Genomic DNA, 72089 nt, shown 5'->3' with positions numbered 1-72089 from the left:
GAGGATCGGTCCTGCGCTGCCCTCATTAAACATATTCCAGCCATAAAAAGGCATAAAAGGCATTTATTTTCTCAAAATTGATTCCTTTAGAATTCTTTTTGATGTCATTTCTAATAACTACTAGATACTACTACCGCTTCGGAAACAAATGGCGCTCTGAGTGAGAAGAAGCGGCGCAAGAAACACTCCCAGCATTCTTTTTTTGCGCTCTTTTCAATAAAAATATACAATATTGTACAATCTTGGCCAGATCGTCGGTCCTTATTGTGGGGGGCCTGCCAATACTACGTCTTACAAAATATAGATAAAGATTAATCAGTGCTTATTTTTTTGTTATTTAAACATAAACAATGGAGTATATAACTAATCATTAGTAACCAACTCAGGATAAACAGTCAAACATTCTCCCTTGCGTCTTATACGAGAACTTTTCTACCCCACCGGCCATCAGTCCGTCGAAGTATGCGCTCTGCCCACTGCCACTCGTTTCCCAATCATTTGGGATATGTCAGTGACTTTGGTTCTCCTACGGATCTCCTCATTTCTGATTCAACCTCGCAGAGAAATTCCAAGCATAGCTTTCTCCATTTCCCTCTGAGCGAACATGAGCTTTATTATTAGGCCCATAGCGACCACTTCTGTCTTCGTTAAGTCATCACTAACCATTAATATCATCCAAGGAGCCGCCATTGCCTCCGTACTCTTCAGGAATCATTTCTTTGGGAATGTACTTGGTCAACTCATTGATGTCCGAATGAATAAAAATCTGTGAACAATTTATGATATATTTATAGGACAATAGTGACAGTATAATAGGGTTAAATAAAGCAGTGGGAGGCTCCTTTGCACCAATGGTAAGCATTACTGTGTTTCGGTCTGAAGGGCGCCGTAGCTTGTGCAATTACTGGGCAAGTGAGACTTGACATCTTATGTCTCAAGGTGACGAGCGCATTTGTAGTGCCGCTCACAATTTTTGGGTTTTTCAATAGTCTTGAGCGGCACTGCATGGTAATACCATTGTCGATTATGACAGGGCGTATCAAATGCCATCTGTTGAACGTCCTGCTCGTCTTGTACCATATTTTCATAAAAAAAGCTAATCTAATGCAAACTCGAATAGTTTTACACAAATAAGCATTTTTAAAACCTCACGTTAAAAGTCAAAATCTATCACCAATTCGAAAATATATATCTACACCTGAAAAAGAACGGGTGCCAGGAAGTGATGGGCCTCTTTGTCAGTTATAAAACTGCATTACAAATAAATGTCTACGATTTTTTTAAAACATTAGTATTCGTTTTTTTTTCTAGTAATATATTTAAGTAATAACGATGTCGAGCAAACATCACAGATATTAAGGATTTATTAAAAGGGGCTGGTCGATATCGCAACAACATACCCAAAAAAGAAGGTTAAAGGCATAAAAGGCACTTATTTTCTCAAAATTTCTATAGAATTCTTTTTGATGTCATTTCTAATACCTATACTAGATACTACTACCGTTTGAACAAATGGCGCTCTGAGAGAGAAGTCTCCCAGCATTCTTTTTATGTGCTCTTTTTAATGAGCTATACAATTTTGTACTATCATTGCTATTGCTATAAAATAATCATAATCTAGTCCCAGGCTGTCCGATCACTCAATGATTCATCTGAGTGAACAATTAATTTTTTATATATAATGCCTGAATAGTGGATAGGACTTTATTAGAGAAGTGTATACGTTTACCCTTAAAGCTATTATGTATCTTATGAAGCCTTACAAGCAATCCCTTATTTCTAGAGATATAATAATGAAAATCACTGTTGCTATTGCATCATATTGCTCGAGAAATGAATTATCCTTGTATAGGTATGCTGTTCTTGTATTCCAAGCAAACTGGTATACGCCCGAATAGTCACAATCCTTACGTGCGGGACTCACATAATTTGAAGTCTTATGTTCATTTGATTATTAGATTACCGATGTTGAGATTACTCAAAACTGATATTAATCAGTTTTGGCACTTTTTTTTTAATTTATTGTTCATACAATAAAATTTCTATATCTAAATACCACGAAAACCCCTAAAGGGTTTATCTGGGTAAGATGTCGCTCGCGTTTTCAGCTTTATTTTACTATAATTACAATAAAGGTATATTAATATTTACATTGGTCTTCACATAAACTAATAGCACCTATCTAGATCTCTATGGTATGACTCTCTCCTAGAGGAATAAGCAAAAGATACAGTCTCAGATCTGTAGAGTGTACTGAGACTTTGCTTACATAAGTTTACGTTAGCCGAGTGTTACCTTAGCATCTTTGATTTCGTTTTTATACGGCCGTTCCCAATATACTATAGACAGATAGAGATAAATTACTACCTTCTACTGTCAGTAATTAGCTGTTAATAATCTGAAGCTGTTCCAATATACCCGATAAGTCATTCTTATCGCCTTGTATTGGGACGCGTGAATTTCAGTTTCCATACAAACTTCTATCGCTGGTAAGCTATACGTCCTCCCATTGACAGGCAGTGTGTACGGATAAGATGAGTTACCGTCGATAAATTCAACGGTAGTTACGATTTTTAACTCAAGTAGGCCACAACCGGAGATAGATTGAATATCGGGAATAGCCGATAGTCATTTAACAGCTGAAATTATGTTAAGCTTATGCCAAGACAGTCCAATTCAAAAGTCGAGTTCGCGTTATATCACACTCAGCTAAGTTTAACGTAAGTAAAGTCTGAGCAAAGTATTAGTACGCTCTATAATATCTCAGCCACAGAGTAATATTACGGTCCCGAAATCGTTTCCAGGCAACCTCTGATCGCATCCACCCTTTTATGCGAGATTCTCTGAATTCTTGTTACATTTGACCTGAATCCTTTTAGTACTTTCGGTCTTGCGCTGCCCTCATCCAACGTATTCCGGCGATCTTGACCAGATCGTCGGTCCATCTTGTTGGGGGCCTACCAACACTGGGTCTTCCTGTACGTGGTTGCCGTTCGAGGACTTTACTGCCCCACCGGCCATATGTCCGTCAAACTATGTGCCGTGCCCACTGCCACTTCAGTATCGCAATCATTTGGACTATGTCGGTAAAAGGCATAAAAGGCATTTATTTTCTCAAAATTGATTCCATTAGAATTCTTTTTGATGTCGGTAACTTTGGTTCTCCTACGGATCTCCGCATTCTGATTCGATCTCGTAGGGAAACTCCGAGCATAGCCCTCTCCATTGCCCTCTGAGCAACCATGAGATTTCTCATAATGCCCATAGTTAGCGACCACGTCTGCGTACCGTAAGTCATCACTGGCAACACACACTGGTTGAAAACCTCCGTCTTCAGACACTGTGGTATTTGGGACGAGAAGATTTTACGGAATTTCCCGAACAGTGCCTATCCGAGTTGGATTCGACGTATGACCACTTTTCCGAAATTGGACCTGCCTAACTGGATTGTTTGTCCGAGGTATACGTACTTGTCGAAAATTTGTCGAGAGTATAGTTCCCAATTGTTATGGGAGTAGGTGCGACATGGACATTGGACATGATCGTCGTCTTGTCCATGTTCATTTTGAGATCTACTCCTTGGAAAACTGTATAGAGGCCATCGAACAACTTTCCATATTAGCTTTAAATATTTTTGCAGCCAATCTATTTACATTCATCTTCTCCGATACCAAACTACAAAATATCGCCTGCTCTAAAATTATTAGCAATGACTATTAAGTGCTTCAGTACAAAATTGATTAATATGTGCTCAGTTACTTAATACTTTCTAGGAGCACCTCTAAAAGAAAAAAAACCAGGTGTAGCTTATAAAAAGTTTCAAATGATTTGTTTGTGCGTGTCCGTTTATTTCAAAGATTTTTGAGATAATCTTCAATTCGAAACTTGCTTATTATTTTTAAGAACCCTTTATCTACGCGGACGATGTCGCGGGCACTAGCTAGTAAATAAATAAAAATAGTGTGTTGATATTTAAAATTAAATTAATACCCTTTTCTTGATCTTATCCTTAAGGAAAGGTTTCACGAAGTTGACCATGGCTTCAATGATTGGTGATGTATTGACAACATGAACTTCCTTCAACTTTATTGGAGTCGCTTCCTGAAATATATAGACAAAAGTATTTCATAGAATGTTATTTTTTTTAAATGATAACCCTCACCACTTCTGGAATTAATTACACAAATTAATTTTAAAACTAAATTTATGAATGATGCGGAACTCGAACCCCCGACCTCTGTTTCCGTGCGAGCGCTCTTCCAATGAGTCAACCGTTTGAGTGATATAAAGTTCATAAACCTTGATATATCGTTGTCTTATATTATCGCTTAGATTGTGGCTTCATCTACAGGATCTACTTTACAGTTGATGACCTGCTCAACCCCAATATTTGCATATTAGGAAATTGACTTGTTAATTTTATAGTGTTTGATGATTCGAACAAATACGACGCAAGGTCTAAGAAATATGATATTGGTAAAGGGGTGTGGGGGGAAGGTTAATTATTAAATATGTGCCTTCACACAAACTGTTGAATGTCGGCTTACCCAGAGAGAAGAATAATATAAATAGATTCATTTTTGAACATCATATAAATGTCAGCGATATGCAGTGAAAACTTAATGGCTTACGGCCGTTCCCAATATACTATAGACAGATAGAGATAAATTACTACCTTCTACTGTCAGTAATAAGCTGTTAATAATCTGAAGCTGTTCCAATATACCCGATAACTCATTCTTATCGCCTTGCATTGGGACGCGTGAATTGCAATTTCCATACAAACTTCTATCGCTGGTAAGCTATACGTCCTCCCATTGACGCACACCGTGTACGGATAAGGTGAGTTACCGTCGATAAGTTTATTTAAATATTTACAACATTAATTAAATTAACAGATTGACACATTTAATTTAATTAAAAGGTAACGATAGTTACGATTTTTATCTCAATTAGGCCTCAACTGGAGATAGAGATTGGGAACGGCCGTTAGATAATTTATACGACTAGAAATAGGTCTCTTGCTGTTAGATAACCGATAAAACAGGCCAGGAATACTAGTTTAGTGTGCGTGAATTGCTCAAAATAGAGTTTAGTACTACACTCAATTATTTTTGACGTAGTCACAGCTGTCATAGTCTATCAAGACGTATATAATATGATCTCTGCTTGAGGCGCGGTCATACCTCAATATCCACTAAAATTGGTTTCTTAGAGGGTCGATTACAACATAACGCAATGAAAATATTCCTACGCAAAAAATACATTACAAAAAGAAGGACTTAAGGAAATTTGAACCGAATAGAATGTTTATATATAAATTGAAATGTCCAATAAAAAATTTGGAAGTTGCTTCCCAAAAATAAACTTTGGAATTTTAAATCTCTGAATTTTCAGCGATAACAACATTATTTCTTTAAAGAATTTAATAGAATTAGTATTTTTCTAAAACTTAAACCGAACAATTATTCAATTTAATATGTATATTTTGAATAAACAAAATAAATGCCCATTTGCAGCTTAGCGTCACGATCAACTCAAAAATTGTACTATTGGAGTAGCGTTTACAATCCAAGTCAGTCCGCGCCATAATGGAAATAAAATGAATGTTGAAATGAAGGTTACAAAAAAAAATTATAAATATAAAGTAAATGATATCTTGATAGTAATAATTTTATCATCAGATTCTTATAGTTTAACTTCCATGATGTAAGAACACATGTTTTTTCGTCACGTCCTCCAAAATCGACTGTCAACCAGGGGCGTGCTTGTCATATAGGCAATTAGGCAATACTTACTTCGTTATGAACCTAAATAAATATAGTACTAGTGTTAAAGTTAATTTAGTTTAATTTGGTTGCGTTATTTTATAAATAAACTCTTATTTACCACCCTCATACCTATAATTTTTTTCCTTACGCTAGATACTAAATTACTTACATTTCATATTCCAAAGCTCAACTTCGACTACTTGAACCCACAGTGCCTACCTTACTTTCTTCTAAATTCACGTCCCTGCTGACAACAGACTCTTAACAAACCCACCTGCACACAAATCAGGAATTTCTTGACAGCTGAAGGTGATACTCTGCTCAAATGAGCAGGAGTCACAACAGAGGCATCCAGTACATAGATATCTCCACCGACTCCCTCTTTCTCTTCTTTGAGTCTTACATCTCCGATCATAAGAGCTATTTTGAAGACGTCATTTATTTGATTGCTGTCAATATTCATGTCTAATCCTGTAATTGAAAATACAAACATAAAAAGAAATAGTTTTGGTAAGAATACCTAGTTCTTTGTATACCCTTTTTAAGTCGCATGTTCTCGCTCTGTCGTAGTTGTCCTTAAAGGATTGTGCGGTTTTATGAAACCACGGTAAAAGTGAAACTTTTTTTTATATTATAGACATTAAACTAAAAATTTTTGGAATAATTTTCCACTAGCTGTGTCGTTGTTTACGAAAAGCAAATAAAAGTTTCACTTTAATAAATAACAACATTTACATTAAACACTGAGAAAAACAAACAAAATAGCGTGAAGCACTGGCACAAATGAGTAATAGTCTATACACTGCACGGTGAGCTGCTGCCAACTATAGGCACAGTAGACATATATACGTGCTATGTGCCACCCGCCCGTCACGCGACATGCACAAACAGACGAAAAAGTTTGAGACGATGTAATAAAAGTTTCACTTTAATAAACTGAATTATTAACTCGAAGACATTGAACGGGAAAAACGTGCTCTGTCTGTTGGATGTATCAAGATATCGCGCAAAGAGGATGTAAATACTACTTAATAAGAGGTGGGCCTGCCTGAGAAAACATTGAAATTTTGTTTAGTATGAAACGTGCAGTCATAAGTTTAAAATTATAGTAATTACAGTATGGCGATTGGCTAAGAAGTATAATCCGGCTAAGTTTGAAAGCGAACAGTTGCGTAGAACGTAGTGGACTTCGGCTAACTCCGTTTCTTACAAGATTATAGCCGTCATCTGTCAATCTATCAATGACTGCACGTTTCATACAATCGAGTGAATCGCATTTTTCTTAGAGAGTTTCATTATGCTGTTGTAGCGTCGCTTTTTTAATTATTCTACTGACCTACAGCCGTTTACTAATAACGTATCTCTAGTTACGGATATATTGCTGTCACCGTTTAATGACAAGATCTTATCTATCCATAGTTATGTCCAGATAGTTATAGTCCAATGCTTTATGTCGATAGGTTATTGAAATGTAAGTAAGCGTAAAAGGATAGATTTGACTTATCTCTAATAAGACTAAGGATATATAGGTTAGTGAAAACCGCTGCTAGTGAATGTGACACTGTATAGAGCTTACTGTTTATGATTATATACAATATGACAATTTTGGTCGTACAACAGGCGTGCCATCAACAACATCAGGGTTAAAATACAAATATTATATACAAGAATCCAAGAACTGAAACTGCCATTCTTCATTGTAGTTAAACAAGTTTTTTCTCGGTAAACAAATGCGTTGTTTAGTACGAAACTCAGAAGAGTTATTCTTAAAGCTTGTACTTTTATTGTGTAACTATATTTATTGTACTTGCGCCTGTTAAAATGTTACAAAATTTTTCCTCGAAATAATTTTGCTCTGAAATATGATCAGGCGCTTTATTACGCTTTGCAAACTATGATGCACCTAATGCGACGTTGCCAGTTCTCACTAGCTATAACATACACTACGTTATTAATAAGCGCGAAGTAAAGTTATTCCAAATTTAAAACTATTTTATCTAATATTAGCAATGTCTCGCAGTTTCTACCGATTTATACCGATCTCGTGGTAGTGGAAAGTCTATTAAGTCGAACTATAGATTTATTTTTGTTAACATAAAAGTTTCATTTCACTTAGTTATTATTTAATTATTGCATTATTTGTTTTAGATTGACAATTTTAAATTCGTTAAATCTATTGAATAGAATGTCCGATTTTAATAATTTAAAATGTATTGTACAGGTATTAAAACGGTCTTTAAAAATATCATTTTATGGGACAAGGATTACATAAACAAATGAGTGGTACAAAAGCGTTCAGAAAGCGGTCGAGATGTGATGGAAGATTTGCCTCGCTCGGTAGACCATCAGCGTCTACAACTGAAGTTAAGATCGCAGAAGTGAAGGAAATAGTGACTCATTCAAATTTGAGAGAGATAGCCGCCGAACTTTCTGTATCTCAGGAGTCGATTGGTACCATTTTAAGAGGCTGACAAGACCTAATCTTGTTGAAATTCATGTTATTTAAAGAGTTTTTTAAGACAAACTAATTGTTCTAGTACATCAAAAATATATATGTTATAATTCATCTTATTTCAAAGACTGTGGACTGACTCGATACATAATTGTACAAAATCGGCTCGATAGAAAATAATTCCAAAGATTGGTCTTAAAATCATCATAAAATGGTCCTATGTCTTTGTTTTTTGACGCAATTAAAACATGAAATCAAAATATTCATCTAAGCCGTTGAAAACTTATATAATATAAGTTGTCATCAGATAACCCACCGTATTTTTATTTCAATATTTATTTATTATTTTGTATCGAGACTAGGCGTCACCTCCCCTTTCTACAGCGAGTGATAAATGAACCGCTTGCTCAGCAATCTGAAGCCCACGCACGTGGCGTTCTAGAAGCTGCCTCGCGCGTTTAAACAGTAATGCCTCCCCTGGACAGACCGGGTCTTCTGCCGGCCCTCGTTGACGAGGACAAGGCGGAGTGCCTTATTTACAAGAATACAAACAAAGGTATGAATAATATTATGGTTTCGTTATTGTCGGCTTTTCATAAATTTATAATATATAAAAAAGAAATTACTTTAGCATAACTACATTAGTTGGACATATCATGGTATCGCGGACTGTTTTGTAAATATTGATACGCTCTTTAATATTGTAGAACATTTTTTGTTATATCATCAATAGATTCCGCAGCGCACGCGATGACAAATTTTTGCAATCTTTTTTATGGGTTATATAATTGCATTTATTATTAGGGATCCCTAATTTTTTTTAAATGTAATATAGCCTATGTCACTCAGTGAAGAAGCAACTTTCTAATGGTGAAAGAACTTTTGAAATCGGTCTAGTAGTTTTTGTGGGACATTACAAACATACCTACAAAAACAGAAACATTTCCTCTTTATAATATATATCTAATATAATATACTTGTTCATACCTCTACAAATTGTGACTCGACGTCCATTCGGTGTCAGTCCTGGGAGTGGGGCTCCTTGCCTGATAAGTGAATCAAAATTAAATTTATTAAGCAATTGGATTGGAGTGTGTTACTCCAGGACAAAGTATTTTTTTTAGTATTTGATTGATTGATGTGCGGTCCATTATGCGGTTACTGGCTTCTTTGAGTGGGAATCACCTACACCCAGCTGTCAGTTAAAAGATACTACACATACGCCCGAGCTCACTTACGGCCCGGTCGTTCCAAATATTCATTGTATCTCCTACTTGAGATAAAAATCGTAACTATCATTGACTTTTCTGTCCCAATAAACTTATCGACGGTAACTCACCTTATCCGTACACGCTGTCTGTCAATGGGATAACGTATAGTTTACCAGCGATAAAAGTTTGTATGGAAATTGCAATTCACGCGTCCAATATAAGGCGATAAGAATGACTTTTCGGGTATAATGGGACAGCTTCAGATTATTGACAGCTAATTACTGACAGTAGGAGGTAGTAATTTATCTCTATCTGTAGGCAGTATATTAAGAACGGCCGTTACACCAGTATAAAAAAAGAGGCGACACGAGCCAGTACCAGCTGCGGCACGCGAATCGTCTAAATGCAGTCCCACATAGCCTGGAAAAAACATTCCGCTCTAAACACGCTTTGAGCCTTCGGGTTTGTAATAAACTCCCGGACTATATCTCAAGCGTCTCAAATTTTAACACTTTTAAATAATATAAACTTAAAAGGTCTCACTGAGCGCTCCTTCTACTCATACAATTAATTTATAAGTTAACTAGCCGTTCCCGCCTGATTCGCTGGGCGAATTTTAAACGGAAATAAATTAATGACAGAACGTTGAAATTCGAAATATTAGTAGCCATAAACCATCTAGGATAAATTTCGCATCGAAATGTGGTAGTTTCATATCGATACGATCAGTGGTTTAGGCGTGATTGCAAGCAAAGACCAATCTCATTATACAGGATGGTTTTGTGAGAAGGGCGGTGATGGCCAAGTCGAAAACTACGAGACTTAGAGATGAAAGGAGTCATGCTCTCGATTTAAAAGAAACCAATAACTGCATATTTACTTCTTTAAATTTTCTTTGCAATGATTGATCCTTGGTGGTTCAATAATACAGGTGTATTTTTTTTTGAAAAATCATTCGGGTCGATTTCCGAAAAACTAAATGTGCTGTTATTGGTTTCTTATAAGTCGAAGGCATGACTCCTTTCACGACTTTCCTCTAAATTTCGTAGTTTCCGACTTGGCCATCACCGTCCTGCTCTAAAAAACCATCCTGTATATATATACATAGAAGATTGTATTGTTACGTTAAGTTTGTATGTAGTCTAATAGTATTTACGAATGAAAACTTGAACTGAAACTTGAACTTGTGCAATTAGCAGATTTAATTTTACTTTGGTTAGTTTATATTTCTTCCGAATCAATACCTACCTGTGCATTGTTGAGAATTTCTACTACTTTTAACATAAAAAAAATGATCACCTTATATATAGTTAGACTAGCCGTTCCCGCACGCTTCGCTGGATGAATTTTAAAAGGAAGGAACGTTGGAATTTGAAAAACAAGTAGCCATAAACTGTCTAGGATAAAATTCGCATCGAATGGTTGTAGTTTCATGTCGATACGATCAGTGGCCTAGGCATGATTGAGCCTCAAACAAAAACCATTTTCATTATATATAAAGATATACATTTTGCTTAAAACTCTCTTTCTAAAAGTATATGAAACAATCTATTTCCTTGAAATTGATTCTTTTACAATCTTTTTGATGTCATTTCTAATACTACTACCGCTTCGGAAACAAATGGCGCTCTGAGGGAGAAGAAGCGGCGCAAGTAACTCTCCCAGCACTTCTTTTGCGCTCATTTTAATCAAATATACAATATTGTATTGTTGTAATTTTACTTCAAAAAAATTGGTTGTCTGTAAAATCGGTTTACTGACGATAGTTGAACGTGACAACGTCTTAAGAAAATACTGATGTAATGGTAGCATTTTTCAAAAGAAAGTTTTAATTTCATTTGTTTAATAGATTTGTATGTATATAGAGAAGGAGGTAATTGGAAATCACAATGAAATTGATCAAGTTAGATTTATTTGTACGCATAAATACAATTATGTCAATTTTTTTTACAATTTAATAGTTTTTACAAGTATAAATGTGCGTTGAGTAATTGTCGGATGTCGAACGCTGCCGAACGCAAAGCCCGATTGTGCTTCTTTGTCGCTCGTTCCGCGCTCTCGCTTGCACTTCAAGCCTTACATGGAACGCCTCAGAGCGAGGTAACGCCGCATGAGTCATGTTTTTTCGTGCGTGCAGCCGGCTCTATCGAATTATAAGACGTTGTCACCTCAAAAACTCTGCTATTTACAATAGTTGATAAGTGCATATTGGTATGCTCGATTGGATACTTACACTTTGGTTATAAGAGCGGCAAGGTCGGGACGGCTAATATCTCTGTTTGAAAAGAACTCCGGACAAGCGGCGCGCATTGTGAAATACATGTCGAGTTTACGTTTGCACTTCTCTAAGGAGAAACTGCAACCTCGTAGAAATGTCATGATGCGTCCCTCATCTGTAACAGTTTAAAAATATATGACAATACCAGTGGGAGGCTCCTTTGATGCCGGTTAGATTATGGGGACCACAACGGCGCCTATTTCTGCCGTGAAGCAGTTATGAGTTAGGAATACTGTGTTTCGGTCTGAAAGGTGCCGTAGCTAGTGAAATGAGACTTAACATCTTATGTCTCAAGGTGACGAGCACAATTGTAGTGCCGCTCAGAATTTTTTAGGTTTTTCAAGAATCCTGAGCGGCACTGCATTGTAATGGGCATGGCATACTAATTATCATCAGCAGAATGTCCTGTCCCGACCCTTATTTAAAAAAAAAAATAAATTAATGAAACTTTAAGAAATCTAATCAAGCTTTTCTAATATTATAACTCGGAGCTTGAGTTTTAAGAGATTTTTATGAAAACCGGGGAATCGAGCAATATTTGATGGTAAGTGTTACCCCCTGTCCTATTATAATGTCGTGCGGCGATTGGTGATTGAAAACCAATTCTCTCTGGCATCACAATTGGGCTCGTTACCAAATGAGACGAGACGAACAGGACATTCAGCTGATGGTAATTGATACGCCCTGTCCATTGTACTGCAGTGCTTCTCAGGATTCCTTAAAAACTCTCAGCGGCAATACAATTGCGCTCGTCACCTTGAATATAAAATGTTTGAAATCGAAATAAAAGTCTCATTTGCCCAGTAATTTAACTAGCTACGTCGGTCTCTTCAGACCGAAACACAATAATGCTTACACATTACTGCTTCAGGGCTAAAATATGCGCCGTTACCCATAATCTAGCCGGCTAATAAACCTGATCCCTGCCGTCATAAGATGCATCGTACCACATGTCAACCGAATTTTAATGTGAAGAGAAATGCATAAGCAGTACGAATTTTTTCCTCAATGTTTTCAGGTTGATACGACATGGCTATAGTGTGAAAGTCAGTATTGATGGTGGTGATTGCAAACCATCAAGTGAGACCTACTCTCATTTATCCTGGTATAATAATATGGTACATTGCCCCAACAAATCATAACAATACTGTGACGCAGGTATGTTGAAATGTCAACGACGTACATGGTCCAAATATGTACATCCGTTTCCTGACAAAGAAACAAATAATAATTTATGTCTACGTTATAGACAATGAGATAAAAAAGCGAATACATAATATTATGATAGTTAAACTGTTCGTGAAATACGTTCTTGCAGAGTTAATTGATGCTACCGACGGAGATACGGCGCAACTACAGAGTTTACTTTAGTTATGGAGGCTGCTTTGCACAGGAACCGGCTAGATTATGGGTACCACAACGGTGCCTATTTCTGCCGTGAAGCAGTAATGTGTAAACATTACTGTGTTTCGGTCTGAAGGGCGACGTAGCTAGTGAAATTACTGGGCAAATGAGACTTAACACCTTATGTCTCAAGGTGACGAGCGCAATTGTAGAGCCGCTCAGAATTTATGTTTTTTTCAAGAATCCTGAGCGGTACTGCATAGTAATGGCTAGGGCATATCAATTACCATCACCTGAACGTTCTTATCGTCTCGTCCCTTATTTTCATAAAAAAAAAACATCTTTGTACTGTAGAAGAGGGCTATTCGCGCTATTTATAGCCTAGGACTTAATAAATCATTGAGTCATTGAAATTCAAAAGAATTGCTAAAAAACGATTGGGTGGTAAAGGTTACTAAAACATAAATGACTTAATGATACCACAAGGTCTTCTCTGGGTATAGAGCAACCATCCACAGGCCATTAAATAATAGACTTTGTTGTACTATTTCACATTGTAACCATATTTTTATAAAAAAAAAGAAGCCCGCTGAGTTTGTTGCTCCTGTTCATCTCAGGTCTGAGTCATACCTTTAGGAATGGGTGGTAATTTTTTACGTTCAATAAGTGATTTTAGATCCTCTTTTGATTAAAAATATTTGAATTTCAATTGAATTTGAATTTTAAGTTACTCAGATTATACCAAAGATGCAGTCACTTTTAATCTTAGAATATAGTGTCAATATCATCTTTTAATTTATCTGTGTTCAGCCAAATGACACTTCCCTTATTACATACATTATACAGTCAATTTTATATCTATGATAATGAAACGGACGATTCATAGATTATTATTTGCAAAAATTGTTCTCATGTTGGTAACTGTTTATATATTTTTAATGAGAATAAATGATCTTTTAACCTACTCAGCGTAAATAGTTCCGACCTTTGTCTCCTCCGGTCTCTCGGTACTATTGCTCGAGTGAGAATATAGAGAGAAATAAAAAAGGCAGAAAAGGCATTAAATTTTCTCAAAATTGATTCCTTTAGAATTCTTTTTGATGTCATTTCTAACACTAGCACCGCTTTGTTAACAAATTGCGATAAGATAAATGAAGAAGCAGCGAAAGGAACTCTACCAGCTTTCTTTTTTTGCGCTCTTTTCAATAAAATATACAATACTAGCTGACCCGACAGACGTTGTCCTGTTCATAATAAAAAAAAAACTCTTGCGGGTGGAATTTTGTCAAATCGGTTCTTAGTTGACCTCTACTCGGCGAAAGGAATATTCCTACCAAATTTCAAGTCTCTACGCCTTATGGTTCCAGAGATATCGTGATGAGTGACTATATACGTGAAAATCTCTTACATATATATATATGTATATATATATACAGATTGTACTGTCATTGTTATAAAAGGAGAATTATATTACAGGCTACATTGCATGATGATCCTATTTTCTGGTGTGTAGGTTACTCGAACAAGCCAAGTGCTGAACCTGTCTCACTGGTTTACACACGACCATCAGGATAACTAAGCATTCTTACACAAACAATGAGCTCAAGCTCTAAAAAGAATTTATATTTATACAGTAAAGTCTTTATTACTTCTTATGAAATAATTTATATAATTTAAACACGACTCATATATGCAGCATCTTACAAACTAATTTATTATGTATATTACAGCAATTGTAAAATACTCTATTTGATTAAAAATAGTGGCCGTTGAGTTTCTTTATCTTCTTCTCACGAATTTTTATGAAGGTAGGGTAGGTTCAGTAATTTAAAAGAAATAATTGAAGTGACGATTTAAAAGCGCTTAGTTTAAACCAAATTGAATAAAGTTTATTTGAGTTTGGTGGCGACTTACACCAATCCTACTAATATTATAAATGTGAAAGTTTGTATGTCTGGATGTATGTTTGAAATTCTTTAACGCAAACACTAGTGAATGGAGTTTGATGAAACTTTGCAATAATATAGCTTACACACCAGAATAACATATAGGCTATAATTTATAAAAATATTGTGTGAATTATCTATACATTTAAATAAAATTGGAATGTCTGTTTGTAATATTGAAATAACCGTTTTTTACTAAATGTATATTATGAATACATATACGGTACATACAGCAAAATAACATTTTTTACAATTTTTGTTTGTCTGTCTGTCTGTCTGTCTGTTTGTTCCGGCTAATCCGGCGACTTTTATTGGCAGGTAGCTGATGTAATAAGGAGTAACTTAGGCTACGTTTATCTTTGAAAAATAAAGCAATGTCCAAGAAACGGTCTAACTCTAACAATAATTTATAGGGCAAAACAACGTTTGCCGGGTCAGCTAGTACTATATATAGTCACATCACATCGCGACTCCAATACGATACCGAAATCAATCAAGACATAGTAATGAAAAATATTTCTTAATGATTCCACAGATTGGGAATGGAGCGACCGCCCTCAGGATATTAAATAATAAGTTTAAGTGTACAATATTATTACTTTGTAAACATATTTTTTGATGAAAATAAAAAGCCCGCTGAGTTTCTTGCGCCCATTCTTCGCAGGTCTGAGGCATTCTTTTTGGAATGGTTGGCAGTTTTTGACTTTCAATAAGTGATTTTTACCTTAATGTATGCCCTATTAAAAACAAAACTATTATGTAAAAATAACGTGAATGTGTTGTATAATCTACAAATGCGAGGGTTTAGCATTGCATGGATTCACTGACCCCACTCATCAGGCAGATGTGGCTGCTTCCTCAGCCATTCCTTAATGTGCTGCAGATCTCGATCCCTTGTGTTAACATCCTCGTTAAGTTCCACGCGTATCTTCTTCCACAGCTCACCGCTTGGCTGAACGAGTGTTGCTGCTGTCATTCTGGAAATTAAAAAATATACAATAAACTTAGATCCCATACATGCATGCCTGGTTAAGCTATTTCTCATTGAATTTTTTTGAAACTGAATATCTTTTGATCCCGACCACCTAGATACTCAAACTAAAAAAAAAACGACGTTAAGCTTTTCTCATCAATACCTTTCCAAGTACATATTATGGGGGGTCTGTAACTATAGTGGTTGCTGAGCAAAGAGGATATAAATACTACGTAATAAGAGACGGGACTGCCTAAGTAAAAATTTAAATTAAGTTTAATATGAACTTATAGTAATTACAATAGGGCGACGAAGTATAGTCCAACTAAGTTAGAAAGCGAAAAGTTGCTTATAGCGTGGTGTATTGCAGCTATCTCCGTTTTTTACAAGATTATAGCCGTCATCTGTTACTGCACGTTTCATACAATCGAGTGAATCACTTTTTTCTACTCTTACTCTAAACTCTCTAAAGTTTTGCTAGGCTGGTTGCTGAGCAATAAGATATCTATATATAAAATAAATGATTTATTAACTAGGTGTACTTTTATTTTATGAAAATAGGGGACGAGGCGAGCAGGACGTTCAGCTGATGATAATTAATACGCCCTGCCCATTACAATGCAGTGCCACTCAGGATTATTATGAAACCCAAAAATTCTGAGGGGCACTACAACTGCGCTTGTCACCTTGAGACATAAGATGTCAATCTCATTTGCCCTTAAGACCGAAACACAGAACTGCTTACACATTACTGTTTCACGGCAGAAATAGGCGCCGTTGTGGTACCCATAATCTAGCCGGCATCCGGTGCAAAGGAGCCGCCCACTGGTTAACTAGCTAGTAAGTCTATGATTAACCTTAACTGTACTAGTGAATGTTTGAAATTGTAAGTGTAGATGAATTTATGCCTTAATATTAATTAGCTAATAACGTCACATACAAAATCTCTAGCCATAAATTTATAATAAAAAAACATCGTAATAATATTATGTCAAGATTTCCTTATATTTGTCTATTGGCGAATTGTAAGTCAACATTAAAATACTTCTAAAACAGGATTTGTACGTGCAACGTCTAGAAATTGAGTGTTGCAATAACTAGACGAGTTTCTATATTTGGCCGCTCCATTAGAGGTATACCAACGACCACAACACAATTTTACAGCAAAGAGGTTTCAACCGCTTTAAATGTATTTATTTGATCATTTACTTTCCGCGCTATCTTAACAATTTACATGACCAACCATATCATTTTAAGTCTCTTTGGTGCGTTTGTTAACCGACTTCTAAAAGGAGGAGGTTCTCAACTCATCGGATCTTTTTTATCTTTGTTACCTCAAAACTTTTGACTGGGTGAATCGATTTTGATAATTCTTTTTTTATTTAAAAGCTGGTGCTTCCCGTGTGGTCACATTGTAATTTGGTCCAGATCTGACAGTGGCATCCATGAGAAAACCATAAAAGTCCTAAATTTGCTATACGTATGTGGATGATAAATTTACATTTATTTTAAGATTTTTTTATTGCTGCATTGTATAGTATATCTTTATATTTATATATATAATTTAGTATATCTACACATATTTAGACAAATTGTTGGTTAGTGTACTTCAAATTCACTAAATAAAATAAAAAAAAAACCGACTCCAAAAACACTATTCCAAAACAATATATATATAATATGCACTAAAAAGTATAAAAATAATTGCGTATTTTTATACAATCTAATTAATTAATCTAATTTTAGTTACAATTATTGTCATTTTTGGAGTCTGTGTTATTCAAGATAGGCTTGTCACTACACACATAGCTATATGTGAGATGTGCTTGAGTCGTGAGGAGGAGAGAGGCGAGAGCGAGTCGCAGGGGAAGGACACCGATTCCAAAAATGACAATAATCGTAACTAGAATTAGATTAATTAATTAGATTGTATAAGAATACGCAATTATTTTTATACTTTTTAGTGCACATTATATCTATTGTTTTGGAATAGTGTTTATAAAGTCGCTTGTTTTTTTTTTTTTGATAAAATTTTATGTTCTAAGATATTTTATCTTTATTTTTATTAACTATATTTAAACTAAGCTTAGCGGCATTTACTTTAATATTTAAGTTATAAAATTGTTTTCTCTAAAAGTGAATTTGTAAATTCTTATGAGAAATAAATTCTTTAACCGTTTTACAAGTAAAGTAGCTCTTCAAATTAATATTGAGCTCTTAATTTTTTTTAAACATATTTAAGCGTTATAGCGTTAAACGTAATATTCTTGTATTTTAAATATTCATTTGTGAGCTTTTTTTAAAAAATAAGATTTATTATGGAAGAAGTTACTCGAAGAAGGAAGAACCAAATGAAAAGAATCACTTTATATAACTAAGTCAATAAAATGACCTGCTGAAATGATAGTCATAAGTCATGTTTTTTCTTTTTTAATTTGCCACCACTTCGAAAAAGGTTGAGCTTTAATGAGAAGAAGTGGCAAGAAACTCATTGTCACTTTTTTTAATCAATATTTACAGCTTACAGTGAAAGTACTCAAATATTCAATGCATTACACGAGTAAGTCCAAATAATTAATGTAAATTAATAAAAATCAGAAGAGTTATTGAGTACAGTAGATGCATTTATCCAAATGCACTGTTAAAAGTTATAAGTATTATGCGAGCATTTTAATAGCGATTATAAAAATATACTTACCTATATAAAAGTAGTAGTAAATTTATAGAATAGATGAAATTTTAAAAAATTAAGATTTTTTCCATATATAATATTTATTAACAACAGAAACAGCGATATAAATTAATATATTTTTATCACAAATATTATTTTTATTACTAATAAGTGCTTCTTATTCTGAATAATTTATGTCGATAGGTAACCTAGCTCCGCTCGTTTCCTCAAGGCCATTGGGTCGGTCCCCAGCCTTAACAGGTGCTCTTATTCTAACCCATAAAGTATACAAACTTATACTGGAATACAAACTCAATTTATGTTTTAAATTCTGTTACAATTATATTATATACCATACTAAAAAAGATATACATCCAAACTTAAATTAATGACAATCGTACATTAATTATAATTTTATAGGCACATTCATTTTAATTTATAATATAACTATCTTTTACCCGCGAATTCGCGCGCGTGCAATTGTTACTTTGGCCAGCATTTTTTTTCAATATACTCACTTTGCAAATAATACACTACAAACTGCTGTGATTAATACAATTTCATAAGCTACTAACTATAGAACTTTCATCCCCACACAGGTCTAAATTAAAAAATTCTCCACATATATTTATTAATTTCTTATCGAGTGCCTAAATACAATGTTTCATGGTGTTATCTTCGATTATGACGAACTTTCATACAAACTTCCACCCCCTATTTCAACCCGCCAAGCCTTTTATTCGCGGTAAAAGGTACCCTTTTTCATTTTCAGTCGTGCAGAAGGTCAATAGGTAGACGCTCCCATATGCGCTGGACAGACCAGATCAAAGCCCTAAACAATACTCCCCTCAAAACAAGTTCTACAGAAGCAACAGCCAGGGATAACTGGCGTAGAATCGTTTGTCGTTCGACGTGACCACGACTGCTCTGTCAAGAGTAATCCGACGAAGAAGAATATCCTTTTCCTTGGAAAAGGCTTGAGAGCTTGCTCTGGTCTATCCTTGTACTAAATTACATCAAAATCGGTTCAGTGGTTTAGGCGTGAAAGCGTAACATACAAACTCACATTCACATTTATAATATTAGTAGGGATGTCATATATAAACGTTGTAAAATGATATTGATTGCATAGGCACATTCAATCTCATTCAATAAAACTCTATCTCATACTAATTAGATTTTCTAAACAATTCGTTATGTTTTTAAGGTGATAACTCCCATTTCTGGGATGAATTACACAAAGAAAATTTGAAAACAAAATTTTATCAACGATGCGCCACTCGAACGGTCGGTTCAGTTGAGGAGCGCTCGCACAGAACGCCTGAGGTCGCGGGTTCGTGTCCCGCATCGTTTATAAAATTTTGTTTTCAAATTTTATTTATGTCTCATATAAAATGTAAACATTTGAAACAACGTCGTCATATTAACCTGTCGCTTCTCTTTAAAGTTCACATCTCTAAAATCTTATGATGATATCAAGCATGCTACAGTCATTCAGACATGTGCTGTCGAAACAAGCGATGAGCGATAAGGAACTTCATACGATAATTGTAATATTTGTAACGTGCACATTTAAGGCGCGGACTGACTTGGATTGTAAACGCTACAACCAATAGTACAATTTTTGAGTTGATCATGACGCTAAGCTGCAAATGGGCATTTATTTTACTGGTTTTCTTTTGTTTATTCAAAATATACATATTAAATTGAATAATTTTTCGGTTTAAGTTTTAGAAAAAATACTAATTCTATTAAATTCTTTAAAGAAAGAATGTTGTTATCGCTGAAAATTCAGAGATTTTAAATTCCAAAGTTTATTTTTGGGAAGCAACTTCCAAATTTTTTATTGGCCATTTCAATTTATGTATAAACATTCTATTCAGTTCAAATTTTTCTTAAAGTCCTTCTTTTTGTAATGTATTTATTGCGTAGGAATATTTTTATTGCGTTATGTTGTAATCTACCCTCTAAGAAACCAATTTTAGTGGATATTGAAGTATGACCGCGCCTTAAATCACAGTTTGAAATATTTTTGAGGTTTGTTTGATGATACGGAAAGCTCGTCGTAAAATTTAATGTTTATTTGAATCCAATTTGTTCAGAATGAAATGAGTTAAGTTATTTGATAGGATTTTCACCTACATGTTACTTATGTGACATGTTAAAGTTCCATAACCCAAACGTCAAGTTGTCACGTAAAGGAAACCTTCGCAGGCAAAGCCCTGAGTGCTCGCTAGTTTTATGGGTACCACAACGACGCCTATTTCTACCGTGAAGCAGTAATGTGTAAACATTACTGTGTTTCGGTCTGAAAGCGCCGTAGCTAGTGAAATTACTGGGCAAATGAGACTCAACATCTTATGTATCAAGGTGACGAGCGCAATTTTAGTGCCGCTCAGAACTTGTGGGCTTTTTAAGAATCTTGAGCGGCATTGAATCGTAATGGGCAGGGCGTATCAATTACCGTCAGCTGAACGTCCTGCTAGTTTCGTCCCTTATTTTCATAAAAAAAAATAGTAGTACAGTAAATCACGTATTTGACGCAGACTTTTAATGAGTCTTGTACCATAATAGACACAGATAATAGTATAAGCGCTTACGTCATTAGATTAATTTGAAATACAATATATCGTAGATCATTAATACGTCTACATAGACTATGACAGCTGTGAAAACGTCGAAAAATATAGACTTTAGAACTATTTTGAACAATTCACGCACACTAACACAAAGTGTCATACATCGCGAGTGTAAGACGTAAGTTGTCACGCACACTAATCTAATATTACTGGCCTATTTTTATCGGTTGTCTTACAGAAAGAGACTCTATCTAGACGAATATATTATCTAAGCAATACATATTATGTAACTGGCTGCCTGAGACGAAGGTCATCCTTCGGTACCTTTATTTTATATAAGAGGAGGCAAACAGGCATGAAGCTAACGGGATGGGGAGTGGTGAGGCAACCACCCACGGACATCCACAACAACAGGTGTCAAGAGTGTGGAAGTATGCTCTTTTCTTGAAGGTCCCTAAGTCGTGACGGTTCGGGAAAACAGCAGACGGTAATTGATCCTAGAAAGTGGCTGTGCGAGGCAAGAAAATTATTTTCTTGTAAAACGCGCGGTTGTAGAATGCCAGACGTCAACGTGATGCGGGTTTTGCATTTTGACGTAAATGTCGGTGATGCAATTCGATCTGTTCGTAATATTAAGTCGATATGGCTTGCCAGTATTTAAGGGCCTTACAAAGTATTTTAAATATGATGTTTTCTTTAAGTTTGTCCTTCATTTAGGTATAAGTAAAATTTTGATAGTTAAATTAACGATGTAAAGTATTTTATGTATGCTGGACATCGCAAGACAGGCTTGACAGCGCCACAAATACATTCATATTCATATTTTTATTATTAGTAAGGATTCAGTAATTTTCATACTTTAGGGTAATTATTTTTTATACGCAAGTTAGCAAATAGTATTTTCAATTTGTTTATGTCAGCAATCAACAGACTACAAACGGCCGCTTCTAATGTACTTCCTCTAATTTAAAATTGTTTGGAATCCAGATTTTATATCAACCCTCAATCAATCCTGCATCTGAATTAAAAAAAAAGGCATAAATATATATACATATTTTCTCAAAATTGATTCCCTTAGAATTCTCTTTGATGTCATTTCTAATATACTAGATACTACTACCGCTTCGGAAACAAATAGAAATAAACTGAGAGGGAAGAAGTGACGCAAGAAACTGTCCCAGCATTCTTTTTTTTCTCTTTTTTTAATGAAATATTCTACTGTCATTGCTATTGCTGTAAAATAATCATAATCTAGTCCCAGATTGTCGGATCTCTAAGATATTCAGCTGTGGAGTAGTAGGATTTACGACAGGGGCATTTTTTATTAAAACATTTAAACTTATAGATAATGCCTGAAAAGTGGCTGGGACTTTATTATAAAAGTATATACATACGTGTATGCAGTAAGTCAATATTAATATTCACATTTACTATCCTACCTCATACAAACACTTTGAAAAGAGAGATCATTAGTACGAGAGTTAATTGTCCTTTCAGATTTTTATTTATTAGGTAGTTTCGTTACTAATTTCCGGGTAATACCATATCACTACATACTATAAAACAAAGACGCTTTCTCTGTCCATAAGTATGCTTAAATCTTTAAAACTACGCAACGGATTTTGATGCGGTTTTTTTTAATAGATAGAATGATTAAAGAGGAAGGTTCATATGTATAATAACATCTATTAAATAGTGAAGAAATACTGTTATTTTTGAGGTTTCTAATGTGATGTCGTAAATAATTAAATTTTTTCCAGTTACATTGCAAACGCAGGTTGAACCCTACGAGATTTATCAAAATAATGTACTAAGTATTGTACACATTGAAAAGGTCTACAGATAGCAGGAAATCTTCATGGTTTAGGGCAAGAAGAATTGTTTTACTCTAAATTAAACGCGTGCGGGCCACGGGCACTCATGAATAAATCAAAACTACTGGATCGATTTTAATCATTTTTTCAGCTAATGACATACCCCCTTATTCATAATAGTCTGCTAACTTAAATCATTGCTAATTCTCACTCTGTCTTCTTCTATTGACCTAAGTCAGAATGAGAACGAACACTTCTTAGCGCATGTTTAAAGTTAGCGGACCATTATGAATAAGGGGGTAAAGATTCAGAGCAAACAGTACTGGGGATTAAGCGAGGGCCTTACAATATATTCAAATGCACTTTTATAATCTAGGATGACTTTGAGAAGGTGCTCTATTCAAGCAAACACTAGATTACCAAACCAATCTGGTTGATAGCTGGCTAAAAATGAGCTATTTTACTCAATTCTAAGACTACTGTGCGCCTATTTGGCAAAGAATTAGGGTAGTGAAACACATTTAAGCCTATCGTACGCTGGTGAACTTCACAAAGATCCTTCAAATTCAAATTCAAATTCAAATATTTTTATTCAAAATACGATGTGACATCACTTATTGAAAGTCAAAAAACTACCACCCATTCCAAAATGAATGCCTCAGGCCTGAGAAGAATGGGCGCAATGGTAATATTTTATACTGATGAAGCCGGAGCGGGTCGCTAGTATAAAATAACCTGGGAATCAGTAACAAAACTGCTTAAGGCCCGAACTGACTTTGAATACCAAAAAATCACTCTAGATATAACGGTTTTACTTTAAATTCATATAGTTTTGTAAAAATTAAATATAATCTGTTATGATATAATACTTTCGGTGGTTGTGTTATACTGCGTAGGTACTTCACTATCACGTCGGCGGCCGATAACGACTGAAGTCGGAAAAAGGGCGCGGGTCCTTTTTCCGTAACTTTTGTACGCCCACATACCATTGTCATTGTTCTAATTTGTACAGAATTTAACGGAATTTTGTTCTATTATAAGCTCAAAGGAAAATAGCAATTCCACATAACAAAATAAGGCTAGAATTGGAATGAGGTCATGTGGCTTTCGTAGTTGGTCCATACGTACTAGCAAAGACTCCTTGCATTTCTACATTAATATAGACCAGTGGAGTGGCAGAAATCTCAAAATTTACAAATAAACTAGCTGACCCGACAGACGTTGTTCTGTACATAATAAATAAAATACAGTCTTTTTATGAATTTGTAAATAATATTTCATGACATCAAGAATTATTTCGTAAAATATGCTCCCTATTATAATGAAATTGCTTCAAAGAAAATATGTCCATGCAAAAATAAATATTGGAAACAAAAATAATTATGGGTCCCAAATCGAAATAAAAACTCCTATCTCTCAAGTTGGACTAAACTGCACTCCATGAAGTAATCCTCCTTAAAAATCTGTTCATAAGTTTAGGAGTTCACTGGGAACAAACATCAGGACACTGAATATTACATATATTATAATAGCTGAACTGGCAGACGATGTTTTGCCATATAAATGTTATTTAGAGTCATTCCGTTTCTTGGACATTGCAACATTACTTTATTTTCCTAGAATAAAAGAATTTTTCTATACGTAGCCTTAGTTACTCCATAACACGAGCTATCTGTCAATAAAAGTCCCGTCAAAATCGGTCGAGCCATTTCAGAGATTAGCCGGAATAAACAGACAGACAGGCAGACAAAAATTGTAAAAAATGTTAATTTGTTGTGTGTATGTACCGTAAATATATTCATATACATGTAGTAAATAACGTTTATTTCAATATTACAAACATACACTCCAATTATTTATTTAATTCTATCTATATATATAAAATGAATTGCTGTTCGTTAGTCTCGCTAAAACTCGAGAACGGCTGGACCGATTTGGCCAATTTAGGTCTTGAATTATTTGTGGAAGTCCAGGGAAGGTTTAAAAGGTGAATAAATAGTAAAATGCTGCTAAATTAAATAAAAACAACAAATTTGTTTTTCCTTTGATGTGTCCATACATAATTTCTATGAGAGAATTTATTGACGCACGGTTTGCCAGTTCTGCTGTGAAACAATTTCATTTAGACAGCAGGGTGCATATTTTACGAAGTAATTTTTGATGTTATGATATATTATTGACAAATTCATATAAAAACATTATTTTATTTATTATATACATAACAACGTCTGTCGGGTCAGCTAGTTTATATATATTATTATTATATTTTCAATGAGCAAAGAGTATAATATAGTTTTTTAAGTTCTATGTTTATTTGTTCACACTAATGTCAGTCATGGCTATTGGAATTTATATTCAGTAATAACATATACTTTGGTACTAGCTTCTCGTATCTTATGTTTTTTCACGAAATTAACTATAACACACAAAAAAGTCACATTAATTGAAATAAAACGAAAAAAATATTCCAGCAAATTGACGCGGGCGCCTTTTGTAGTTTAAAACTAGAGAGTTTAAATGAAAAATGTTAAATTATATAAATAAAACTTTTTAAATTAATTAAAAAAAAAAAAATAGAGGCCAGTCTTTTAAATGATAGTTTTCCGCAATAATTATATTAATTATAACAGAAAATTAACATAATTTAACATTAGCAACATTTTCCGGGTGACATTTTAAAATATTACAACTATTGTAATTAAATACATCTATAAAAAAATTAATATGAATTTATCTTTCTACAAAAACATTAATTTGAAATAGTAAATACAAAATTAAGCATAACATTTTATAAAAAAGCCGCTTACCTTAAAATACCTTTAAAAAAAATTAAAACTATTTATCCAAATATTTTGAGTTTTCTTTAGTGTTAATTCTGCCAATATAATATTGTGTCCTTAAACAATTCGACACGTGTTTCGACTCTACACGAGGCATACTCAGGAGATGTTGACTCGCCAAACTCTAGCACGAGACAAATATTGGCGGAATAAACACTAAAGAAAACTCAAAACATTATGGATTTCCCTAAAGTAACGCCTTACCTCAATAAATTTTCTGAAAACTATTTAATGAAATCTATTATCTCTACTAGACAAATATATTATATTAAAGTATAACCTAGCTAATTTAAAGCAGTAATATTTTGGATAACTCTTAAAATTGCAAAATAAATAAATATTAAATACCTTTATCGTTCACAGAGCTCGTTCAGTCACAGTGGAAGGTAATCGTGTACTAACAGTTTTTCCTTCGTCTTGTACCTTGATAAGGTTGCGACATTGAATACGCGGTGTCGCGAATGTCGACTTAAGAAAAGTGAGCGAGTTTTCCGGTTCGTCAGCTGTACTCATTGTTTATGATGGCCTAGTACTTTTTCAAGACAAACACTATTGTTATTCATACAATAATTTAAAATCAGCAATTTTAAATTGATAATATATTTTTTATATTTATGAATATCAGGAACGTGACGAGCTCCTGCTCGTTCAGCTGATGGTAATTGATACGCCCTGCCCATTACACAACAGTGCCGCTCAGGATTCTTGAAACACCCAAAAATTCTGAGAGGCAATACAACAACGCTCGTCACCTTGAGATATAAGATTAAGTCTCATTTGCCCAGTATTTTCACTAGCTACTGCGCCCTTCAGACCGAAACACAATAATGTTTACACATTACTGCTTCACGGCTGAAAAAGGCTAGGTTGTGATACCCATAATCTAGACGGCATCCTGTGCAAAGGAGCCTCCCACTGGCAGCAATCAATTGTTAGTTTCACGGTGCATCGTGGAATTACAAGTCAACAAAATGTAGGGTTTCACCACCTGCTTTATTTTATCATTTTTTGACTTCCGAAAATGCCAAAAAAAATATGCATAGCAAAGCCAACCTGAAATTTATACATTTTTTTGCATAATAAGGCTTCCCATGTCGTACATACTACTACAACTGATTTTCTATGTTGGTTATAGATTATTCTAGTTGAGTGATCTATAAATAAATAATAGTTAAAAAAAACTAAATAATACGATTTTATAGAAAATCCCACTAAAAATAGACAATAAATCTAAATAAATTTTAATTAAAAATAGTGTAAGAAAAAATAATTATATTGTAAAAAAGCGAGGGTGCATGGTATTCAATAGTTATAAATATTTTATAAAGGGTTCATTTCATATAATATCCTAAAAGCGCCCCACGCTTTTTTTTTACAATAAAATCAATTTTTCTTACACTATTTTTAATTCAAATTTATTAAGATTTATTTCCTACTTTTAGGGGGTTTTTCTATAAAAGCGTATTATTTAGGTTTTTTTACAACTATAATATATTTTTCATTTTTTAGTTTTTTTTTGTTATATTGAATTGTCATCGGTACTTATAAGGTATGTTAAATTTCGAGTTAATCGAACGTTTTTAAGGCGGTCATCATAATAAAAGCGTATTAAAATAGGGCTACTTAAGTGACTTTTGAAATCGAATCAAATCAATTCATTTATCCATTTCGGCTAAAAATAAAAGGAATGTATAACAATGACAAAATAAATTGCCATTAATTTTTCACAAGTAGGAGGCTAATTTGCACAGGATGCCGTCTAGATTATGGGTACCACAACGGCGCCTATTTCTGCCGAGAAGCAGTAATGTGTACGCATTATTGTGTTACTGTCTGAAGGGCGCCGTAGCTAGTGAAATTACTGGGCAAATGAGACTTAACATCTTATGTCTCAGATTTTTGGGTTTTGCAAGAATCCTGAGCGGCACTGCATTGTTATGGGTAAATCAGCTGAACATCCTACTCGTCTCGTCCCTTAATGTTATCAAAGGCACCCAAATAGCCTGGCTTTCAAGTTTGCAATAAATATTTATAAATACGGCTCAAAACTGTAAACACTTCCGAATAAAAGGTTGGGTCATAAAATCAGTCAAATAAATTACTCGTATACAATAATCGAGTCTCTCTCTCAGAACTGAAGACAGAACCTTTCTTTTCATCAGAAGGCTGCGGTCAGATGACATTAACAGTTTTGTTAAATTGATTGTCTCACATCCTCTTAAATGTCAATGTCAGTTTAATGTCACAATGACTATATAAGTCACTTGTGTTTTTAAATGTTTTCCTTGTTTGTGTAACCAAGATTAAGCATACTTCTGTTGTTAATGGTATTTAAAAAAAATATGAAAATTTTTCCTTTTACTACCCGGTTATAATATTATCTCTGGACCTTACATCGATGACGTCTCATTGTCACTTTGATACGGTGCGCAAAACAAGAATATTATAATTAATAAATAAACAATTATTTATTTTATCTTAATTATAGATTGATGTAAAGGTGTTATGATGCTCATTATTATAAAAATTAAAAATGATGAATGACCCATATTCTTGAGATAAGTACAAAAGTAATTATTTGTTTTTCTGACAGAACTATTATAGCGACACATGAAAAAAAAAACAGAAACTATAGAACTATTAATTCTAGTAGGCTTCATAAGATACATAATAGCTTTAAGTCCCAGCTTCAGTAGCATACCATCTGCTATAGAAAACTACCAATCCCCAATAGTCCTCGAATTGTCTCATAGGTAATCCGCGGCTTTTCTTCCATTAGCCGCTTAACAGTAGCCATATTATTTTCGTTGATGCAGTTGAAGGCCTTCACGAAACTCGTCATGTAAAGAAACCCGACCTATCTCAATTTCAGCAAACCATCGCCTCACGGTGCTCAAGCAAGGTGCTTCTCTCCCAAAACCATGTTGAAGACGAGCGGCAAATTCTTGCCGAGAGACAGAACTTTTAAAATCATAAAAAATCATCGCTCTAAAATCTTTTTGACTTAATTCCATTTTCGTTACGTACGTAGAACTTTGATGTGTGATAAAAAACAATTGACAAATGATTTCCCGCCAATTGTCTATTTTTATTACTAAGAAGGTTGTAACGTTTCAAAAAATATAACATTCGAAATTCCAACAGGAACTCTCCAATTTTAAATCAATTACTATTTAATTACGTTCTTTTTTGGTTTGTTTTGTACTTGTATCTTTTTATATTAAGTGACCTGTGAGTGTCTTGTGAAATAATGTTTTTCTTTCTTTCTTTCTTTCAAAAAGTCTAGATTAGCTAGAAGTGCAAAACTTTTAGTGTGCCCCATGTATATGTATGTATACATGTTTATGATAACCTAGTACTTTTACAAGACAAACACTTTTTCATGATAATAAGGGACGAGATGAGTAGGGCGTTCAGCTGATGGTAATTGATACGCCCTGCCCATTACAATGCAGTGCCGCTCAAGATTCTTGAAAAAGAAAAACCCAAAAATAATTCAATTGCGCTCGCTGTTAATCTCTCGCATGTTAAGCCTCATTTGCACAGTAATTTCACTAGCTATGGCGCCCATCACACCGAAGCACATTACTGCGTCACGGCAGAAATAGGCGCCGTTGCGGTATCTATAATCTAGCCGACATCCTGTGCAAAGGAGCCTCGTACTGGTTATACTATTGTTATTCAAAATAGTAGATTTTACAACGAGTGCCCAAAACGAACCATTTTTATCCGAACAGCCCGAGCCGAAGGCGAACGCTGATAGTAATGTCGAGGATAAAATGGTTTTGTGGACGAGTTATAAACTCTGCTTTTCATTTCGATTGCGAGGAAATAAAACAGTAGTATAACATAGACATTTTTAACAATTTTAGCAAATTTGAAGAAATTAATAAACGCAGGAAAAAACAAGACCTGTTTCCTGCCGCTTTTTTTTAATCTTACGACATTGATATTAGGCTCGGGCTCCAGACCTATACAGCCTACTGTTAAATTAATTTTGTAATATATATTTTTTTAATTAATTAAATAACCATATTTTAATTTTAATTATAATATCTTTTATGTCTTAAAAACACATGAGGCAAATAAATTAAAGTAAATATTATAAAATAACAAATTCTATCTCTGAATAATATATATTTATGAGTAGATACGTTAATGCACTTGTGCATAAAAATCGATTTTGTGCGGCCTATATCGTGCACAAATAAGCAATTTCAGAGCATGAGAAGTGAAAACAATATTTTCAAATCAGCAATTTTAATTTTAATTAATAATTGGTTTCACGGTGCAACGTGAGCAATTACCAGTCAACAAATGTACGGGTTTCACCTGCTTTATTTTGTCTTTGTTAAGGTCAAGATCCTTTGCTCCGCTACATCTCTTTTTGTATCTTTGTAGCGACATGGATAAAAAGTCTGTATCTTATAATGTCCGAATTATATGGCATCGTAGTCTGTACACCTTTAAAGGTGCGCTTACCTAGGTGCGTACAGTACGTAAAAGGCCACCAAGCCGCGATCGCGCCCCTTTGTGTTCGTTCGAAAAACCGACAAATCACGGATCGCGCGCTGCTTATAATGCTCGTAGCGTGCGCATGAAATGCTCGTTTTGCGCGCACAAGACGTAAAATGTGATATGACAGCGATGTGTACGGCGAATTCTTTTATTTTCAAATTAAATTTGGCATCCAAAACCTAAATCAACGGAATCGCTCTAGCCGATGGAAGATTTAAATTAAACTTCTAAACTCCATATGAAGACCTGGTACGTGTTGCTAGGATGACACATAATTTCAACCGCTATGAGAGACACAACTATTACCGCTACCATTCTTATGTTCTCCTGGTGTCTATGTAGTAATACGTCGTGTGCATGACGTCAGAATATATCAAGGTATACTTGCGTCATACTTAAGACAATCTCTTCTTCAACTATGATCGCCTGATACCAAAACACTGTATAATGCTTCCTATCTCATTTTCTCCCACGAAATCTTATGAATTTATGTGTCTGCCTCTTTTTACTGTCTCGCTTTTTCGTTTCATCGACTTCCAAATTATAACGATATTAAAGAAAATTTCAAAAAATTTCCCCCGTGCCCAAGCCACGGCGGGTAATACCATTTGGCTCTAAAATAGCTGGTACATTAAGAGCGGCAAATGCCCTGCGGATGACTCCATTAATGCTGGCGTGACGACTGATACGGCCAACGCCACATCTACATTGATAATATGATTTATTCAGTTTTATACCTAGCCGAATGCTTGATGAAAAATGCTTTTTGTAAGTTTTAAGGTAAGGTAAGTGGAAGAATTCAATTAAGCGTAACTACAAATCAAACTTGTGTGATTGAAAAGGTCCTTACTTCATTTGTAATTAGTAAAAATCCACTTGTACTGTTACAAACCAATTGCTTTTTAATGTATGTACATAAGTTGTAAAATTCATTGAACCGACGAATTCCCCAGTATTGCGTTGCAGTACACAGGTTTTGCGTAATTAGTGTTAGCTAATATCTCATTTACGTCGCTGCTAGCTGTTACGGTCGTGAATACGACAGTTTTTGTCAATGTTATGAGATCATTTTTCGTGCAAAGGTAACATGAAAACCATGATAAGTCGAAGAATTTTACAACAATAGAATTATTATATGCAAACTAGTAATTAAATTCAATACATTACTTTATTTTTTGACCATATTCCATTTAAGCCAAAAAAAAAAAATGTTAGCGATTCGTTCAAGGGTCAAGTTTGTAGGCATAAGTTGAAATAGACACAAATACTTCATGTAAGGTAAGTTTAATATTATAATTTCAAATACAAAGTATATTTCATTTAAAAAGAAACAGAAGGTTATATGAATCACTTTCTTTAAAGTCTTCACATTGTTTGTAGACACCAAATTTTATCTAGCAAGTATCATTTTTCGTCAAATTATTCAACAGTAAAGTAGAATTAGATTTCATACAACTTTCGCATGTTTGTACGAAAAAATTACATAGTTGTGAGCCAGTTGTCGCATTACCTCGTAGGTAAGTAGTTCCCGAGAAGGTGTATTATTAAAGAAACTAAAACATTTACAGCATTTCAACAAGGGTCAATTCGGTTCTGGCGTTGGGGTCAACAGTCTAAATTTGTTTTTGGGACCTACTAGTGAACAAAAGCCGATTCAATTAGTTTACAAAAATAAAATTTGAAAACAAAATTTTATGAACGATGCGGGACTCGAACCCACGACCTCTCGCGTTCTCTCTTCCAACTGAGCTAACCGTTCGAGTGATGTATCGTCATAAAATCTTATATGCTTCGTTCAAGTCTCAGATTGTGGCTTCATCTACAGGATCTACTTTACAGTTTATAACCTGCTCAACCCCAATATTTGCATTCGCATATTAGGAAATTGACTTGAGATGTCGCTCTTGCAAATTGCTTAGATTCAAGATAGAGAGACAGGGTTTAAGCCCCGCATCGTTCATAAAATTTGGTTTTCAAATTTTATATTTGTGTATTAATCCTAGAAGTGAGGGTTACCACTTTAAAAACATGACAAATTGTTAATTATTAGTTGATTAGACTAATGTCTAATGTCTATGACTATACAAATAAATACAAGAAACAGACCAATCATAGACGGCTTCATAAACTAACAACAAGTAAAATTGTCGAAATATCATCGTCTTACAATATCGCTATACCCGTGAAATTCATTAAAACTAGACCGTTAAATATTTGTAAGAAATGAAGTCAATTCATAAACAGCATTAGAAAATCTGTGGTCGTACTTTTTTAGCACCTGTGAGCACCATTCCACGCGAGCCCGCTTTTGCTCCGCTGTCAGTTCATGGGATCCAACGATAAAAATGTTTCCCAACTTTCAATTCTTCGTGTAAAATTTTCTGAATTTGGCTCATGCCAATCCCCAGTAGTCCTCGAATTGTTTCATATGTAATTCACGGGTTTACTTCAATTAGCCGCTTAACAGTAGCCACATTATTTTCATTGACGGCTGTTGAATGCCGCCCTTCACGAAATTCGTCATAATACATATAAACAAACCCGACCTCTCTCAAATTCAGCAAACCATCGCCTCACGGTGCTCAATCAAGGTGCTTCTCTCCCAAAAGCATTTTAAAGACGATCGGCTCAGTCTTGCGAAGAGAAAGAACTTATAAAATCATAAAAAATCATCGCTTTAAAATTTTTTCGACTTAATTCCGTTTTCGTTGCGTACACGGTAGAACTTTGATGTGCGATAAAAAACAATTGACAAATGATTTCCCGCCAAATGTTTTTTTTATTACGAAGAAGGTTGCAACGTTTCAAAAAATATAACATTCGAAATTCAAATAGTTCCGATTAGGTAGAAATGCAAAGCTTTTAATGTGCTCCATGTACTTACCTGCGACATAATACCGTCAGATTACTTTCATAAAGATCGTACAACTTACTTACAAGCCGTTCTAAAGTTATTATTATAGTAACTATGTCAATACTATAAAATACAATATTATGCAAATTTATTATATTATAGATTAACGCAGACAGAAATATTATTAGAATTTCTGTAGGCTTAAAAACCCAGCTGTAGGATTTATAATTAATATAATATTAATCATAATTATATATTGGCAGTGTAAGGCTTCTATTACTGGGATGATGAGTCTTAACATCTTGTCTTATAAAAAATTAACTATGCTTAAAAAAACCTACTTCAAAAATTTAATATTATAAATATTTTACTTACTGTAATTAATAAGGACGTCTGGCGTGTCTAACCGCTTGGGCTTTCCCCGCTCAAAGTCACGCGTGGCGTGTGTAGGTACCTACTATTATATTACAATCCACGTAAACAATAATTCTTATAAAAAATGTTCATAAAATGAAAGCATGGCATCTATTCCGCAACAAACTAAAGAAGAATTACGTAAATCGGATCATAAATCTCAGTGTAATCGGTGTACCTACATTAAAAAAAACACCGATTGAATTGAGAACCTCCTCCTTTTTAAAGTCGGTTAAAAAGTGAAAAACGCCATTGCGATGCCACATAGCATTTTGGGTTCAAACATGAATTGTTTGTTCGTCTCGTCACTTTTTCTTATAGAAAAATGATTAGAATCAAATAATATTTTTTTAATCTTTTACAAACAGCTCTCCACCAAAACGGACTGAATAAATTCTTTATTGCGCTATCATGCGTTCCAATTCCGCGCTCTATTTGTTCGGCCATGCAATATCAGTGGAAACATTTTAAAATAGTAAATACAACTGCGGAATGAATCCCGAAGACAATTATTGGTGTCAGCTATACAAGTATGCTATAAAAGTTCAAAAATCATAGGGTGGCTGACAGCGGCAACATACAATATATCTACACTAGTGGACCCGACAGACGTTGTCCTGTACACACGTCTTAAATTTGAAAAATCGGTCCAGCCGTTAGGAATAGTTCACTAATATACGCATGAGCAGGAGAATTATGTAATATGGACGGAATTGAGAATCTAAACCAATCTCAAATTCATTGAAACAAACAAAAAAAACATCAAAATCGTTCCAGTCGTTTTGGAGGTAGTTTAATTGTGAATCTAAACCATTCTCGAATCCACCTGAACACACACAACAATCTCAAATTTACTGGAACACACAAAAATATCATCAAAATCGGTCCAGCCGTTTAGGAGGTAGTTCAATGACATACACACGCACACAAGAAATATATATATATTAAGATGTATACATATGGGTATTGTTGATATTCTGTTTGAATAAGTGTATTTGGTTATAGGCCGTCCTTGTTAACAATAAATAAATAAATTATAAATGGGCCAATTCCTCCACATATAGGTATTAAATAGTTAGTTTTTTAACATTTTTAATGACTATATACTAGGTTTATATTAGTTTTATTATATTAGTTTTCTGTGACCTGCATATAATCTAGTATAATGTTTCTTACCACTACGAAACTAGTACAAAAAAGATCTATTTCGGCTGATGTTAGTTTGTTAAAATTATTCGAAGTACGTGATAAAAAGGAGTGTGATCTATAGTTTGTGCGCATGAATGGAATATAGAGGTGGTTCTGTTTTTTTTAGAGTTGGGTAAGTTTATAAAATTAATAAATCATAACTGCTGAATAATTCAACTTAGATGTAATGTAATGAAAACGCTATCATATTACTATATATAATAAATATAAAAAGCACTCAACACGAGAACTAGTTAGGTACGTTAATAAAGGAAAGTAGCATTACCTCTTGCCCGCGCCATCTGTTGTCGCACCGATTCATTCCGCTGCAAATAGGTAATTTGGTTATCCGTACTACTTATTTAATGAAATTTTTAGTCAATACAGTACTTTTTTAAATAAATATACTTACTGACTGTGATATAAATGGCTGTGTTTCAACATCTTATTGCTATATTTGTATCAACCCATGCATACAAGTCGTCGAGAAATTCAAATTCAAATATTTTTATTCAAAATAGCATTCAGAATCAATTATTGAACGTCAAGAACTACCACCCATTCAAAATAGACTGCCTCAGACCTGAGAAGAACGGGCGCTTGAAACTCAGCGGGCTTTTTTTCATAAAAATATGGATTACAATGTAATATCGCACGATAAACATTAGTACTTATAGAGGCTACGGCACTAAGAAAATCCTTTATGTTATAGTAACCTTTCCCACACAAGCATTTTTTAACAATTCTTTCAAATTTCGTAAACATTGATTTTGTACATTTTCTGGGATCATATTCTAAATGCATATACATCGCACAATAAAACACTTACTACCTCGAATTAACCGAGTAGTAGGCATAACAAGTTTATGTTTGTTCGTCATGTTAACATTATGATTGTCACAGTTTGTAGCAAATTCCTCAATGTGCTTATGAACATATAGAACATTATGTAGAATATATTGAGGAGACACAATCAAAATGTTTATTTCCTTTAATATTCTCTTAATAATTCTTTAGATTTGATAATATACTATACCATAATTAATGAGTCAAATGAGCTTTTGGGTTTCATTGCTTCAAGAGTTTGCATTTGATATCAAATAAGGTGTAGTTTCACGGTCAAGGAATTATTGCAATTTACTCCTTAAGAATCGATTTTCATATAAGGCGCACAGTATAAGAAAAATATGGGGAGTAAAACCTACTCATCAAATGGGATAGTAACGTTTTTGGTGCGCATCATTTCTCGCGCACCTTTCACATTTCAGTTGTGTGTGTGTGTGTCTATATATATACTTGTGTGTAGCCAGCATACACAGTATACAGCATGATAGCTTACGCATGTAGTATTATTATACCTATTAGGGTGTGCCAAAATGTAACTTCCTTGATGGACCTTTTAAAATTGGAATTTTGAGTTCCGCTTTTAACAGGAGTTGTGTTAGGGCATTTTCTGACATATTGTGAGCGTTAAGGATTTATTTGATTTTTTTTAATTAATACGCTTTTATTAGCTTCTGCTGTATGTCTGTTTGTAACCGACTCAATTGGACTTTGATTTTGTTTAGTACCTGTTCAAAGACAATCGTTGTTGAGGAGTAAACTCCAGTCGTGCGTCGTAGCTGACACACACACTTTTTTATTATTTGTATTGCTAAGTTTTCCTTTAGCTACTGGCATCATGTAGTACAAAAATTAATATATTGCAAATAAACACAATCACTTCATAACTTTCCATCTGTGAAGGTAACATTTATTGTTGCGCTAGCGAAGCGTAGCTGGATGATCCATCAACAAGAACCTTGCTTTTGTTGTTCATTAAAATGTCTGCATAATACTGCATCCACTTTACTCAATAACTTTTGAGCTTTTTTTCCCTGATGTTATTGCGCACACTAGCTGTATGCAAATAATACATTATGAATCAGTGCTCCAGTTTATACACCGGGTAAGAGAGGTGATATGTATCAATCAGAGATTATAATGTGTTTCAGCCAAAAAGCTCAAGCTGACTTCACCGACTCAAGACGTAAGTGGAAGGCATTTAAATAAAAACGAAGCCTCTTGTGTTGCTGTATATAGTGAATGTGGAGGGGGATGGTTTGAATTGTTTGAATCACTTGTACTTTTTTCCCCTAGTCAATACCTACTTAGTCATACAGTTTGCGCAGATTTCCTGAGTAGGTGAGATAGCCTAACATCCGTGGACTACCATGGATGGGTACAGAGCAAAAGAAAGCGCGTTACACATTCAATCTGAATGAGGTCGCTTAAAGCGTTAACGTAGATTCTTTTTGGGAAGTCGAACCACTTGAGTGAAGTCAGCTCACTGCAAATGCAAAATATATGTAAAGATTCATGAAAATAATCAATCTTAGCAGTGAGATATAGTTAACAGTGGCTCACATTGGTCGCAGTGAAACAGCAGTGCACTAAACGGTACTAATGCCGGTTTACCAACTATACCCATACCTTTTAAAATTCAGATGAACAATTGTGGTCTTCCTGATCAGCTCTGCATTGTTATGAGATACTTTCGGTATACAAATGTTTTTTTTTCGTGCAAAAAAACTAAAAATGCGGTAGGAATGCCTTCCAATATTCAGGAGTTCCCTGAATTCTCATAGATTACATGGTCAGATCTAGGTAATGATAATACTATAGTATAATGTTTTTCAACTAGTTTTTGCAATATGCTAGGCAGGTGATTCTGGGATGATAAAATTATGCTTGCAATTGTTCTATACTCAACAAACAGGATTCGGAATCGAGTCCGAGACATTCTGATTCTCAAGTGAAAACTAGGATGTAGCGAAGCAAAAGAATTCATCTGACAACATAACCAAAGTTTAACTAAATCTTATACAACTATGCACCCAGTTGGACAATAGCCTCTAAATTTTTCCGATAGTTGCTTGTTGATGTATTATCTATTCAGTTATAACTACCTTCATGTTTTTCATCAGGGCCCAATAATGTTTGGCAGGGATTCAGATTTTTTACTCTTTCATTTTCTTTTGTTTGAGTGTTAATTTAAGTAATTAGATTAATATGAGGCTGACATAGATATAAAAGCCCTTAAATAAATAAAGGAATAAAAATAAAATAAAAAACTCTTTTATTTTATCGTCACCCTTGAAATTAGAAGTTTGAAGTACTTTCGGTATGATACTTTAAATGATACTTTCTGTACATTTATGCTTAATTTATTGTTGAACATCTTGAAATGCTGGAAAATTTACGATTGCAAACAAAATATTATCTGTAAAGATATCCTACTTATTAAAACATAAGGGGGCTGTTTTAAATAACAATAACATCCAAGCATAACATGATTTATTTAAAAAAAAACTATACAACTACAAACAAATAACAGTGAAACATAATAGTAATACGGTTAAAGCAAGCATAAATGTCAAAAATTCTGGTTTTAAATGGACTGGAAATACTTCTAAATTTATTTATTGAACAGCTTATGTGGACAGAGAAGACATCAAGATGACACCGTGCATTAACTATAGAACCTAGAGTAGTAAACTATAAACTGCATTTGATTTATAGATTTTGGCGAACCACACCAGACTCCAGCTGAGTATCAAAAAATATAAAATCTTAAACATTTGTTTTCAATCAAATACCTTTCAACACAACTTGACATATGCGCTGAATGATTTAATAACACACTTATTTAAGTATCAATACAATGCTACATTATTTAATTAATCAAAATATTGCCATTGTGTTTAAACTGTCCAAGAATTAAAATTAATAATATGGAATGAAAGCACGAAGCGCAAATTATATAAGTTATTGCAAGGACAGTGAAAACAGCAAGACTATTCCAAAACCATTGACTTTTCTCAGTCTTGTATTGATATAAGTAAAGCGAGTATTTTATATAAGTTACTGTTCATTTATTTTACATAGTTTACCGATAGAATATCTAGAATTATAGGTACACTTTGGTTTTTAGTCAATAACTAATTGGCGGAAAGAGCCGTCGATACCAAACAGTTCATCCAGGTTCGTTGGTTTTCCCGGCCTGAGCGCTTCATTAGCTTTGACATTCTCCTGTTCTGCAAACCACTCTTTATATTCTTCTAGTTTTTTGGTCCAGGAATCTATAAAATTTTAAATATAGTTAAATGTTGTAGAAGACATTGCATTGTTGAGCGTCATTTGCATGAAGCGTAATATGGTAAGAATTTTTTGTAGATATAAAATTACGATTACATTAAAATTATCGAATACGTATGACCCATTATTCTCCAAAGCAGCGTCGCTTAGTATCGGAATACTGGGTTAAGAAAATACGAGCGATTGGCAATCCCGCGGTCACCTGGAGGGCAAAGTTAGATTGGCTTCTTAGAAGCTGGATGTCAATAATAGAGCACGGCAATACTTCAAGCCGGCCCACATTCTGGCGCTCTACAAAGCACAGGTTTGCCCACACATGCAGTATTGCTGTCTTGTTTGACCACGTGCAACGAAGATCAGCTCGAATTGTCGGGGACCCAATGCTCTGTGAACGACTGAATCACTTGGCATTGCGTATAGATGTCGCTTCATTGTGTGTCTTCTACCGCATTTAACACGGGAGTGTTCCAAAGCGCTGTTTCATCTGATTCCTGCCGCCGAATTCCATCTTCGCATGACACGCCACAAATTAGGATATCATCCCTACCATCTGGATCTTGCGGTCCTCCGCACTGCTCCAACTTTTTTCAACGTACCACAAAGCTGTGGAATGAGCTTCCTTGTGCAGTGTTTCCGGGACGATACGCCATGGCTACCTTAAAAAAAGCGCCTACACCTTCCTTACAGGCCAACCCTTCTGTGATTCCTGTGGTGTTACAAGAGAATGTGGGTGGCGGCGATCACTTAACACCAGGTGACCCACCCGTAGGCTCGTTTGTCCTCCTTTTCCACAAAAAAAGAATACCTAAGTATTGATAATTTCTTTTATTTTGAGAAATATAGTATAGATACCTATAATAAGATAAGAAGTATCTTGAGTTCGCTGACAACATTTATTACTTACTGTGTAGTTCTTCCATAGAGCCAGCTTTACCTCCATACTCATTTGGCATCATCTCTTGAGGAATATGTTTATAAAGATCGTTAGCATCTCCATGAATGAAAATCTAGAAGAAAACGAATTTCAATGCAACTATTAATCTAATATTGTTTTTCTATAGCTAGCTTTTTTTAATGACAATTAGGGACGAGACCAACAGGACGTTCAGCAGGTGAAAATTGATACGCCCTACCCATTATAATGCAGTGCCGCTCAGGATTCTTGAAAAATCCAAAAGTTCTGAGCGGTACTACAATTGCGCTCGTCACCTTGAGACATAAAATGTTAGGTCTCATTTGCCCAGTAATTTCACTAGCTACGGCGCCCTTCAGACCGAAACACAGTAATGTTTACACATTACTTCTTCACGGCTGAAATAGGCGCCGTTGTGGTAATCTAGCCGGCTTCCTGTGCAAAGGAGTCTCTCACTCGTAAAATTTTTCCTGTATCCATTTCATAATTCTCTATTTATGACACAGAGTTTATGGAATTAAACTATACCTATTGTATTATAAAAGCATATGTATAAGATATTTTACGCCATCGAATGCGGATAGAGCAGTTCGGTAGTGCTTTTTCTTCTGACTTATTTCCCAGAACTCATTTTAATAAGTTCTGCTAATACTCGTAATACCAGCTCGGTGATGTCATTTTCTAATCTAACTAGAAGTACCACAATTACCAGATTTTTGAATACGTAAAGGAAAATCTCATAGGACAGGTTATCCTGTTTTAAATCTGTCAGCTCTTTCAGGAGCTAACAGATGGCCGCCGGCATCTAAAGTGATGTCCCCTAAACTCACATCGCATCACGCGGGTGCAATCAATTTAAAAATATCCTGTTACCATCTCCACCTCTAGTTCTATCATAATGATTTAGGGCAAAATATAAATGATATTGTTAAGTCATAGTACGTTAATTAGCTCATTGATAATTATATAGTGATAAACAGAAGTACATTACTTAATTTCTTATATTATTTGTGTAAGTAACTTCTTATATGATTTTGCTTAAAAACAACGTAAAATATTGCTTTACCCTTGCAGGAGATCACATATTATCTACCGTTATTATATTACGTAGATAATATGTATTTATTGTGTTTGTAATTATTTTAATTTCAATAAAACGTCCAGAAAATCCAAAACTTTCATATTACTTTATATATATAACGAATTGCTATTGATGTGTTGAAAGCAGCAAAAGAAGTTAAAACTATTTTGAAAAAAAATTTACTTTAATTACATACATGGCGAAACTCTAAGAAAAAAGCCGCTCACTCGATTCAAGTGTGAAACGTGCAGTCATTGATAGATTGACAGATGATGGCTATAATCCTGTAAAAAACGGAGATAGCCGAAATCCACTACGTTTTAAGCAACTGTTCGCTTTCACACTAAGCTGGATTATACTTCGTCGCCAATCGCCATACTGTAATTACAACAATTTCAAACTTATGTCAAATCACTGCACGTTTCATACTAAAATAATTAATATATTTATAAATTTCAATTTTTACTCAGGCAGTCCCACTTATTACGTAGTATTTACATCCTATTTTTTCATGGCGTCGGAAAATAAAACACCGCGCGGGTATCGTTAAAAAATCACTCTCATGATTTTTTGCCTCACGCGGCATGAGAAATCCAAATTGTATTGCAATTATGAGAAGTACAAAAAGAAAGCTTCAGGTCAAAATATGAATAGAAATGTTTTGTCCTTTTCTAAAATAGACTGACTTACCCTATCTCTGATTTTTTCCTTCAGGAAAGGCTTAACGAAGTTGACAATTTTGTCGACAAGGGGTGAAACGTTGATGATGTGAACTTGCTTAAGTTTAACTGGATACGCCTCCTGAAATGTTTTATTCAGATTAGATTAGAGTAACTTATTCAGATTTTTAGAAGTTTAATATAAAATTGTAAAAAGAACATGATAAATTCAAATTTCAAATTCAAATATTTTTATTCAAAATAGGATTCAAAATCACTTATTGAACGTCAAAAACTACCACTCAAAATAGACTGCCTCAGAACTGAGAAGAACGGGCGCTAGAAACTCAGTTTATAAAAGTTGCAGTTTCAGTTAAATATAAATTTGTAGAAAGAACATGACAATCTGTTAAGTATTCCCATCGGTCCTATTGATCTGATGAATTCATTTTATTGTAATTTTTATATTAAGATTTTATTTAATTTTTACAATTTTTATAATATGTTTACTTGATATACTCCTAAGAACCATTTTGTTTTCAAGTTATTAAAGTGAAACTTTTATTGCATCGTCTCAAACTTTTTCGTCTGTGTGTTGCATGTCGCGTGACGGTCGGGCGGCGCCTATAGTTCGCAGCAGCTGACCGTGTAGTATATAAACTATTACTCATTTGTGCCAGTGCTCCACGCTATTTTGTTTGTTTTTGTCAATGTTTAATGTAAATATTATTAAATTTTTATTAAGTTAAATGTCTATAATGTGAAAAATAGATCCACTTTTACCGTGGTTTCATTAAACCACACATTCCTTTTTTTTTATTAATATTGACACACTTTCACAAAAAATAATCTTGCTCCAAACTAGGCATAGCCTGTACTATGCGACAAGACAACGATATATTTAATACAATATACTTACTTAAACACACAAATACTTATAAACAGCCATGACTCGGAAACAAAGATTCATTTGCACCCACTGGGATTCGAACCCGGGACCGTTTATTTATATTATGTAGGTATACCATCCTTATAATATATTTTGGGTAAATAAAAAATACTGAATCAAGACCTGGACGCAAACTAAGAACTTCTTCACAAGCGTTGGTGTAAATTTGGCAAAATGTGTCGGAGTTGCAGCTGACGCGTCTAGCACGTAAATATCTCCTGCTACTCCCTCCTTCTCTTCTTTGAGCCTCACATCTCCCATCATCAGTGCTAGTTTGAAAGCATCTGCTACGTTTGGAGCTTGGGCTTCTTTGTCAATACCTGATAAAAAGATTGGCTTTTTACTTTGGTGTGTGAGTACTATGATTGAACAAACGATTTAATAATTTATTGCTTATTTATGACAGAGGAGTTATATGATATATACAAATCAACTTTGAAAGCAAAATTAATGAACGATGCGGGACTTGAACCCGCGACCGCTCGCTTTCCGTGCAAGCGCTCTTCCACTGAGCCAACCGTTCAAGTGACGTATCGTTGATAAATCTTAATGTCTTATTCATCTCTCACGTTGTGGCTACATCTACAGGATCTACTTTATAGTTGATAACCTGCTCAACCCCAATATTTGCATATTAGAATCGACTTGAGATGTCGCTCTTTCAAATCTAAGCAACTCGTTATTTTTTAAAGTGATAACCCTCAATTTGGGATTATTTACATAAACACATGTTTGAATTTGAATTCATTTTGATTAGAATAGCTCTAATTAAAATAATACGGATTTTTTATAATTTTCACATGGACACACACTTGAATAAAAAGGTTTTTACGACAAGAATGAAAGAAATAACATACCCCTCATTAATACCACTCTTCGTCCATCTGGAGTTAGACCCGGTAGAGGAGGCATTTGGCTGAAAAAATTGTATAAATACAATCTATTTATCAGTTTGATATCAGAATAACTTAAAGTGGTTAGCTTAACAAATACATCTTTGGAATCATTAATAATTGTGAATTATAACTTGAAAGTACCACTACATATTATAAAACTAAGTCCGCCGCGTCTGTCTGTCTGTCTGTTAACGATAAACACAAAAACTACTGCACCGATTTTCATGCTCTTTTCACCAACGGATAGCGTGATTCTCGAGGAAGGTTTTAGTACATAATTTGTAAATTTTTGTAAACATTATTGCATACATTAATGACATTTGACAGGTGTCGGAAAAAATAAGCTGTCTGGGAGCTTTCAACGAAACCTCTGTCTAAAACCCTTTGAGATATAACAAAATAATGTATTATGGAATTATGTATCTTATACATTTCTACAGAAAAATCATCATCTATACAATGGCATATGTCTATCACTTAAAGAGCACATACTATATCTATTTTAATTCTTAAGAAATTGGTACTTATAAAGCGGTAATGTTATAGATGTTTACAAAAATTATTTTATTACTATATAATTATTATAAAAGTATTCCTTTTCAATGGCTTTAGACTACACTCAAGTTCAAATATTTTTATTCAAAATAGGATTTAAAATCACTTATTGAACGTCAAAAACTACCACCCATTCAAAAGAGACTGCCTCAGACCTGAGAAGAATGGGCGCAAGAAACTCAGCGGGCTTTTTTTTACTATAAAATATGGATTACAATGTGATAACGTACAATAAACATTTATAATTAAAGAGCCTAAGGGTGTTCGCTTTATTCCCAGTCCGTGGTGTCATTTAAAAAAATCGTTTATGCTATAATAACCTTTCCCACACAAACGTTTTTTAACAATTCTTTTAAATTTCGTAACACATTTGTTTTGTACATTTTCTGGGATCATATTGTTGAAGCATATACATCGCCCAACAAAAGACTTACTAACTCGACCCAACTGAGTAGTAGGCATAACAAGTTTATGTTTGATCCTCGTTCCTATTCCTGAATACTTAGGTACATAATTTTTTTCCTATTGACAGTACATGTAAATAATAAAAAACGCAATATAAAAAAATAACACTTTATGTTATAATATTAACATTCTATTTTAATGAGTATTCCTTTTATACCCCAGTGTCTAATATGATATTTAATACTTATATATCAATTTGATATTTTTTATAAAATTAAGGGACGAGACGAGCAGGACGTTCAGCTGATGGTCATTAATACGCCTTGCCCATTACAATGCAGTGCCGATCAGGATCCTTGAAAGATCCAAAAATTCTGAGCGGCACTACAATTGCGCTCGTTACCTTGAGACAGAAGTTGTCAAGTCTCATTTGCCCAGTAATTTTACTAGCTACGGCGCCCTTCAGAACGAAACACAGTAATGCTTACACATTACTATTTCACGGCAGAAATAGGCGCCGTTGTGGTATCCTTAATCTAGCCGGCATCCGGTGCAAAAGAGGCTCCCACTGTTTGGTTAGTAGTATTGAAATTTACAATACTGTTTCGTTGTTTATTAATTGGGCACCTCATAGATTTGCTTCAACATTATTTAAATACTATGACTAATTATAATCTTAGGCCTAGATAATTTTTTTGTAAGGACGCCAATTATATTATTGGTAACTTGATTCCGACTCAACATTGTAAAATTTATATCTAGATGTTAGTTCATTCAAAATACCCATAATCTAGACGGCATCTTGTGCAAAGGAGCCTCCGACTGGTGGGATTTAAATATGATATACTTACATAATTTTCAAACTCTCCTGCAATTCAGGTCTTGTGACGTCACGGTCGTTGAAGAACTCCGGCACTGCAGTCCTCATCGTGAAGTACATGTCCAACTTACGCTTGGTCTTTTCCAAAGAGAACTTGCAACCTCGAAGGAAGGTCATGATACGCTGGTCATCTGTAAACAATTTTTATTGGGAAATAATAAATTAGGAAACTTTTTATATTATTGTATTTTGGCTCATTTTGAATCGTTTTTTTATGGAGAAGGAGAACAAACGAGCGTACGGGTCACCTGGTGTTTAATGATCACCGCCGCCCACATTCTTTTGTAACACCAGAGGAATCACAGGAGCGTGGCCGGCCTTTATGTCGTATCGTCCCGGAAACACCGCACAAGGAAGTTCATTATCATCAATAATCGTGAGCGACACTGCATTGTAATTGTCCTGCTCGTCTCGTAACTTATTTTCACAAAAATTATAAAAATATTTTAATGATGTGCTTCTGATTAATCTTCTATTTTTTTTAACTTCAAACATCTCTCAAAACAAAAGTGCGTCCTATTTATTATTCCTACAACCAGGAAGTGACTTACCAAACTCGTCAGGTAGATGAGGTTCTTTCTTCAACCATTCCTTGATGTGTTCTAGATCTTTGTCTCTGGTTTCTACATTTTCATTCAGCTCTTCTCTGATCTTCTTCCACATCTCTCCAGCTGGCTGTTCAAGAGTCATCTTGGAAGTTTTTGGTCCTGTAAAACATCCTTGATTTACTAAGAAATTAGAAGAACATGAATTATGCGGTTCGTAAAGGGGCCTATAATCCTACCAAGTCACAAGTCTGTTCAAATTTGCTTACTCTGTCACACGATGGATGACAGATGTTTTTTATGACAATAAGGAACGAGCAGGACGCTCAGCTGATGGTAGTTGATACGCCCTGCCTATTACAATGCAGTGCCGCATAGGTTTCTTGAAAAACACAAATATTCTGAGCGACACTACAATTGCACTCGTCACCTTGAGACAAAAGATGATAAGTCTCATTTACCCAGTAACTTTACTAGCTACGGTGCCCTTCAGACCGAAACACAGTGATGTTTGCACATTACTGCTTCACGGCAAAAATTGGCGCCGTTGTGGCACCCATAAACTAGCCGGAATCCTGTCCAAAGGAGCCTACCACTGGTTAACATGATTAATGCGGTTCGTAAGGGGGCCTATAATCCTACCGAGTCACAAGTCTGTTCAAAGCTTACTCTGTCACACGATGGATGACAGAATGACGTGAATCTAATGAAGATTTAGAATTATATCGATCCAGATTTTTTATTGATCTATTATTTTTATTTTAACACTATCAGAATGAAAAATTAAATCAATATGTATAAAGATAGTGTATTATGAATTACCTATGAAATAAAAATATATTTGCTTTGTTATCGATACATACATCGATATATACGAGTACGCAAAGTTATCCAAAAGCGGTAATACTAGCCAGTTTACTGTGTGTAACAGAACCTATGTCCGTACCATCCATTATCCATATCGGGTTTGAATCCCGGTAGGTGCAAGCATTTATATCATGGATATAGATGTTTGTTTCCGAGTCATGGATGTTTAAATGTATGTTTATACGAATATATGTGTATGTTTAAGTAAGTATATAACTATATTTACAATACTACGACTACATAAAATTAAAACTATCATTACGTGGAAGCGTACCAAGAATACTGGCAGCATTACCGCGTTGGATAGCAAGGCTGATCCGTTGACTGAAATAGCTGCCAGCACTTGGGTTTCCAGTAGCCTTATTGAGGCGCGAAGATAGTATTTTGAACATTATCCGCGCCTCTGGGCACCACGGGCCAAGTGTCTCGACACCAACGGCACAAAGATGTATGACTCACTGAGGCCAACATATTTGCGACGCTTGCTGTCTTCGGCAGTCGAAGCAGAAGCCCCAGCACCAACTGACGTAACTTGGACATGAAAAGGAGCCAGAGTGTCGACGCAAGTAGCGTCCCTCACCAGCGCCCTTCCCCGTGCCCTAGCCACCAGCGTCATTCCATCAGGACGCTTGCCATCGCGGCGGGTAATACCATTTGGCTCTAAAACAGCTGGTATATTAAAAGCGGCAAATGCCCTGCGGATGACTTCATTAATGCTGGCGTGACGACTGATACGGCCTGCCGATTTTAGGCAGGATAACCCGTGACGTCCAAGAACATCTACCTGAACGCCACATCTACATTGATGTGGTTCATTCAGTTTTATACCTAGCCGGAGTGATACGCATATTGACAATGTCATATTGTCAAGTAGCGTTCCGATCGGCGCAGAAGGCAAGGCTTGTAACCAAAAGCCCGACCCATTTTGTGTCACGGCCAAAAGACAAGCACGCTCTGTTATGTCAGTAGATGAGATCAAAAGATCATCAAAAGTAAGTATATTGTATTAAATATATCATGGTCTTGTAACCCATAACACCCACACCCATATGCTTAACTTGGGGCAAGAAAATTTGTGTAAAAAGTGTGTCAATATTATTATTATTATTATATAACATTGATGAATTTTACTCTTTTTAGTGAGTGTATTAATATACGACCAGGTAATGCTTATAAATATATTTACAATTCTTACAAGTTACTTATTTTTTAATGAAAATTAGGGGTGAGACGAGCAGGCCGTTCAGCTGAGGATGATACGCCCTGCCAATTATAATGCAGAGCCGCTCAAGGTTGTTGAAAAACTCAATTTTTCTGAGCAGCACTAGAACTGCGCTTGTCACCTTGAAGCATAAGATGTCAAGCCTCATTTGCCCAGTAATTTCACTACGGCGCCCTTCAGACCTAAACACAGTAATGCTTACACATGATTGCTTCACGGCAGAAAAAGGCGCCGTTGTGGTACCCATAATCTAGCCGGCATTCTGTGCAAAGTGTTATTTTGGTATATGTTAAGCATAACAACACAAGTTGTAAATAAATAATATATAACTTTAAACAATTGTTTTTGTTATGAAAGACGTCAAGAGCCTTACATACCTGCGTCTGTCTAATGTTATTATTGAGTGATTGAAGTTTATGACTTTATTGTCAATGTTAAAGTTCAGGGACTTCAACCTTAACGTTTGTTTATGTTAGAAAATTGATTGTAAGTTAAATGACTGTATAAAATTTAAAAGTCGAATTTATTTATTGACAGCAATAAAGTTTTTTTTTAATGAAAATAAGGGACAAGACTAGCAGGACGTTCAGCTGATGGTAATTGATACGCCGAGCCAATTACAATGCAGTGCCGCTCAAGATTCGTGAAGAACCCAAAAATTCAGAGGCTTTTGGCTTTTTCTTTCTTCTTTCTTTTCTTGCCAGTGGTTGGTTCTTGGTTCTTGCAAGTGTACTTGCGCTCGTCACCTTCAGACGTAAGATGTTAAGTCTCATTTGCCCAGTAATTTCACTAGCCACGGCGCCCTTCAGCCCGAAACACGGTAATGTTTACACATTACTACTTCACGGCAGAAATAGGCGCCGTTGTGGTACCCATTATCTAACCAGCTTCCTGTGCAAAGGAGCCACCCATTGGTAAAGATGAACAATAATCACTAATTACTATCCAGAAAAATTAAAAGCCAGGATAAACAACGCTTAAATATGTTGTTGCGTATATTAAAAATAAATATTTTAATACCACCAGAGGCTGGTTGCAAAATTGACAGTGATTTCATCAAATATATTTCAAAAAAATTATTCAATCCACGTACTATTGCAAAAACAAAGACAGCTATGAGCCAATCGTACTATTAATGGACTCTGCAAATATGGTCAAACTATGCACATACGGAGTACCTACCATAATATAATATTAACGGCATCATTAATATATATATATATATATATATATATATATATATATATTTATGAGTTTGTCAATAATATTTCAAAACATCAAGAATTATTTCATAAAATATACTCCCTGTTGTTATAATGAAATTGTTTCACAGCAGAACTGTCAAACCATGCGTCAATAAATTCTCTCACAGAAAAAGAAATAGAAATAAATACTATCCTATCTCTCAAGTTGGACTAAACTGCACTCCATGAAGTAATTAATCCCCATTTAAATCCGTTCATTAGTTTAGGAGTCCATCGCGGACAAACAACGTGTCACGTAATTTATATATATTAAGATATATATATATATATATATATATATATAATATAATTTAGAATTTATTATTAGAACATAGGAACTTAGGCGCTTACAACTTGATGTAATGATGCTTTATGATATATGTCATCACAAATACGATTGTATCACACTTACAAATAAGATAATGCACAAAGTTCCTAAGAGTTCTGTCGTAGGGCTCATCAACTTTATGCCACCACACTATCAGCCATACCCGATTTGCAGTCTGTCTCCGGTTGTGGCCTACTTGAGATAAAAATCGTAACTATCGTTGACTTTTCTGTCCCAATAAACTTATCAACGGTAACCAATGACGTTCTATACATAGAACGTCATTGACGGTAACTCATCTTATCCGTACTCGCTGTCTGTCAATGGGAGGACGTATAGCTTACCAGGGATAGAAGTTTGTATGGAAATTGTAACAGTAAATTGGCGATAAGAATGACTTATGGTATATTGGGACAGCTTCAGATTAGTGGCAGCTAATTCTGATACTGATAACTGATAGAAGAAGGTAGTAATTTATCTCTATCTGTGGATAGTATATTGAGAAAGGCCGTAAGTCGTACAAAGCATTATAATCATAAGTACCGTATATAAATAAATATTGCAATTTATAGTTTGTTCCACTTTTTTCAGTCTCTTTTTTGTATCTATTTAATATAAACCCTGTAATGTTTACCTTTCTCAATTTTTAACCCCAATAAATTTAATGATGATCATGTCGTCCTGACCGACACGGTCACGGCGACTGCAAAGGACTAGGGGGGGCGTCCTTGGTGTGCCGCATTTTAAAGAGCCATTTTCATAATTGTAGTGTATAGCTGCTGGAGGTCGTTGGGCTTCAAACTTTTTGGCGCTACTCTAAACGACATGCCTCCATTCTGACCGTTGGGATGCGCGCTCCTCCCAGGTTTCTGGATCTATTTGACAGTACTTCATATGCCTCTTCGCAACGTCTTTGAAACGAAGAAACTGGCCACCTTGCTTGCGCTTTCCCTCACGAAGCTCCGAGTAAAATATACGCTTATCCAGTCTCCGATCGGACAAGCGCGAGAGGTGTCCACACCAGCGCAGTTGCCGATGCATCAGGTAGACTTCAATACCATTAACTTTCGCACGTTTCAACACTTCAGTATTGCGAATGCGATCAGACCACTTGATGCCAGGAAGGCACTTGATGTGGAACCTATCTAGCGTACGGATATGTCTTAAATTAATAAATTTAATATCTTAATATGCATCCTATCCATTTCCATTTTTGTCTCTTGCTAAAATTAAAGATATTTCCAAACTTGGTTTTGCTTTTTAACTCTTCTAGTTTTATTCTGCCCTTTATACCTAAAACACTTCTATACGTTTTTGATATGCTCTTAATTGTTTTTCTTGTTTGTCAGTAAGTGCTCAGGTCTGGCATGATTTATGTTATTTTAATATATTAACTGTTAGTTTGATTTATTAGTTTTATTTAGAAGCCCGACGCCCACTTTGCTTGGTATTGGCAGACGAACGAATGAATTCAAATCCGTATATTTTTAATCAAAATCACTTATTGAACGTCAAAAACTACCACCCATTCAAAATAGACTGCCTCAAACATGAGAAGAACGGGCGCAAGAAACTCAGCGGGCTTTGTTTTATAAAAATATGGATTTCAATGTATATAATCGTACAATAAACAGTTATAATTAAAGAACCTGAGGGTGTTCGCTTCATTCCCAGTCTGTGTTATCATTAACAAAATCATTCATGTTACAATAACCTTTCCCACACAAACGTTTTTTAACAATTATTAAAAAATTTTAAATACATTTGTTTTGTACAATATCTGGCACCATATTGTAAAAGTATATACATCGTCCAATAAAAGACTTACCAACTCGACTTAACAGAGTAGTTGGCATAACAAGGTTATGTTTGACTCGTGTTAACATTATGACTGTCATAGTTTCTAGCAAATTCTTTAATGTTCTTATAAAGAACATTAATAATCATAATACAGTTATCCTATTAGGCTTCCTGTTATCTTTAACAGATACGAGACTCTAAAGATAAAGAAGAACTCTCAAAGAATTTACTAGCAGTTGTTCGTTGGGTTGAGTAATTTTCGAATGTTCAATTGGTAATATAAATTACGGCGAGTGCTAGATCTGCCCTTGACAAATATTGACGTGATTGTCCAGTTAGATTTAGGATTCCTATTCTATTTTGCGTAATGTCTCCTTTTATCATCATCATCAGCCAGGAAATTTCTAATACTGGACAAAGGCCTCCCCCGAAGATTTCCACGACGATCGGACCTGCGTTGCCCTCGTCCAACGTATTTCTATGTCTCCTTGAATTATAAAGCGGTTATCTAAAAACTGTTAACACAAATACGATATTAATCCTTTTTTTTTACTGTCGGTCGCGAGGACGTGGCGCTAAGCGAGTTTTCCCACTCTAATAAAACATATATATTGTTGGCAAAACTTAATAATCTTTAAATAAAGTAAAAAGTGCAGTTCAAATTTTGTGATGTTGTGGTCGGAACTATTGCATCATCTTCGACGTTAAGCTAAGCTAAGTCATTTGTTGGAATATACCTAACGTAACATTACCGCCAGCTGATTGAAGGAGAATAAAAGAGAAGTATTTTTTGTATTTTTTGTAGTGAAAATAATATAGATTATTTAATTAAGTACCTATATAGGTTCCGACGCGAGTTCCGAAACCTACACGAGAGCTGATCGCCGACATAATTGAATAAATAAAATAATTATTTTCGTATTATATTAAATTTATGTGCAATTTTTATCTGACTATATATCGTCAGGTAAAGTGTGAATTAATGTAATTAAATCTGTGCTGTACATGTATACTAAGGAATTCAAGTTTTAAAATTCGTGAGTTCAAACAAAATATCGGAACATTAAGTTTTACAAGAAAGTGAACATTTGAATTAACCAAAAACGTTGATAAATATAATAATTCACCAATAATAAAACAATAATATATATTTTATAAACAAAACAAATATTATTTTGAAATGATTGTGACTTAAAAAGTGCAGGGTAGTTGTAAAACATTTGTGTGAATCAGCCGAGTGCCGGATTACCTTGTCTCCACAGTACGCTCGACATTGAAGACAATTTAACTAGTGCTAACAGACTAATAAATTCGCAAGTTAGGTTATAGCAGCGTTGGAGTATTGTGTAGTGAGGTGGACTGATTCGGCGGAACGTCGAGGGTTCTATCCACGGTGCCATTTCGACATCATTTTTTGTTTATTTTTATTTGAAGTATTTTAATTCTTATTATTATTATTTATTTTGTTATTCTTTAATTAACCCCGTGGTACAGTAGATTTTTAAATTTTACAAACCATGGAGACTAATAACATTACTCTGAGAAAAAGAAAACCCAATTTTCACACTTCATTTTGTCTAGAACAAGACGAGTCAATGGACTCATTATGTTCGGAAACAGCAAGAAGCCTGCCAGACTTGTCTACAATAGTTACACAAGAAGAAATTATTGATTTAAAAGAAGAAATCACAAGTCTTAACATGCAGCTAAATAGTGCACACACGGAGATTTTCACACTATCAGGAGAAATTAATGAGTTGAAGAAACTAATAACGGAACAGAGAAATCAAATAGAAGTCCTTAAAAAAGTGTGTTTTAGTCCAAGAAACAATAGCCCTATAAACACTTCTTTAAAAAAAAGGAATAATCCTAGATTATTGGAATTAGCTCAAACCTTACAATTAGATTCGAGTTATACTGAAACAAATCAAGAATCGGAATTTCCCACCAATTCAAGTACTAAGGAGTCCCTACAAGAATCGGAGTCATCCTGCATTTGTTTAGAAAAAACTTATGAGAAGACAGCAGTATGTTCGAGTGAGGGATGCGTCCCTACGCCAACTACGAGTACACAGGGAGAAACCTTCAAAATAAGGGAAGATGAAATAAATCCTTCATCGGTTAGTGACACGGACACCAAACCTGAAAATTCAAAAGAGAATTCAGACAAAATGCGAATTATGATACTTGGCGGACAACAATGTGTTAATTTAGCAAGATCCCTTATCCAATCACGTCAGAATACTAAATACGAAAACTATCAAATATTTTCTTTCGTTAAACCTCATGCAACGTGCGATGAACTCGTTGCGACGTTTAATAATACTGAATTTAATCATAATGATAAAATAATTTTATGTTTAGGCGAACAGGATAGTAATCCTTACAAAATTATAATGGAACTTGGTTTTTTCTTAAAGCGTCATAATAAAGCAACAGTTATTGTAACCAGTGTACTGCAAAATTACTACATTAATGAAAGAAAACTGAATAATTTATTGGAACTGACTTGTAAAAATTATAAAAATTGTACATACTTGACTTTAGCAAAATCGTACCCTGGCAAGAAACACTTCATTCATGATTTTTGTTATAGAATAAATAATCTTATCGACTCAATGTATTATAGGCAAAAATATTTAGTACCCGGTAGTAAAATTATCATGGCTCGTAGTGCGAAAGGCAGTCAACATCAAGCTCAAATATCGCAGTCTGCCAAAACTATCACCAATAGTAAAATAATAAAAGGTACTATACCATATTATTTCAAACTAAAAAGTAAAGAACAAAATAATGACCTCAAAAGCGATTCATTTTTTCGAGTCCAAATTTTATCTTAATATAATGCATCAGAATATAGCAAGCGTTTTAAGTAAAAAAGATCTACTAAACATAGCTCTAACTGAACTTTTTGAAAATGGAAAAGTAGTAGATGTTATATGTCTATCCGAAACATTCGTGAATGCAGAAAACAGATCTAATATTAAGTTGAATGGATATACAATGGTATCTGCCTTTTGTAGACTTAAGCAAAAGCGTGGTGGGGTCTGCATTCTAGTCAGAGACTATATTGAGGCTGTAAAATTTGATGTCATGGATGAGCTATGTGTAGAATATTCTTTCGAATGTTGTGGTTTAAGAATACCAAAGCACAAATTAATTGTAATATGTCTATACAGGACGCCGAATTCGAACGTTGCTGAATTTTTGAATAAGCTTGATTTACTTTTACACAAATTAAGATATTGGGAGACCAGTAATATTGTGATTGTTGGTGATTTTATTATCGACACTCTAAAAAATACTAAAACGAATCTGGAGTTTACAAATTTATTGCGAAATTATAATTTTTTTAAACATATTAATGAACCTACTCGGCAAAAATCCTGTATTGACCTCTTTGTTAGTAATATAGAAAATGCCACAGGGGAGATTCGTCAGTTAGGCCTATCGGATCATGACACAGCACAATTCTTAGTAGTACCGACAAAAATAAATAATTCAACACCGTCGTATAAGTTAATTTTCAAAAGAGATTTATGTAATCAAAACATAAACAAATTTAAGGACTGTATAAAAAGTCTTAACTGGATAGACGTGTATGATGCCCAGAAATTGGACGAATCTTTTGATGAATTTTACAATACATTAATCATATTTTATAAATTATGTTTTCCTCTTCTTAAGTATAAAATTAATGTTTCAAATTCAAAAATAAAATGGTTGTCCAGAGGTATAAAAAAATCATGTGCAACAAAAAGAAAATTAAGGTATCAATATTATAAGAATAAAATACCTGCCAACAAAAACAAATTTAATAATTATTCAAAGATTCTCAACAAGTGTATAGACCTAGCTCAGAGAAGTAGTAACAACAAATATATACTTTACTCGAAAAATAAATGCAAAGCGTCGTGGAATGTGATTAAAAATAAAACTAACTCTAATGTAGGAAGTATCGATGAAATTAAATATGAAAATAAAATTATAAATAATCCAATTCAGATTGCTACTATTTTTAATAATTATTTTATAAATACAGTCACACAAAGTCAAAGTCAAAATGTAAAAAATAAAAAACCTACATATAAATTAAAACATAACAATTCAAATATTTTCTTAATGCCAACTGATGAAATGGAGATAATAACCGTTATTAAGTCACTTAATAATTCAAATTCCACGGGCTGCGATGAAATAGCAACAAAGGTAATAAAGGAATGTGCAAAGGAACTAGCTCCAGTCCTAGCCTACTTAATAAATCTATCTTTTGAAGAAGGTACTTTCCCATCAAATTTAAAAAAGGCAAAAGTAACACCTTTACTCAAAGCGGGTGATAAAAAGGATATTAACAACTATCGACCAATCACACTCATTCCTGTTATCTCAAAAATTTTTGAAAAGATACTGCACAAGCGATTAACATCTTTTTTAACTAAACATAATATCATTTTGGAGGAACAAAATGGTTTCCAAAAAGGAAAATCAACAACTTTAGCGTGTTTTTCGCTAATAAAAGAAATATCGGAATGCATGGATACAAAAATTCCAGTAACATCAGTATTTTTTGATATGAGCAAAGCTTTTGACAATGTTTGTCATGAAAAACTATTAGATAAATGCGCTCAATATGGTATTCGAGGTCTAGCAAATGACTGGCTTAAAAGTTATCTTTCAAACCGTACTCAATACGTTGAAATTGCTAAATTAAATAATAAACAAGAAGTAATACCTTATCGATCAGAACTTAGACTTAAAACAAAAGGTGTACCACAAGGAAGTATATTGGGTCCACTTCTATTCATAATCTACATAAACGACTTACCTAGCATTACTACTAATAACTGTACTCTTTTTGCTGATGACATCTCTATTGTAATTAAATGTAACAATGAATTGACATATGATATAGAAATTAATAAAACAATAAAGGACACAATTGAATGGCTTACTGAAAATAACCTGACTGTAAATATAAAAAAAACAATGTATATGCAGTATTATAATAAGAATGGGAAAGGAAAAGATATTAATGTTAATTATCATAATGAGAATATTAAAGAAGCACAACTTGTCAATTTTCTTGGTATTTCTTTAGACTGCAACTTGTCCTTCAAGTCACATGTTGACAAAATTAGCAAAAAAATTAACCAACATGTATTTGTCCTCAAACGCGTATCAAAAACAATAGGTGAAAAAACAGCGCTAATGGCATATCATGCATTCGTGGTTTCAGCTTTAAGATATGGATTGGTCATATGGGGCAACTCGGTGAGCATAGGACATTTATTTATTGGACAGAAGAAGTGTATCAGGGCGGTTTGTGGAGCCGGCCCCCTAGATTCTTGTCGACCGCTATTTAAAAAATTGAAAATTCTATCGCTGCCATGCCTATACATTTATGAAATAAGCCTATTTGTTCAAAAACATATGTGTGATTTCTATACAAAAAAAAGCCAGAAGGTTTTAAATACAAGGTATCCAAATAAACTCATAATGCCCTTCTGTAGAACTGCATCTTTTAGTAGAAATTGTTTCAGCATGTCTGTGAAAATATATAATAAATTGCCCAATGAATTGAAAGATTTACCGTTCAAAGTTTTTAAAAGAAGACTGCATCAGTGGTTAACAAATAAGTGCTTCTATAGTTTAAATGAATTTTTCAATACAAAATGAATTAGTCTATTTGATAATAATATATGTAAATTAATATACTTTTATGACATTGAATTTGTTAATATTATACATAGGTACTAAATGAATTATTAAGTTATTTACGTCTCATATTATAATATTATATAAGTATTAAAATTTCATTTTATAAATATTATTGATATCATTGAGAAATCCGACATGTTTCAATATAACAGTACGATTAGTGTTTAGACAATTTTGTAACATATTTTGCATGTCAATTGACGAAACATATTGGATTATCCATTATATTGTTAACACCTTAAGTACAATGTTTCCTGCAAATAAATTTCATTTCATTTCATTTCATTTCATTTCATTTCATTTCCTTTGCTAGGCCCTTAACTAAACTGATCACATAAACTGTTAAGAATGGCTATAGAATATTATAAGACCTATCTCAAAGTATAAAACTAATACTAATCAATGAAGGGCCGGTTTCATCCTTCGGTTGTAGAGCGAATCGATCGGAATAATACTTATACCATAAGGTGCGTGTTTCAGAGAAAGTTTTAGTATTTAATAATGGAGATAACTTATGCGAAACCTATTTTGGGAACGCCCAATATTCAGTCTATCTCTTACTTGAGAAAAGAATCGTACTTTTTAAATCTTTTCTGTCCCAATAAACTTATCGACGGTAACTCACGTTATGCGTGCACGATGTCTGTCAATGGGACGACGTATAGCTTATCAGCGATATAAAGTTTGTATGGAAATTGAAATTCACGCGTCCCAATATAAGGCGATAATAATGACTTACCGACTATATTGGGACGGCTTGAGATTATTGACAGCTAATTACTGACAGTAGAAGGTAGTAATTTGTCTCTATCGGTAGATAGTATATTGGGAACGGCCGTTAGAAAAACCTATATATTCGTACTACAATGAACCGCTGAATTCAGTCAGAGAACGCCCGCAACGAACCCGCTTCTAGAACTGTATCTAAGTGCCAGACCGACAAGGATGGCTTCATTAAGATGGAGCGGAAGAGAGGAGGCCTCCTGGTCGTAATAAATATAAGGCCTTCGATATTGTTCAGTACTTGGTGGAGAAGACAAAGTTCCGGTTGGGGGTCGAAAAGTTGGTCACGCGTCACGCAGTAGACTTTAACTCTTCTATTGTTCGCGTCCCGACACAACATATTATATCGATTTTCCTGGATGCTAAGTTGTGGCCGAAGGAGTTGTGTTCCGCAACAATCGCGGACGTCACCGACCGCCGGAAGCTACCGAACCCGCGCCTCACATGGCCGCGGAAATGTGACGTAGATTTTACTTATATAAATATGTATGTTAGACTCTAAGGCATTTATGTTATTGGCCTTGTAGCCTGAAATTAAATGATTTATTATTAATGACATTTCATTACATATGATAATTCATACAATGAGCGGTCGCGGACTACTTAATTTATATTAAACAACATTTGCCCGGTCAGTAATTGCAAAGTTATACATACTTAGCTCGTCGAAGTCTTCGTTATAATACTAATAGTTCCATCTAAGCCACAAACTGTTTTTACAAGAGATTATAAAACCGAATTCCATTAAAATTTACAGTTACAAAGCGGAACGGTTTTCGTGCTAAAACTGCATTCAGCTTTCACCCTTTCTCTTAGTCACGAACAACTTCTGCTCTGATTCCCTGGTAATCTTGACGCTCTTAATGTAATTCAATTTATTAAAATTAATTAAATTCTTATTTTTAAATTATTTAGATATTTGACTTTAATCTTATTATACATTTAATTCATTGAATGAAAGCAATTTTTCAAATATAATTAATAATTCAAATAATTGCCCACCAAATTTTTACGGACTGTACATAGATATTTGTAGGCGATTGAAATACCACTGTGGTGGCTTAAGTAAATCATGCGCTCTTAGATTAAGGATTGGTCTCCGCTGCGCTCCAGTTAGATACCGCACTACCTAAGAATGATAGCTTTATCAGATCCCAGTGTCGTTTTTATTTCTTGTAGAATTATTTAAAAAAAAATATTTAATACGCAACCCGGCATTTTAGTTTCAATTATTATAAGCAAAGTTTAACAGACATGTGGGCACGTCAACGTCACACATTGTTCGGCTTGAGTACGCCCACGTGGGCGTAGTATTAGTTGCCGCACTTTGCGACTACGCCTGCGTTATCTAGTTGGAGTGCAGCGGAGACCAATCCAAACCTACTATCCTTACTAACAAGATAACAATTTATTCTGGCAAATAAAAAAAACTGCCTCAATTGTATGTGATTTAATGCAAAACAATTGCTAAATGGTTAGGTGTGCTTTCCAAGGATAGACGACACTTTATAGTAGGATATCTTCTAAATATACCTTTAAAGTCAAAGTCAAAGTTCTTTATTTGGCAGAAACAAACAGCTAAAGTTGTTATAATTAATAAGACTAGGCACATGTTTTGTCTTGACAGACATGCAAATATTCCAGTGGTTGCGTTTTGTAATCATCGTTATAAACTAACATAAATCAATAATTACCGGTAAATTCAAGTTGGCCGAGGTAAAGCCACACCTAAAAGACCCCATAATATACAATTACAATATTGATTAAAATTTTAAGAGATAATGCGCTAAAAATAATCACAAAAAATTATTATATTAGAAATAAGATTGGTGCCAGTTACCACTTCGTTTGATAATATTCGTGTAAAATCAATATTGTTTTATGAAAATAAGGGACGTTCAGCTGCTGGTAATTATTGCCCTGCCCATTACAATGCAGTGCCGAAGTCACCTTGAGACATGAGATGTTAAGATTCATTTGTACAGTAATTCCACTAGCTACAGAAACAGACCGAAACACAGTTATGCTTACACATTACTGCTTCAAGGCAGAAATAGGCGCCGTTGTGGTACCTATAATCTAGCCGACATCCTGTGCAAAGGAGCCCACTGTAGACCAGTGTTAACACTGTCTCCTCTCTTATTTTATTTAGTAATTTATTAAATAGTTTTACACACATAGCATGACAGCTTTTTTGGTACAAAGACTAATTAATGTGTTACATTACATTAAGTTAAATTGAGGACAAACGCTTTATCAGTCACAATAATAAAAAGCTAGAGTCTATGTTACTATAATAGTGGTAAGAAAGCCACACATATGACTCGAAGAATTCCAACATTGTTAGATATTTTATAATTCAATAAGAAAGTTATCATCTTAACACGATACCATCTATAATTGGTACGAGGTGGCGGCACGAAAGAACGCAATTCAATGAATTCATTATTTTCCTCGATCTTATTCTATCATTGGAATGTAATTTTATTTCAAATGAGTTGTTAATTTCTTACATATTTTATCGAAAAGTCTATCCATATAAACTCTAATATTAATTGATTTTGTTTTATTTATGCAAATGGTTGGTGTTGTAATGTTAGCAACGTCTAAAAAATTTAAAAGAGTTTTTGTTAATAAAAGATATAATCTTAATATAATTAGTCTGGCCATAAATACTATTTACAAACAAAGAAAAATAAAATACTACATTTGAATTTGGAATCTGTCATTTTTATATTATGATTGTTCATTGAGTTTTCTCATTTAGGCGCCAATACATTGTACAATATTTTGCGATATTAAATTGTAGTGGAGTGATAAAGAGAACCGAATCGCTGTGATTGCATTACACAAAGTAGGTATGAAGCCAAATGCAAATTTCAAAACTCTCCATACGCTCGGTATTAGTAAAATGTTTGTGTACCGGGATATTAATAGAAAATATCTGGCCGTCCACGTAGTGTTCCTACGAAAAAGAAAGGTGGTCAAAGCATTAAAGGAAAGATTTCGAAGAAATCTTGTCCGAAACAAAAGATTTTATCTCGCGAGTTGAAGATAGCACCTAGAACAATGTTGCCAATTATAAAAGATGACTTAGGACTTGCAGCCTATAAGAGACAGTACTGGTCATTTCTTAACTGATAATTTAAAAAAGAATAGGGTGGTAAAATCGAAACAACTACTGAAGTTGTACGTAAGGGAGGTCACAGAAACATTTTCTTTTCGGATAATATATTTATTTACAATAATTGAGCAATATTTTAACAAACAAAATGACCGTCCGAAAGCTCTGAAGAAGCTTCCCAATAAGTCGATAGAGTGCAAAGTGGGCACTATCCGACTTGAGTGACAGTGACTGAGCCATTTTTTTCTGAAAAATGTATCAAAACATCGGCGGAAGTATCAAGATACCTTGATCTCGAGAAGGACGTGACGCCCCGTAACAACATCATGTTTAATAACCAAGAATGGTCCTTCTAGCAAGACTCATCGCCGGGTCATAAAGCACGGTCTACGCAGTTTTTGTTGGAAACGAACGTTTTGGATTTCATCAGAGCTGAAAACTGGCCGTTGTCTAGTCCCGATCTTAATCCGCTGGATTATGATTTATGGTCAGTTTTTGAGAGTACCGCTTGCTCTAAGCGCCATGATAATTTGGAGTCCCTAAAACAATCCGTACGATTGGCAGTGAAGAACTTTCCCAAGGAAAGAGTGCGTGCTTCTATTGATAACTGGCCTCAACATTTAATGGATTGTATTTCAGCCAATTGAGACTATTTTGAATAAGTTTTTTATATTTTCAATTGTTTTATATTTATGTATAAAACTAACACACTGTTAAGGTAATAAATGCTATTTGCAATAGATTTTTTTTTCTTTTTTCAGTATGGCAAGACTAGGTATATATAATATATATAGGCACATATGCGAATTTTCCAGAAACTTTGATAATCATAATGTTAAGCCAGGCACAAACATTAACATAAACAATATGACTTCTACTCGGTCGAGTTAGTAAGTCTTTTATTGGGTGATGTATATTCTTTTCCAACTATTGTAAAGAATCTACCAAATTGTAAAGAATTGGTAAAAAACCGTATAGGTTATAGTCAATACTACCTTGGCAATAGAACGACCACTCTGAGGCTATTTAATTAAATTTTCATGAAATGAGTTTACGGGGAGGGTTCCAAAGAGCTGTTTCATCTGATTCCTGCCACTGAATTCTACCTTCGCACGACACGCCACTGTGTGGCGGTCCTCCACAGTGCGGTTTTCAAAGAGCCTTCTTCCACGAACTACAAATCTGTGGAATGAGCTTCAAAAAAGCGCGTAAACCTTCCGTAAAGCCGGCACCACTCCTATATTTCCTCTGATGTGAACAAAAGAATGTGGTCGGCGGTTATCACTTAACACCAGGTGACCCGTACGGTCGTTTGTCCTCCTTTTCCATAAAAAAAAAGATTTTGACGTTCAATAAAATAGCTAACAAAATTGTTTGTCTAAAATTTTGCTAATGCCATGTCTGTATACAAAGAACAAAGATGATCAAAAGTCAAATTCAGATTTATACATTTTTATTTTAACCGCTACAAACACTATTTACCTTTCATTCTATATTAAATTTTCCTTCGTACTCGTTTTGAACCCAGCCTTAGAGTTCCCAATCGGTCGCCACGACATTAACACACTTTCTCTATTCCCTTGTGCACTAATAATACAACCTTCCACATCCATATTATATCTACAGAATCGGTTGTGAATACAAACAACATCCTGTTTAACAAAAATAGCGTTCGTAGGTCACACTAAAAGTACTGCATTAAAAAATTATGTTTATTGCTTTTCAAAATGCTCTCCTTTACATTTTAAACAGTTTTTGATGCGATCGAACCATTTTTTAAATCAGGAGGACCACAGATCTAAAGGCATGTTTTCTACGTGCTGATTGAACGCTATCACTGCCTCTTCGGAATTAGTAAAAGTGAAGCCTCTCATCAAATCTTTGATTTTGGGGAAAATACAGAAAACACAGGGTGCTAGGTTGGGGCTAAGTGCAGGATGGGTGACGAATTGTACTTTTTCGGAAGCTAAAAATGACTTAGTTTTGTTGGCCGTGTGTGAAGAAGCGTTGTCATGATGTAGGAGAACGCGGCTTTTTGGTCGTCTTTTGCGAACTTTTTTAAACATCCTGGGTAAAAAAATGGTGGTTGGCCTGTACTCATTTTCAAACACACATTCACAGGATTTGTTTTTTTTTCAGGTTCAAAACAATAAATCCACGTTTCGTCTCCTGTGACAATGTCATAAACAGCATTATAATATCATACTTCATTAGCATCTGTGAGCACCATTTCACGCGAGCCCCCTTCTGCTCCGCTGTCAGTTCACGAGGGATCCAACTACAACAAAGTGTCCGAACTTTTAATTCTTCGTGTAAAATTTTCTATTCTAGCAATCCATCGTCTCACGGTGTTCAAGCAAGATGCTTCTCTCCCAAAAGCATTTTGAAGATAAGCGACACAGCTTTGCGGAGGGAGAGATCTTTTCAAATCATAAAAAATCATCGCTCTACTAATCTTTTCGACTTAATTCTTAGAACTTTGATGTGTGATAAAAAACAATTGACAAATGATTTCTCGCCAATTGGTTTTTTAAATTGAGTACTAAGAAGGTTGCAACGTTTCAAAAATATAACATTCGAAATTAAAATACTTCCGATTACCTAGAAGTGCAAAACTTTTAGTTTGCCCCATGTATTACTACTACTATTAATACTATGTTACTTAAGAAGAGTTATTAGTTTTTGGCCATTCTTTCGATTGGCATCATAAGAGTAGGGGTGTTTTTTTTTACATTTAAGTCGGTTCAATTCCCAGACGACGCAAGTAATTTTTAGAAAATCTTTGAATGCAGAATTACTAACTTTTAAAAATAACATAAAGTCTTCTTTCAGTAAAATAGCCTATCTTCGATAGTTAAGGTACTTTCCCTTCATGTCCCATAACTTTGAGACACCCTGTATATTATGGAAACCTATCTTCTCAAGTCATTTTTAAAAAACTTCTTTTACATGTCGCAATCCTTTATCTAAGCTTTCAATATTGAATTGCAATACATAATAGAGACTCGAAGTGAATGAATGATTCATATAAGTAACATTTAATGAAATACATTACTAACATGGAAGTACAGTACTCCAAAGATGTTCAACAGGTTGCGATTTCTCTTGCAAAGGCTATTGCCCGGTGACTCATAACGTAATGTTTTGTTGCGTAGCCAGACAAATTCATAATAATAATCTACATATTACATATACTTTTTCTACCGTGAAGCAGTAATGTGTAAACATTATTGTGTTTTGGTCTGAAGCGCGCTGTAGCTAGTGAAATTACCTTGCAAATGAGGCTTAATAGCTTATGTCTCAAGGTGATGAGCGCAATTCTTGTGACGCTCAGATTTTTTGGGTATTTCAAGAATCCTGAGCGGCACATAAAATAATATTACATAATATATACGAAATTGAAAGTAAAATAGATGACATAGGCTTTGGAAACACAGCAGGTACCCGAATACAAAGTCTAAAAATTATTAAAATTAAAAAAAAATAAGTTGTTTTAGCTACAAACAAAAACAATATTCTGATCAAATACAAAAACCTTTTTGCATTACAAAAGTAATACTAATTTTATAATTATGCATTACGATAGGATTCATGAGGTGAAATCAAAACTCAAAAACTGATTTTTGAATAAAAATTGTGAACCTACTAATTAAATACACTAAATGCATATTTTAGCAATAGGTACTTTGAGTATATACTTCCAAATATACTATGTCTAATGATTATAATTTACTCAATACTTTCAATGATAGGTTTTTTGTTTTATATTAAGAATTGGCCACTATTAATAGTGGCAAATTCTGCTTAAGCAGATATTAAAATAATAATCATGTTAATAATTATTGATTAAATACGTCGTAATATCGTTCATAACCAAAGAGAAAAGAGGAAAGTAAATTATTTTTCTGGATATTACTTACCTAGTCCTCTATATCTAATAAAAATAATATATTATCTATAAATAAATATTAAAACTGAGTAAAACGGAATCTAACTAGGATGCCGTAGTAGGCAGTAGCTAGAGTCGTACCGCTTCAATGCGGCGTAGGTATATTTGAGAGAAGTGAGACAATCTAAGTATGTGTACAAAGACAAAACAAAATAATCAAACAAATTTTAATCAATTTTTAAATAAATATAAATAGCGCGTGCTAATTTTGAATAATTTGTAAATCATGTTTGTTTTTAATTATAATAATTGAATCAAGTCGAAATTCAAAATTCTGTCTCCACAATAACCTTGAAAACTTCCAAAGCTTTCTATAAGCTTATTTTTTTTTAAATCGGTCCAAAAATGGCCTAGAAACAATTTAACAAAGAAATCAATTGGAGTCACTCGGTGGGTGCTCCACTCAGCTTCGCTCAACAACAATTTATTTAATATAAACAACTTACTTTGAATCGGTGCTTAACATAAAACCTCAAACAGACACACCTGGCTCCAAACAGTTGGATTTTTCTGTCAGCTGAGAACCTTTGTTCTTAAGATGAAGAAGATTAGATATATATTGAAAACCATCGAAACCATTAGGACTGCTTAGAAATTACCAAAATAGCGCATAATTGAAACCACTTCACAAAAATAATTATGTACTCACAGAATATGAGAAGAAAATTTCATTTTTACAAAAAAAAAGCACCAAAATACCCCTAATTTTTAGTTTTACAGTTGGAGCCATGTTAATCATTCAATCTAGGTAAAAATTGTACACCAATATTATTTAATATGGCACAGTTTTGTTAAGAAAATTCTATTCTGTTTGTAATAAATTAAAAATGCTTCTAACTCTGAATAAAAAGTTATGGCGATCTTGTGCGAAAGCGGTAATCTAGCTCAGCTCGATTCCTCAAGGCCATTGGCTCAGTCCCCAGCCTTAAAAAGCATACACAATAAAACACAAAAATGTATTCACCTTGAAATTGAAACACCAAATCACACGACTTCTGTACGACAAACACACTATCACCACACCTTGTCTTTGCCGTTGTTGGTTTGGCACGAAAGTTCTGTCTGCAGGTTGTAAAAGCAACGCGTGACCAGAGAATGAGTGCGAGTGAATGTGCCTTCGGTTTTTATCGTTTCGTTCCGCGGTTTGACTTTTATAACGGGGAGAGTTTTTTCCTATTTTAAGTCATTAAATAGAATCTTATAAAAACGTACATTTGAAATTGCCTCTATTCACCAGTTCGAAGATTCTTTAGGCATTTTTGAGGGTAATGGCTTACAATTCAGTGCATTCCAATCATGAAATGATTTCTTACTTTTATTTTTTAATTTAATGTTTTATTGGAATATATTTAAATTCGAAATAGGAATTTAAATTACTTATTGAACGTAAAAAAGCTTCCATTACAAGCGGAGACGGGGATTTCTGGGCCAGATTGTAATAATTTGAAATATAGTTTAACTAAAAACTAAAAAAAAACTAAAATACCGCTAAAAAGCACAAAATTCTCTTAGGTATTCGAAAATTACCTAATACTAGATAAATCGGTTAAAAATGGTTGATATTTAAAATAAACATCAATTCCTAGTGACGATAGATGAATATTATATAAGATAACAAAAATATTATTTTGCAAATTGAAAAAAGGAATAATTTTATCAAATTAATGTATTATCATCGGTCCTCGATAAATCTACGAAGTTTGAACGAAATCTGGCCATTTAAACTGGGTCAAAATCGCGCCCAAATGAGTCGGTTCCAAACAAATATACATACAGGTGAAGCTCATAAAAAGCGTGTAAAAAACCGTGATATTTTTCTATTTAAAAATAAAAAATAGCCTACTTCATAATCTAGAAGACGAGAAATCTTAGAATTAACTTAAAATCACGTATAAAATGGGATAGATTCTATAATCGATTAATATGAAAGAGTTTAAACAATTGAAAACAAAACAACTTGCACCGGATGAAAATTCAATAGAATAAAAGATAAATAAAAAAAGAATAAATAAAATGTCTGTAGTTTAAAAAAATATCAACATATTATAAATGAATCTTAAGGGAAGCAATACTTTATAATTGTTGTAACTTCATTGTAGACAAACGGACGGTAGGCACATGTAATGTATATAATATGGTACTTTAATTGGGCTAGGTGTGCGCTCACATTAGGCGCCATTCTTCCAGTTCTAAGCGACTAGTAGAAAAGGCGCAAAGAAGACATCTCCTTCCGTCTGGCACAGGTGCTGTAGGGCCATGGTTGCTTTGGACGGTATCTGTGCCGGGTTGTGAGGAAGGAGGGGTCGCCTTGGTGTCACCATTGTGATGACACCGAGGAGGATACGGCCGATCATATCCTCCGGGATTACGTCGCGTGGGAAACGAAGCGTCAAGACCTGAGGCCAGTGATCAACCAGGATCTCTCGCTGCCTACCATGTTAAAGAGCATGCTGGGCAGCGAAGAAGGAGGAAGCCGAACACAATAGGGCGTCAGTTGCTCTTCAGAAGGCAGCAGGGTGGGGAAGGAGGGGGAGAGGGGTTCAAGAACACCTTTCAAACCCAGCCCCGTCTGGCAGCCGGTAGAGAGCCACTGATGGCCTCTTCTCCGATGTTCTCCGGTGAAATGACCTGCAAAGAACCCAGAGACCCTCTCAAAAAGGGCAACTCTCTAGTTTCCAGGAGGTTTTAGTGGGTATTACCAAATTAGGCCAACGTCTATCTGAGTAGAAGATAGTATACGTTTTTACGTCCCACACACAAATGTAAATGTATTTCCTCCTCGTGAAAAACAACCTATCAACCACCAAGATAGTATAATATATTGCATTCCACCTGCACAATTCTTAGATGCTATTATAATTATATTTGGAGTATATATAGTATATATACAATGAATATAACAAACAGCCTGTCTTTTATAACAAAAGAACAATCGTACTTCGAAAATTATTAGTAGATTGGTATATAGGTTGTTGCTAATATACATATATATTGAAGCAATAGCATAACCTCACTTTTCCAAAGCCTCATATAACTTTGCTTTCAGATTGCCAAAATTCCTCAAATTTTCAGTGATGCAGTGTTAACTTATAAGCTATTAATTGACACCAATTTCATCTTTTTGCATCAAGGCCCAAGAATGTATGAAAGGGTATCCGTCTCCTTTATGTCTTAGGTCTGAACCTTTGAAGAACGGAATGAATTTGTTATTTAAATAGCCTGAGGGCAGCCTTTTATTGTCATTCCCAATCTGTGATATCACCATAAATTTCATTTGTGTTATAAATATAGGTATCATGCTAACAATTCCTTTGAATTTCATAACTCATTTGTTTCCTACATCTACAGACAAAAGACTTACTAACTGGATTTAACCGAGTAGTAGGCAAAACAAGTTTATTTTTGCTCCTGGTGTTAACATTTATAATTTTTCCAATTTCTAGAAAATTCGCTTTTGTACATTTGGTTGTGGGACTTACTGGTGAACATGGTCCGATTCGGTTCTGGCACGCGCCGGCCGCTACCGCGGCACGCTACGCTCGGCTCGTGCGTTGTGATCAATAGTCTAAATTTGTTTTTGGAACCTACTTAAACTGAACAAAGACAGATTCGCTTAGATAATATTTAAATGATTCTATGATTTCACGAGAGATATAGGTACAATGTAGGTACATTACATTGTTTTATACTACACCATAAGGGCAAAAAAGTCTCTACGATTTCAACAAATAAGTTGCAAATATGAATTTGTCAAATTGAACTCAGAAGGCAAGTTAGGAGCCATTTTGATAGCCTTTATAAAAAAAAAAGATTAAGGCTGAAACAGCTGAAGCTGGTAATTTACTTTGTATCGTTAATATTCAATATCCAATCAAATGGAAGAACATAATAATTATTATTACAAAATAATTCCCATACAACTTTTCTACCAATAAAAGCAAGAGAGTAATTTCATACAAATTTTCTGCTCGTATATATATATGTACGTAATATATAATATAATAATGATACGCCTACATGTGAGTATCGATTTGCGATTGAACGCATCGGCTCACGGTCACTAGCTGTGTAATTAATAAACGCGAAGTAAAGTTATTCCAGATTTAAAAGTTTTTGTATTTATCTTACCTTTGTCACTATATAATTACATGACAGGGAGAAGTTATTTTAAACTTGGAGTAACTTTACATTGCGTTTATATAAGACAGTTGGAGCTGAAGGAAAAGTATAGTGGTCTCCTATATTACCGCACCCCACCGTTTCTGTGTCACGTGGCCAAGTTAAGGCACTATATTAGTGGGAGGCTCGTTTGCACAGGATGCCGGCAAGATTATGGGTACCACACCGGTGCCTGTTTCTGCCAGTAATGTGTAAGCATTACTGTGTTTCGGACTGAAGGGCACCGTAGTAGCTGCAATTACTGGGCAAATGAGACTTGACATCTTATATCTCAAGGTGACGAGAGTAGTTGTGGTGCCGCTCAGAATTGTTGGGTTTTTCAATAATCTTGAGCGGCACTGCATTGTAATGGGCAGGATGTATCAATTACCATCAGCTGAACGTCATGCTCGTCTCGTCCCTTATTTTCATAAAAATGGTAACGAAAAGGAAAAAAGTAGGACTACCTAAAAAGAAATGAGATGTCATCAAAAACATAACTTGTAAAAAGAGCTCGCAGCTCAGTTCTTCTACCGTAAAAAGTTGTAAGATCCATGTAACAAGTCGGCCAATTTATTCATTCCCTACTTAAGGGTCCTTCTGTCTTAAGTTATTACGTAATTAGCTTATCTTACAAAAACTTATAGTGACCATATCATTATTAAGAATTAGTTTTGTTTTAAGTAAATAGATTAACTTGACCGTAGCATGAAAACACATTGTTTTTTTTATTAGATTAAGTATTGGTCTCCGCTGTGCTCCAGCACCTAAGAACAAATAGCTTTATTATTACAGCAATATTGTAGTGTGTATTGGCTATTTGTAAAGATGCTTGTGTGCGTGACATCATTGACACACAATGGCATATTTCAAATTTTGTAACTTATATACGCTTCGTGTCATTTTACATTGAAATTGATCAAATACAAAAATACTTACTGATGATTTGAGATAACAGTGTCTTTCTTATTTCTTGTAGTATTATTTTTACAAAGTTTTAAAAGGCAACCCGGCATTTTAGTATCAATTATTAGCAAACTTTAATAGAACATATGGCACGTCAACGTCACACATTGTTTTCCGCGAGACTAGCTGGGGTACGCCCACTTGAGCGTAGTATTATTGCCGCACTTTGTGACTACGCCTGTGGCATCTAGTTGGAACGCAAATAACATCTATTATGTTAAATCAAATTGTTTAATCATTTAGGCATTAATGTTTCTGTTGGACTAACGCAGATGAAACTAAAGCGAATGCAATTAGGACAACCGCTCCGATAAAAAATCATTAAAAAAAACTAAAAAAATCATGGTTTCTTGACTATTTCCTGGTTCAAAACTGAAGCAATCGAGACGGAAAGTTGAGAACGGAGTGAGAAGGAAATATTATTCATCGCACTGTTTTAATTTTGCTGCAAAATATGGTCAGATTTTTATACCAGGCATCTGATTGCAGCCTGTACGATTTTAGGTAATGGTTAAGCACTAATAGAAACAAAGTTATAAAAGAAAGCAAAACAGATTTACAGATATGATTTCGACTAATAAAAAAATGATGTAGTATTAAAAAAAGATTATATAAATCAGTCTAAGACATTTGTATGAAAATTTGCTGCTAAAGATTAATCGAACTTCAATCATAAATATTCGTAGTTTAAAATTCGTAGAAAAAAATTCAACTCATTCTTAGTGGTTGTCTCCAGTACCCAATCTCAAGGGCATCTTTTTGAAGTGGTTTTTTTTTTCAAGTTCGTAAAGAAATATTGCAAAATAAAACACTCCATTGAACAAACTTGTATTTTTGGCTATTAGGCGATCTTTCAAATATATCTATAAGCTTTTCTACTCTTTTCTTCTCTTTCTGATCTTGTCGTGTCACCTTATCTTTAAATTTTCTTCCATGCAACTCCTAAAATTCGTAATAATAGATTTTTATTAATATCATTAATTGAGTATTTTTTTTTTGTTTTATATGAAAATGAGGGCGAGACGAGCAGGACGTTCAGCTGGTGGTTATTGATACGTCCTACCCATTACAATGCAGTGCCGCTCAGGATTCTTGAAAAACCCAAACATTCTGAGCGGCACTACAATTGCGCTCGTCAACTTGAGACATAAGATGTTAAGTCTCATTTGCTCAGTAATTTCACTAGCTACGACGCCCTTCAGTCCGAAACACAGTATGCTTACACAATACTGCTTCACGGCAGAAATAGGCGCCGTTGTGGTACCCATTATCTAGCCGGCATCCTGTGCAAAGGAGCCTCCCACTGGTAAAACAGTGCAACGGAAAACATTTCCATGAGCTGATAAGTTACCGACATTATTAATTTCTAACTCCATTCTTACATAAATATTATGCTTTCATAAATGCCAATCGCTAATTGCAAATATTGCCAAAATATTTTTTGCGTTACATTCAATCAATGTGCCCTGACAAAAAAAAAACAAACCAATGCACACATTACTTTACAGCATGTTACAATAAAAATCACTGTTAAAATCGTATGTAATAATAGACTACTCTGTACCGAAATAGTTCGTGCGTGCATTTGTATATTTTCTCCTTACTTAATAGCCTGATGTGCAATTTGTAAGAAATAAACGAATATCATCCGACCGCACGTTAGCTTACAACACTAATGCACGTCTCCATTCTCAGACGACACGAATAAACTACTGGCTTAATACCGTAATCTGTTTCATTTTTGTTTTAAGTTAATTTGTCTCCTATATCGATGTCATTTATCGCTAAAGTTAAAAAGTCATGAGTCAGTGTATAGTCCCTGCGACGTGTAACGGGGGCGGAACCTTGTCTGCGTAACGTCAAAAATATATGTAGTACTTATAAATATCTTTATTTCTTAAAACTTTATTAACTTTATATTAAATGAAGACATCGCCATATTTTATCAATTTACATAAAAATAATTTGATAGATAGTCAACAACAAGGAAAGTCTTTGTGAAAGGTGCGATGTGCCATCCATCTTATTCTTTAAGTCGTCTCCAGTATCTACAAGGG

At 34.5% G+C, this 72089-nt stretch overlaps 2 protein-coding genes across 2 annotated transcripts in view; both read right to left on the bottom strand.

Annotated features, from left to right (window-relative positions):
• LOC126967389 (alpha-tocopherol transfer protein-like) overlaps window positions 1-26348 on the bottom strand; it is a 27168-nt gene extending 820 nt beyond the window's left edge. Inside the window, exons 1-7 of the mRNA XM_050811833.1 lie at window positions 26228-26348; window positions 15831-15979; window positions 11668-11827; window positions 9211-9269; window positions 6046-6242; window positions 3991-4101; window positions 664-766 (exon numbers count right to left, since the gene is read on the bottom strand). Of these exons, the coding sequence (XP_050667790.1) occupies window positions 664-766; window positions 3991-4101; window positions 6046-6242; window positions 9211-9269; window positions 11668-11827; window positions 15831-15978 (778 nt within the window). The 5' untranslated portion in view covers window position 15979; window positions 26228-26348. The remainder of the gene's footprint in view (window positions 1-663; window positions 767-3990; window positions 4102-6045; window positions 6243-9210; window positions 9270-11667; window positions 11828-15830; window positions 15980-26227) is intronic.
• Window positions 26349-38174: 11826 nt separating this feature from the next.
• On the bottom strand, window positions 38175-65999 carry LOC126967391 (alpha-tocopherol transfer protein-like). Its single transcript, XM_050811834.1, has 8 exons — window positions 65873-65999; window positions 45880-46035; window positions 45300-45459; window positions 43450-43508; window positions 42716-42912; window positions 41675-41785; window positions 39895-39997; window positions 38175-38974 (listed from the first exon to the last, which is right to left on the bottom strand). Exons 2-8 carry the CDS (start codon window positions 46016-46018, stop codon window positions 38823-38825), a joined length of 921 nt encoding a protein of 306 aa, XP_050667791.1. The 5' UTR covers window positions 46019-46035; window positions 65873-65999; the 3' UTR covers window positions 38175-38822.
• Window positions 66000-72089: the final 6090 nt, after the last annotated feature.

Source organism: Leptidea sinapis, chromosome 13 (assembly GCF_905404315.1).
Source record: "Leptidea sinapis chromosome 13, ilLepSina1.1, whole genome shotgun sequence".
In the NCBI taxonomy this organism is placed as follows: Eukaryota; Metazoa; Arthropoda; class Insecta; order Lepidoptera; family Pieridae; genus Leptidea; species Leptidea sinapis.
This window is presented reverse-complemented; position numbering and strand designations above follow the sequence as displayed.

Coding starts and splice junctions, on each gene's coding strand:
- LOC126967391 (XM_050811834.1), bottom strand. CDS start 46,018: ATGACTCTTGAACAGCCAGCTGGAGAGATGTGGAAGAAGATCAGAGAA. Junction 41,786..42,715: donor AGTTCTTAGTTTGCGTCCAG/GTCTTGATTCAG, acceptor AAAACATTTCAG/GAGGCGTATCCAGTTAAACT. Junction 39,998..41,674: donor AGGAAAAAATCAGAGATAGG/GTAAGTCAGTCT, acceptor GTTTTCTTCTAG/ATTTTCATTCATGGAGATGC.